The 62723-nt window shown below is 38.9% G+C and overlaps 2 protein-coding genes across 2 annotated transcripts; one reads left to right on the plus strand and one right to left on the minus strand.

Annotated features, from left to right (window-relative positions):
* Window positions 1–1214: 1214 nt before the first annotated feature.
* CUNH8orf74 (chromosome unknown C8orf74 homolog) lies at window positions 1215–38722 on the plus strand. The gene is made up of 5 exons (XM_070947302.1): window positions 1215–1335; window positions 1544–1638; window positions 7062–7254; window positions 33493–33893; window positions 38453–38722. Exons 1-5 carry the CDS (start codon window positions 1215–1217, stop codon window positions 38720–38722), a joined length of 1080 nt encoding a protein of 359 aa, XP_070803403.1.
* An 11491-nt stretch (window positions 38723–50213) lies between these two features.
* Window positions 50214–56898, minus strand: SOX7 (SRY-box transcription factor 7). The gene is made up of 2 exons (XM_070932211.1): window positions 56661–56898; window positions 50214–51101 (listed from the first exon to the last, which is right to left on the minus strand). The coding sequence occupies exons 1-2, from the start codon at window positions 56896–56898 to the stop codon at window positions 50215–50217; spliced, it is 1125 nt and encodes a 374-aa protein (XP_070788312.1). The 3' UTR covers window position 50214.
* Window positions 56899–62723: the final 5825 nt, after the last annotated feature.

Here is a 62723-nt window from a genome sequence, read left to right on the forward strand (position 1 = left end):
GACACCTTCACATAAATTATGTCATTTGTGTGGTGATGTCATATCATGTGTGATTTTATGTAAACTTTCCTCTGCCTGCTTTTCCTGCTTTCTCAGGTCATCATATTTTGCCTCTTCTGCTCAGTCTCCCAGAAGATGGGGGTGGGGAAGGAATAAAGAAATAGGAAAGGAAATATATAGCTAGGAAAAAGTTAAGCAGCCTCTTCTGTTTGCTGAGTCTCCCGCACAGACGCCCCTTGCCTGCCATCCATTAGAATGATAAAGTAGTCACAAAAGATTTTTTCCAGTGCTGTGATTGAAATCCAGGGCCCCTAGTTTGGAGTTAAAAAACAACAGGTCTTCAAGGCTTTGTAGAAAGACATCAGGTTTGGGGCAAGTCTAAACTCTACAGAATGATATTCCAGAGCAGGGGTCTCCAACCTTGACAATTTTAAGCCTGGCGGACTTCAACTCCCAGAATTTCCCTAGCTTTGCTGGCTGGGGAATTCTGGGACTTGAAGTCCGCCAGGCTTAAAGTTGTCAAGGTTGGAGACCCCTGTTCCAGAGTGTGAATGCCTCAATTGAAATAGGTCTCCTTCTGGGTCCCGCCAGAATGTTACTCCCTAATGGGCAGGACCCAGAGTATTCCTTTCCTCTCAGATCTGACAGGACACGTAAATGCAACCGAGGAGAGACAGTGCTGCAAGAAACCTAGCTCCAAATCTTGAAGGGCTTTAAAGGTGACAACCAGCACATTGAATTAAACCCAGAAGCATAGTGGCAACCAATCTTTCCTGCAGAGCAGGGACATCACACACACCGAATGGTAACCACCCATAGCTGCCAGCATCGCAGCATTTCAGACTACTGTGGAATATTCCGCTACATAAAACAAACATAAAATCTCTGGCCTCACTCAAACCCCAGATTACATCATTGCTTTCTGATCTGCTGCTGTGTTTTGCTTGTTGTTTTAGTGAGAGGATTTGTTTTTATGTACAAGAGCAGCGGGGTGTCTACATTTCTCTGCAAATTCAGGTGCTACAGAACCAGATCAGCCATTCCAATAACAGGCATAAGGCCTTCCTAGTCTTCCAGTTGATGAATCAAAATTTTCTGTTTAATTCTCAGTTGCTTGGCTCTTAATGCTCAGTGGCTGCAGTTAATCTTTAAAATAGAAATCTCAGGGTTGAAGTGGCATTTCTGTTCAAGAGCCACAAAATCAACTTCCATGCATGTTTTCTCAAATCCTGTGCAATCTGGCTCAGGCATTCAAACCCTATCTGAAGCTACCAGCTGTGACTGGTGGCATGTGTACCATGGAAGGACTCATAAATCATTCCCATGGGATACTAGGTAAGTCACTATAACTTTAAATCTCTGCCATGCATATGTATCTAAGCATTTCATAAATGAGTAAAGTCAGATTTTTGTTTTATCTCCATTGAATCCTTTGATAGGCAGATAAACATGAGACACAAAAGTTAAGACTGGCCTGCCGTAAGGGCCGTGCTTTGGAAGGGAGTATGCAAGTATGTCTTTGTAATAGAACCTTTTCTTCCAGAGTTTTGCATCGTAAGCCAGCGTCTCCTAGCAACCAATCCAGGAAGGATGGCCAATTTAACTGCGGAAGGTGTGGAAGCTGTCCTTCAGCTGCAGGTAAAAAAAGCCGGGAAAAAGTTTAAGGTAATTCTGGTAGAGGGGAAGGAAGAGCCCCAGAAAATCTTGGTGAAATATAAGATCATAGTTTGCCAAGTTCCATTCCCATGGAAACCAGGAGGACCTTTAAATAAGGCTAAATTCAGAAGCCTTCCTGTCTTCTTCCTGGAGAAATCTTGAAGGCTTGCATTTGTAAACTTTCCGTTTTTCTTCACTGTTTTGTTTTTTACTTTATTCTGACCAAGAAAACATGGTTTTTAAAAAATGCTGTTGCACGGTGTCTTTTGATTTTAAAAGTACTAGGAGATGCATTGATTAAAGTAGCCTAAAGAAGCCTCAGCCAGATTTTTCGTCGGGCCCTGAAAACCCATTTATTTCAACTAGCTGGGCTGGCTTGAGTCAAATTTTAAATTGATTTTAAATTGGAACAGTTTTAATTATGGCCAAGATATTTAATTATTTTAATCAGTTTTTTAGATTTTGTGTGTTTTGTATGTGTGTCTTGTTTTTGCTTTGGCTGTTCACCGCCCTGAGTCCTGTATTGGAGAAGGGCGGTATAGAAATTTAAACAAATAAATAAATAAATAAATAAATTCTGGCTGTGCAGTTGAATGTTACAATTTGCTCTGATGCTGACATTTTAAATCCAGAGAGGGGCTTTTCACACTGGGATTTTATATGTTTATATATGAGAGGTGGAACTTGATGGCAGTTTTTCTTTAAGAACAATGAAATTAATTACTGGATTCTTGGATTGTTTTGATATTTCATTTTCTAACCTAGTGATGACAAACCTTTTGTGCTTGGCATGTCAAAAATTCAGAAAAAAATTGACTCGACTCCTCTCTCTCTCTCCCTCCCTTCCCCCTCTCTCTCCCTCCCCCCCCCTCTCTCACACACAAAACAATTCTGTCTCCCCCCCCCAGCACTGAGGAGTAGGATGCAAGGGCCCAGTAGCCCACTGCTCCCCAGGATCCGCCATGCACCACTTACCTTCAGGTAGTTTCTTTCTGTTGAAAGGCCCCGAGGCTGCTCCAAGTTGTACAAGGCCTTCATTCTTGAAGCAGCTCTTCCACAGCCTCTGTACCCTCCCAAAACCACACAAAAGAACCTCACATAAGAGCATGGCCCACTTGCGCACCTTCCAGAGGGTCTGGAGGCTGTGTGAGAGCACATCCCATTCTTGTGCAGCCTCAAACATTGCCCAAAAGAATGTCTCGTTTTTGCATGATTTCTGGAGGCTGTGGAGGCAGCCCGTTTTTGTGCAGCCTTGGCAAGATCCAAAAATTGCTGAAGAAGAGGGCATGTTTTTGAGAATACTTGATAAGTATTGGTAAATACTAGTGTGTCACCCAAAACATAATGCCATGTTGCTTTTGACACATATGTCATTGGGTTGCTATCACTGTCCTAACTAACCTTTATCCATTTATTACATTTTCATAATTCACCAGCTCAGATTGGAATAAGGGATTGTCCAGAGAGACAAAGAATCTGACTGGCCTAATGTCACTTCATGTATTTTGTGGCAAAGCGGAGATTTAAACTTCTGTTTTGTTTACTAAAGTTTCCATTTAGGGGGGAAAAGACACATTGCTGTTAAGCAATTCCAGTTTGATTATGATTTTGATGGTGAATATTCTATTAATATTTAAAAACTGATTATTGTTGTCCATAGTCTGGAGTGGTCCAACTCAACACAGAATTAAACTAATGAATTATAGGCAGATCAAATCAAATCAAGTTTATTACAGTCAAAGAGACCTGAACAAATAAAAATATTCAAGGAATATCCAGTTACAATTCTAGAATAAAGTAATAAATAACAGATGAAATCTATATTAAAATCACAATTTGGCATCCAATCTGTCAGTTACACATGGCCTAGCTATATTATAATATCAATCCTTAAACTGTGAGCCCCATAGTCATTAAGTACTAAAATGCAAAAGAGTAGTAGTGCAAAAAGGGTTTGCTACACTAGTTGTGTAAAATAGCTATGTTTTAGCTATGTTTAGCTATGGAGGATCAATCACGTGTTTCCAATGAATTCCCAGTGGATTATAGGCAGTATTTTCAAATTTGATTATTTATTTATAAATTGCACTAATCCAGGGGTGGGCAACTGTGGCCTTTTTACAACCTGTGGACTTTAACTCCCAGAATTCCTGGGAGCTGTCTCAGGAATTCTGGGAGTTGAAGTCCATAGGTTGTAAAAGGGCCACAGTTGCCCACCCCTGCTTAATCCATAGTATGTTTAAAAAAAAAATACAGTGTTGCATTATCCCAGCAACTGTGTTTTGCAAAGCATGATTTGTGGTGGATTATAGTTTTGAACCAGGTCTCTATGGTTGGTTCAGAAAATTCTATCTAAACAATGTTTTAATGTGATGTGTGGAGCCAACCACAGAATTGGAATTTTATAACTGGCAGAAATCTTAAAAGTTAATCTAGTTCACCCCTCTGGTTAATGCGAATCTACAATTCAGAATGCAACTTCCACATGTCTTAAACCTTTTTTCAGGCTGAATTCTTCTACAAAGTGCAGTATGTTGCCAGATGGAAACATCCCAATGTCACCTTCATTTTAAGAGCTCTATAAAAGAAAAAAAACCCAGGTATATTCTTTTCCCACTAGACTGTTTCAGAACTGAAAACAAAACTTAATTGGGTGACAAAGCTCTTTTTATGAGGCTCCTTTGTTCCTTTCAATGTCTTTTGAGATAACATATTTAGCCAAAATCTTATATTGTGTTAGCAAAACCCAGGGGTTGTGTTCATATAATAGTATGCTAGAATTTGCTGCATCTATTTTTGTCATTAGAAATTGACACCTTTTTTTAAAAAAGTCTAGATCTGATAGCCTATGGCGGGGGTGTCAAATTCATGGCGTCAAATTGATGTGATGTGACATATTGCAACTTTTTCCCCTTCGCTAAACTGTGGATGGGTGTGGCCAGGGCATGATGCCTCCAGCCCACTGCAAGTTGGCAAATGGGCCGTTTCCAACCTCCGGAGGGCCTTGGGTGGGGGGGAGGCTGTTTTCACCCTCCCCAAGCTCCTAGAAAGGCTCTGGAGGCTGGGGAGAGAGAAAACAGGCCTTCCCCACCACACCCTGAGGCCCTCCAAAGGGAGGAAACACCCTGTTTCCCTAGTGGGCCCAGAAGTCCCAAAAATCAGCTGGACCTGTGGCACGCGTGTCATAAGCTCACCCTCATAGGCCTAGAGTATCATAAAATTTTAAAAATGGGGTGCTGGGTAATTGATGGGATAGTCCAGGCCAGGTTATAGTATTTATTTATTTATAAAATTGATAGGCTATAGGCAGGAAGGATTCTGATATTGGACTTACCACAATGTGGGCTTAGGATAGCTTTATGTGTTTTTGTGTGTACTTAGGGTAATTTTATGTGTTTATGCAGCAGAGGCATTACAGTTGTGTCTGGAGGAGTACAACCCATTCAGAACTAAAGGGGGAAAATCCACCACACTGGGAAAACTAAGAGTAGCCACTCAGTTGTATCAGGTTGAGTATAAACTTACTTCTCTTCTTGAAGACCACAATAGCCTCCAGCCCGTAGAAAAAGCCTTGACAGTGTCAATTGGTTGATGTAGAATTGAGATGTACAACTGATAATACCTGACCCTATGTTGAAGAATGATCTCACCTAGTGGCTTTATGTAGATATTAAATAGAAGGGATGAGATCATTGATCCTTTGGCACCTCACAAGTCATGGGTTTAGGCTTGACTTCCCTCCCTTGTCAACACTGATAACCCAGCAGGCAGACCAGCAGAAAGTTCAGCAAGCAGATAGTCCTACAGGCAAACCTGGTAGCTGACCAATAGATAATCTTTCAAAATAAACTGACCAGGTAGGACCTTGACTGTAAATAGTATAGTATAGTATAGTATAGTATAGTATAGTATAGTATAGTATAGTATAGTATAGTATAGTATAGTATAGAATAGAATAGAATAGAATAGAATAGAATAGAATAGAATAGAATAGAATAGAATAGAATAGAATAGAATTCTTTATTGGCCAAGTGTGATTGGACACACAAGGAATTTGTCTTGGTGCATACGCTCTCAGTGTACATAAAAGAAAAGATACATTCGTCAAGAATCATAAGGTACAACACTTAATGATAGTCATAGGGAACAAATAAGCAATCAAATCATATTAGGAAACAGTCAATATAAATCTTAAGGATACCAGCAACAAGGTTACAGTCATACAGTCATCAGTGGGAGGAAATGGGTAATAGGAACGATGAGAAGATTACTAGTAATGCAGACTTAGTAACTAGTTTAACAGTGTTGAGAGAATTATTTGTTTAACAGAGTGATGGCGTTCGGGAAAAAACTGTTCTTGTGTCTAGTTGTTCTGATGTGCAGTGCTCTATAGTGTCATTTTGAGGGTAGGAGTTGAAACAGTTTATGTCCAGGATACGAGGGGTCTGTAAATATTTTCACAGCCCTCTTTTTGACTCATGCAGGTCCTCAATGGAAAGTAGGTTGGTAGTAATTGTTTTTTTTGCAGTTCTAAATGCCGAAGTCCAGTGCTCAGACTATAAGGAGCAAGTACTCACTCTTCCATCAAACCCCATCTTCATTGCAGCACTACCATACTACCATCTCTTGGTGAAACTTTGGTGATTTATAATCACCAGTTGTCCTGCTGGAATAACTCCACTCATTTCACTCCAATCTTCAAAATGGGGACTTTCAATGGACCTTTTCTCATGCTGTGCCAGAGTGAGTGTATCCAACATGGGATATTTTTCAAGTCAAGGATCTGTCTCTTTACTATGAGATGGCCAGAGTCTCCTATATCTTATCACAGTACATTATCTTACACTGGCCCTGCCTCGAATATCAGCTCCTGACCAGAGTACATTTCAATTGCAAAATCACCTTCAAATTTTCATACAGTTATTTTAATAAAACTCATCACCCACTTGACTAAAGGAACACTAGTACATATCACCATCATGTATGCCACCAATAACAAGCCCTACTCGAGGCTTTAAAAAAAAAAAAATTACTTTAAAAAAGCTCTGCAGCTCTGCACAGGAAAGTTGAGTTTTAAGAATGCTTTACCTGATACCATGTTGAAACCTGAAATTTATGTTCTTAATCATTTAGCACATTTTACAACATCATTGATTTGATGATATAAAATATATTGGTACAGCAAGGACTGGTTGAAATGGAAGATGCTGTAAGTCATCAGAGTGGAAATAGCCACATAGGAGCTGTTGCATTTGTAAGCTTTCCAGAGTAAAGTTGGCTTCTGGGTAGGACAGAAGACTGGGCAAATTTGATCCTGCATATTGGCCTGTCGTTTTTAAAAATGCTTCCATGATATGAAGCAGTGCCACATACTAACAGCTTTTCTTGTTCTGTGCTTTTTTCAGCAGAAGCCTGGTCGCCTGTTTCTAAGAGATTTGCTGGGGTGGAAGGAGTTTGATGAAATTCAGGAAGTACGTCAGAGTATCAAACTTGATGCCCATTACTATAGCCTGATGTTTGCTGCTAACAAAGGTTTATCCTGGCAAGCTGTAGCAGAAGTGGTAAAATTGACAGGGGAGCTATTGGAGGAAACCCAAGGTAAGTCAAGATTGCATTTGTTACAAAAAAGGTACACTGCAATGGTTTCAGCTGTAAAGGAAACATTTGGGCTGACCTGAGTCAACTTTGCATCTTCTTTTATAGGCAACCAATGGGTAGTCTTTATAGGCTAAGGACTGTTTGTGGAATTTATCAGTGCCTGATGTGGAAGGAATGAGGGAGAACATTTTAGTAACTTTCCTTCCTTCCTTCCTTCCTTCCTTCCTTCCTTCCTTCCTTCCTTCCTTCCTTCCTTCCTTCCTTTTCTTTACCTTATATTATCATTATGGTTGGTTAGCCACACAGTCAGTCAGATGTTTAGACTGAATTTGGCATTTTTGTCCACCTATCGAATCCTTCCCAATAATCTGGGTTAGGCAGATCTTGTTTTAATATTAAAAGTATCATAGGACGTAAGTTGTTCCTAGTAAAGCTGCCCTTTGCAATTGATGGAAGGTGATTTTGTCAATGCTGATGGTGTTCAAGTGATGCTTCAGATGTTTTGGGATTCAACTGTCAGCACTTACTACTATTGATACTATACTTGTCAGCACTTACTACTATTGATACTATACTTGCTTTCTTTTGCCACAATCATTCTACTTCTATTTGCAAGTCTTTGTAGTTTGTCATTTTCTCCAGTTCTTTCTCTTCTATTTTGCTGTCTTCAGGTATTGCAATGTCCACTATCCACTTGTCTTTCTTATTGACAATTATTAAGTCTGAAGTCTAATTATTAAGTTTGGTGGCAGGTGCTTGTCTGTTTGAATTCTAAAGTCCCAGCGCACTTTATCATCTTCATTTTCTATTCTTTTCTTTTCTTTTGTCTATTTGTGTATTCTTTGCCACTTCTTGCTAGCAGACAAATAGTTTCTTGCAGATACTTCAATTCACCATTGTTTCTTCCAATTCACCATTGTTTTTACTTGTCGGGCTGTGGTTTGTAGTCAGTTTGCGTGATCTTCTTGCAGCAGCTAAGTGGTCCACTGTTTCTTCAATTTCTTTGCAGAAGCGGTATTTGCTGACTGTTGCTATCTTCTCAATTCTGGTTTTGTACACACTTGTTTTTAAGGGTTGATCTTGTGCAACCAAAATTAGCCCCTCTGTCTTTTCCTTCAGCTTTCTGGCTCTTAGCCATTGCCAGCCATCTGTATTGTCTGCTGGGTTGTTGTTTTTTTACTTGCCATGTAATACTTCACCTTGCCATGTTCCTTTCCTATGCTTCATTTGGTCTTTCTTGTAGGTCAGTTTGGTAGTTTGTCCAGTAATCAGTAAATCATCATAGTGTACTAGCTTCAGTGCTAGTACACTTCCGATACCCTTTTTAATTTTTCAACTATCCAGTGTACTTGCAACATTCCATATCCACCTATGATCCTTGGTAAGTAGAATCTGTCAACCTCTCTGCATGGATCAAAGACATGATTCATTGCCATTATTTTTATTATCTTCCAATCCAGGATTTTTAATTCTACTTGAGTCCAGTTCACTATTCCAGATGTGTATTTGGTGACTACAATGGTCCTGATGATATATTCTCCACTGAGTTTGTACTTTGAGATCTTCACTGTCCTGATGTATTCTGTCAGCGTTCCAAATTAGGCTTTCTTTTCTAACTTTCTTGACTTCAGTGTGCTTAATATGTTCAGTTTGAAGGGCGTCCATGTATTTGTAGTGATCTTCATCCAGACTTCTCACCAACCATCTCACAAGGTTATTATTATGGGAAAAATTGGAGGAGGAAGGAGTATTAGATATGTTTGCCTTGAGTTATTATAAAGATGATAGATAGATAGATAGATAGATAGATAGATAGATAGATAGATAGATGTAGAGATGGGGGGGGGGAGAGAAATAATACCTGACAATTGTTTGAAACTGGAACTTTAAATAAACTGAAGGATTGATTTTGGTCGCTCAAAAGCAACCAAGAAACTACAATAATTATACACAACAATATAATACTTGCCAAAATGATTCATTGGAATGTCTATAAAAATTATCATGTGCTGGTACAGAAAAATTGGTGGAAAGAGAGAACTGAAAAAGTCATCAAAATGAGCAAATTTAAATATTGTGTGATTTCCAAGTACTAATTGATAAAGTCTTGGGTCATAACACATCAGATTTAACAGTGGCTGAAAAGAAGAAAGTGTGGATAATTGATATGGCAATAGCAGAAGATAGTAGAAGACCAGGAATTGAAGAAGATCACAAAGTATCAAGATCTGAAAATCAAAATCAAATATTATTTTTTAAAAAAATTGAAATATTTTTATTGAAGAAAAAAATTGAAAGATTATGGTCTCAGTGGTTATTGGTACATTATTAGCATTTCTTGGGACAGCAATTTAAAAGATCTGAATGTTGCCAAAATTTTGCAAAAGGCCACACTGCTTGGCTCTGAATATAAACAAGCTGATACATTACAACATCCTAGGTTGTTGAGAAGAACTTGCATGAAGGCCAATAGCAAGAACTGATTTTTCACATTTTTGTGTATATAATAATAATTATTATATAACTTCTTACTGGCCTTAATACCATTTTTGATCCTTACATGTTTGATTGAACAGTATTTAGAAACTGACCATCTTTTGCCCCATATTGAGATTGTGAGCAGTATACATTAAAACAACAAAATAACAATAACAAACTTGTTTCAATAGAAATAATCCTTTGAGTATTGCCAAAGTCCTACTATTTGTATTTTGAAAATTAACATCAGCTGAGCGGGGACTGCTCACAAACATGAGCACAAACATTCTTAGAGGTGGCTGCATACAGCACTTTGGCTCCCAATTGCCCTTCAGAGTGATTAAGGGCAATTTGAGTACTGTAAACAGGAAGGAACTCCAGATGACCTCACACTCCTCATGGCGTATGAATTCTATTTTGTTTGCTCATGAGGCTTCAGTATAAAGGCAAAAAGGATTGTCACTTCATTTGTTCTGCTTCTGAGCCATTGAGAACAGTTAACATGCAGAAAATTGATAAAGCTTTTTATCCTATAATTATTGATTTCTATAGTAATTGTTAAGGGACGCAGTGGCTCAGTGGCTAAGACACTGAGCTTGTCGATCGAAAGGTTGGCAGTTCAGTGGTTCCAATCCCTAATGCCGCGAAACAGGGTGAGCTCCCGTTACTTGTCCCAGCTTATGCCAACCTAGCAGTTCAAAAGCACATAAAAAATGCAAGTAGAAAAATAGGGACCGCCTTCGGTGGGAAGCTAACAGTGTTCCGTGCACCTTTCGCATTTAGTCTAAGGTGACCAGACGTCCTGTTTTTGGCGGGACAGTCCCGATTTTTAGCAATTTGTTCCTCGTCCTGCGGCGTTTTAAAATAGTCCCGATTTTTCATTCTGCCTCCTGAGTCCCGGCTGCCTCCTGAGTCCCAGCTGATGGCTAGAGGGAAAAAAACTATTTAAACTCTTGCCACGGGGCTTCAAAGGGCCGCCCTACAACTGACCAGGGTTAAAAGAAAACAAATGAGTAGACCGATGCCTGCAAAAATAGAAAAAACAGCCCCTTACAGCTTCCGCATAAGTTAATTAGCACAAGTTGATTAGCTCGGCTTCCCCACTCTCAGCTGATTTGCTCTCAGCTGTTTTGCTCAGGACTCTGTTCTGTTGCTAGCTGCAAAGAGTTCCTGGAGCAGATTTTTTTTCCCCTAGCTATGCTGAAAAAGCGAAAGTAAGTGTTGCAGCAGGGTCTTTGCTGCAACATGACAAAATGAGGCAGAGAGATATTTCTTTTTCCTCACCAAAAAAGGTAGGTGCAAAACTGCAAACAATGGGAAATTTTGGGCAAAAGAGGAGAGTTCAAGATTTTAAAACACAAAAGAAAAAAAGCTCTATTTAACTAGGGAATTGTAATAATTGAGATACTATTAATAATTGTATATTGTGTTGAAAGCAGAAATGGTTAAGTTGTGGTTTGGAGGAATATATGGGGGAAATTATTTGGTTTATTATTATTGGTAAATATAATTAATTGATTTGTAAGAAATTGGATTGCATGGAAATAATTGGAATATTCATGTTCATATTGATTAATATACAAAAAAAATAGTTATATAACTAATTGATTTATATTAAAATGTTGAATTTGTATTAAACAACTGTATTACATAATTACATAATTAACCAATGTGAGGATGGATATAAAAATAGATGACAATGGGAAGGGGTATAATATAGAATAGAAGGGAAAAATTGAATTTGATTAAGATTAGAGATGAGGATGAAGGGTAATATTGTTTTTTTTAAAAAATAGATGAGGAATAAATATGGCAAAAAGGAAATATAGAAATTGTAAATTTAATTGAAATGACTAAACGCTGTTTAAATTTGTGAACCAGCCAAATATTCTGTTCAAAGAAAATACATTGTATGTTTGTATGTGTGTTTCTAATTATTGCTATTTATTCATATTTGTTCTCTTTTATTCTTTAAAGTTTAACAATTCATTCTTAATCTTAATATCTTTATATTTGCTTGGGGTTGGCTTTCTTCCCTTTCATCTTTTTTATTGTACAGCAATCTTTCTCCTCAAACCTACCACCACTCTCTTTTCTTTCCTTCTTACTTTCTCTTCCCCCCACCCTCTTTTTCTCCTCCCTACTTCCTCTTCCTTTCTCCTTCTCCTCCTCTCTTCCTCCCTCTCTTACCCTCACTCCTACTCTAATTTCCATTCCTTCATCCCTCTCTATTGCTGTATCCTTTAATGCATATGGACTACTCAGAGGGCTGAAAAAGTTATTTTTGACTGGTCCTCACACTTTTGACCAGTCCTCGAACTTATGACTGTCCTCACATTTTACATTTTTGCCCTATCTTGTCATCATGGTGAAGAGAAGCAGTTGTGAAATGAGTGACATGGTTGTTAAGAATGCTGCACGGGCATAAATGTGAGGACAGTCGTAAGTTCGAGGACTGGTCAAAAGTGCGAGAACCTGTCAGAAATGACTTTTTTCAGCCCTCTGGTTAGTCCTTTTGTGCATATGGACTACTCAGAGGGCTGAAAAAGTTATTTTTGACTGGTTCTCGCACTTTTGACCAGTCCTCGAACTTACGACTGTCCTCACATTTTACGTTTTTTGCCCTATCTTATCACCATGGTGAAGAGAAGCAGTTGTGAAATGAGTGACATGGTTGTTAAGAATGCTGCACGGGCATAAATGTGAGGATGGTCATAAGTGTGAGGACCAGTCAAAAGTGCGAGGACCTGTCAGAAATGACTTTTTTCAGCCCTCTGAGTAGTCCCTATACACATAGCCACGCCCACCCAGTCACATGACCTCCAAGCCATGCCCACAAAATAAGCCACGCCCACAATGGTGTCCCGCTTTACCAATGTTAAAATCTGGTCACCTTAATTTAGTCATGACGGCCACATGATCACGGAGATGTCTTCAGACAGCGCTGGCTCTTCGGCTTTGAAATGGAGATGAGCACTGCCCCCTAGAGTCGGAAACGAATAGCACATATATGTGAGGGGAACCGTTACCTTTATAGTAATTGTGTGAAACCTGAAGCAAGGCCATGTCATAAATATTACATAAAACATATTAAGCAGAATTGGTTGATAGATTGATAAATTGATTGACTAACTCATTATGTACCATCAGATCAGTGTCAGATGATAGTCACCACATAGACATACCTTCTCCAGAATTAATTTGTTCCCAATTTGTCTCCCAGTGCATACCCATCGCCAGGGGTGGGTTCTACTTACCTTTACTACCGGTTCGCAACGGGAGCGCACACTTTTTATTACTGAGAGTTTTTATTAATGAGAGACACTGTAAAGATTTTTATCAATAAAGCCATAAGAAATTTGCCACTTTTTCTACTAAGTATATAAAGAATTCAACCATTTCTTATCACTGACATAATCAAGTAGTTAGTTCTTATTTCCTAAATCAGGTTTGGATTATTAGTAGTTTGTTAGCAGTCCTTCCTGACTGTGCTCTCTGCCCTTTCTTAGAGATCCAGAATAGTGCAATTTGTGTGGTCCTTCACCTTTCCCAATTTATTCTTCGTTCTTCCTCTGCCAATCTTTGCACTGGCTGGGTCTTTGGAAGTCTTGCCATGACTTAACATTTGCTGGTGCCGACTTTCTGAAGTGGGCATACAAAAAGATCACTTACTTGAACTGTTCATTTGTAAATTATGTTCCTGTATGCTTAGTTCTATTCTGTAAACAGGATTTCTACATATCACAATGGTTACCTCATGTTTTCAAGGTATATTTGGAGTGCTCATTTCGCAAAATTTGGAAAGGTCTTTAATATTCTTCTTCATTCATGACCTTTATGAAGTTAGAATGTTTTTTGACATCAGTTTAAATTATGGTAAATTATGGTAGTGCAGTTGTACACTATGTTGTGATTTTTATTGTTATTTATTTATGGCATATCTATTTTAAAAACTTATATAGAGCCTTTTTATCCATTTAGGGTAATATGCACCCATTTAAGCACTACAATTCTGGGTAACATATAAACAGCAATAAGCCTTGGTAGTACAGGGGTTTAAGGCAACCTGTTATTAAGCTGGTTATTAAGCCCAGCTGCCTGCAATTACTGCAGGGTTCGAATCTCGCCAAGGCTCAAGGTTGACTCAGCCTTCCATCCTTTCTAAGGTAGGTGAAATGAGGACCCAGTTTGTGGGGGCAATAAGCTGACTTTGTATGAATATACAAAAGGATGAAGGCTATTGCTGAGCACATTGTAAGCCGCCCTGAGTCTTCGGAGAAGGGCGGCATATAAATCAAATTAAAAAAAAAAAAAAGCCAGCAAGTAAGTAAATAAATAAATATGCAAAAACATCTTAGATAAATAAATATGCAAAAACATGTTTCCAAAACTCTCAGCACCCTTCCCCCAAAAAACAACAAACAGCTTTACTGGAGTCCAACTTTGTCTTGACACAATGCTTATGGGAAGAGGCAGGACCCAGTTTTTCAAGGCTTCGGGGATAGGGGAGAAGAGTGTTCTGCAGAGCAGTGGAAGCTACCAAGACATACTGACATGCTGGCAACAGGGATAGGGAGCATGCCCACCCTATCTGACCTGCTGGAACAGTATTAAATATAAATACATACCAAATAAAAATACTATCTACTGTCAGGGTTCCAAGTAACACCCCTAATGAAAGAAGACTCCAAGGCTTGAAGTTCCTCAAAGTTACATTTTATTAGAGATGTCATATTTGCATATCTGGGAAAACCTGAATCTGAAAGTTTCCAGGTTTTCCCCACCCAAAGGAAAGTCCAAGTCCCTGCCCAGCACCCACATGTTCATCATGTGGTCCAATCAAAGCACCGTCCCAACTGGAGATACCTCTCAGTCACCCCCTCCAGGTGCAGGGCAAGATGTCCTTGCCTCTCTGAGAAATGAATGTTATTATGATTATATATTACCATACAATCCTGCCCTCCCAGTTTCCCACAGAAGTAAATGTGGCAGGCCTGAAGGCCCAATGCAAAAGATGGCTTCCAGGCCTGACATCTACCTTGGCACCATAAAGGCAGCAATCTTAAAGAAGAGACACAGGATTCCCCATTTACAAAGTAGGCTGAAGCCAGATAGTGATCTGGGTCATAGTTAGGTGACCCTGATGTCACCCTATCCCATGATGATATCTCAATTGGCATGTGGATCATTCTTAGACAAGCCCAAACTCATGGTATCTTGATTCCCAGTGACCTATTTTGGGAGGCAGAGACATTGTGCTTGTCAATTTTTGAAATAAATAAATAAATACCAAATTTGTCAATGTAGACATCTTTAGCATGGCATTTTCTATTGGATGACCTTGCTTGTTTATGTGAGTCATTTAGTTCAAGGCATCTTTGTTGTCCCTTCAGCTTGTGCCTCAAATCCCTTTGTACCTTTCTCGTTTGAGATGTTTCTTGCTTGGACTCCATCTGTAGCCACAGCAGCTCACTTGGTGATTTTCAGCCCAACCTACCTCACAGGGTTGTTGTGGAAAAAATATATAGGAAGATAGAGTAATATGTATGTGCCTTACGTTCCTGAACAAAGATGGAATAAAGATACATGTGTGTGTGTGTTCAGAGAAGGGGCTTATAAAACAGTAAAAATACCCAGGTTTTTCTTCATGTACCTTAAAGTTGTTGCTTCTGTTAACGGCTACTTGAGTCAATTCCTTGCGGCTGGGTGAGGATCAAGTGAGGAATTATGAGACTGGCTGGGAAACTGTTATGGCATGTCGAAAATGAAGATCATGTAATCACAACAGCAGTCTAAAGCAGCCACAACTTCCCCAAATGTCATTCCCTCAGGAGTCATGGGTCCTGGATTTTGGACTCATTCTATACATTAGCCCATTTGAGGTACTTTCGTTCAAAAATTGCCACCCTATAATGCACTGTTTCACCTAGTTGAAGATCATGATAACAAGAGTTTTAATAGTACGTAGATAAGAACATAAATGTCTCTTTCTGTGTTGTCACAGCTTAGTATGGTTTATTCCCAAGCCCTTATAAAAAGCTAAAGAGGTAAAGACAAATTGAAACAATGAAAGCATTACAACTAAAGCCACTGATGTCTTCGGATAACTTGTTTTATGTCATCATGTGTACTAGCTGATACATACTGCTGAACTGCAAGTTTTTTCCAGCTTTAAAACCTGGCTCCTGTTTTTAAACATCTGAGATTACTCCTGTTTTCTATGTATTTAGTATTGCATATATTGTACTTTTGTAATAAAGACAAAAAATCCTTGCAGAGCCGCCCCCCGTCCGTCTGTGTGTGTGTATGTGTATGCATGGCTAGTTATTTAAATATTAACTTTTTTTTTTGGAAAATTTTTATTTTTATTTTTAAACAAACATACATAAAAACATAAAAACATCTTCAATTACACACAGTGTGTCGGTTGGTTACAAGTCTTTTGTGCGTCTTCACCATATTCATAGCTTACAATTTAACTAAATTCTTATATTATCGATCTAATATATATCTATGTATTATTATCCTCATTAATCATTTATTTAACTATAGCTATTCTTCCCTCATTTTGTCTTAAATATTAACTTTTTAAAGCAGCTTCACATGGGTTTTAATAGAAAAAATGAATCATCATCATCAACAACAACAACAACATGATTGTTGAGGGCCGAAGCATACAGTTTATTGATATCGCTGTACCAGGAGATGCCAGAGTCGAAGAAAAAGAACTAGAAAAAGTCACTACCTGGCCATCGAAACTACACGGTTATGGATGAAATATGTAACAGTGATACCCATTGTCATTGGGGCACTTGGTACCATGTCCAAGAATTTTACAAAACACATCAAGAAATTGTAGCTTCCTGCAATAACACCAGTGGAACTGCAAAAAACTGAGCTACTTGGAACATCATATATTTTAAGAAGATACTTGGTTGATACCTAGGATGCTGGTAGCAACCCATAACAACCATTAGCACCAGTCAGTGTATTTATGATACATTTTTAAATGTTCAGTTGACTGAGTTTCATGTTTAATGAATAAAAGAGATAATAATAATATCAAAAAATCTTGGCTGGTCCTTGGAAAACCTGTGCATTGACAAAATTTCCATCTGCCTATTGCAAAGGGCACACTGCTTGGATCTGCACATATACTACACTGATACATTATGACATCCTAGCTTCTTAAGAAGTACTTGATGCCTGCGAAGGACAACACCAGCTAAAGAACTGGCAGCTGTGACTTCCATTGTTGTGTACAGATAATAATAATGTCTTCTAAATTTGGCCAACTGCTTTGTTGATCTTTTCCTGCTTAATTTTCACAACAGCCTGGATAAGTAGCTAATTTGTGCATAAATCTGTGTCACATCTCCCTCTTGTGGCTGGGATAGAGCAGGAATCTACTTTTAAAACTGAAAATTATAATTTTTAAAAAGTACTTTTAAAAATAATCGGCAATGACAGCTTATTCATTCCCCAGAAATTATTTGCATGAAGATGAAGGGATTTTGTGTACTAACTCACACAACTTTCTAAACACGGGTTTAGAAAACAAAAATACAGTTGCTGTGATCATTGCAGTGTACAAATAAAATAAAATAAAATAAACTGTTTAAAATGTTGTCCCGCTTATATAACAAACTGTGTTAATAGCTAGACTCCCACAATGGTTTTAATTATAAACTACCAAAATGAAGCCAATGGACATGTTATATACCAACTCAATTTGTATCTAGCCATCGTATCTATGTCCACTATGCATGAACATATTGGACATAGCCTCAAAGTTTTTTCACCTCTTCTCCTCTCTTCTCTCCTCTCCTCTTCTCCTTACAGCAATTATTTTAGATTATAAGCCTATCAGGGTGAACATCTGTCCTCTTATATTCTGTGAGGTATCATCTCTATTGAAGCTTCTTTCTAACAATACAAGCAATAATAAAATTATCAGGAGAAGTCCTAATTTTAGAAACACGCATGTGTAATATATACATGTGTGCGGGTGCCTGTATGTGCATGCAAGGCATCCTCCAATCATTATTTGCAACCAGCAAGATGAGTATGTATATACACACATAAGCATCCCACCCCAGCCAATCTGTGGAGTTAGAGAAGACAGTTATTAAGGGAAATCAATTGTACAGTTTGAATGGTTGCATTGACCAAGTAGCTTGTGGGGGATCAGAATTGTCAATGATGTCCTCCATTTATTAGAACAAGGTAGATTAATGGCTTCTTATCTGGGTCTTTTGTTTTGCGAAGAAGGGATATTAAATGGGGTGACTAGTTCCTATTGAAATGTTAAATCTGAATCTATATTATATGTTTGAAAAGTAGGTCAGGTCTGTTTGGCTGAATTCTCCTTTATGCAAATACCCATAATGAGTATCTATACAGAAATTTAGCGCGTACAGTAAACATACTCATATGAAGCCCAGCTTTGCCCCAATATCCTTGCCTTCAATATACAGGAATTGTATTTTTTGAACACCAGACTATTAAATTATAATCACGCCCACCTACAACCTGTAATAGCACAGTTCTGACACCGGATATGTCCCCACTTGTACTCACTCTTGTACAAATATCTCCTGGCAATATTTTTTTTTCTCCCAGGTCACCAAATCTCGCTTTCATTTTCTCCCCAGCTTGAGACACTTCATGTCATTCTTAGCTGTACTGATGCTAAAGTAATGTTTTCATTCTTTTTCTGACACTATCCAAAGGTAGCTTCAAAGTGTATACAATCTGTTGAGTTTTGTTATCTCAGTGAGTTCATTCAACAAGAATCCAACGATTAGTTGATATCAGCTACTTCAGAAGAGCACTAAATCCATGCTTGAGAGAAGCTGATCCAGCAGAAAAGAAGCCTGAACATCAGCTGATAGAAATGCGAGGACTGTGCCTTGTAGTGTGAAGCAACAGTGGAGACATCTCTTCCATTTCACAGCGAAGCCCCATTCCTTCCAGCATTATTATTTGGTTGCTTTTGGGGCTAGTTCATAGCCCAATCTCTGAGCCAGAAATTAACCCAGAGACCTGGTGAGCATAGCAAAACAACCAAGTCTGAAAAAGAATTGGATTCTACTCCTTCCCAAAACAAAATAGCCCTGGAATCAGTGTCCAGGGGCCAAATTGGCAAAAAAAAAAATATACCAGTCTCAATTGGCCAGTAGGTACCAAGTGATCATCAACTTTGCCACTAACAGAATCCTCCAAGAAGTGTACTCATAGCGGAAACTAAGAAGAGATAAGGGGGAAAAAACACTACTTTAAAAACAGTACAGATCATTCTTAACTTACCACCATTCCTTTAATGACCATTCAAAGTTGCAATGGCACTGAAAAAAAGTGATTTATGAACATTTTCCACACATACAACCATTACAGCATCCCCATGGTCACATGGTCAAAATTTGCACGCTTGACAACGGGTTCATTTTTATGATAGCTGTACTATCCCAGGATCATGTGACCTTCTGACAGTCAATGGAGAAGCTACAATCACTTTACTAACTTAACAACTGCATTAATTCTCTTAACAAGGGAAGAAAGGTTGTCAAATAGGGCAAAATTCACTTAACAACTGTCTTATTTACCAATAGAAATTTTGGGCTCAATTGTGGTCATAAGTCAAGAACTCCTGAATGAACGGCTCAAGATTCCCTCAGATATGGGCTGGAGATCAGATGAGTCCGAAAGGAGAAGGGCGGTATAGAAATTTGAATAATAAATAAATAAATAAATAAATAAATAAATAAATAAATAAATAAATAAATAAATAAATAAATAAATGAGGGGGAAGCAGAAACAAGAAGTTGTCAGGGGAAGTTTATGTTGCACTTAAACGCAAGTGAGGAAAGGCTCTCACTCCACTCTGGAGGACAACTGACTGATCACATCAGACACAATTACCATAATCATTTCTTTTAATCTGATTTTACTGTAACTCTATAGCCTGATGAAGGATTTAATAAATCTGAAAGCCTGCAAATATTAAAAATGTTTGGCGGTGGGGGCCTTGGATTGAATCGCGCCTTTGCGGCCTCTCACCTGACGTAGATCCCGGGTGGCTCTCTGGTTCACCACCGGGCTCAGGGAAATGAAGTGTCGGAGAAGACGCCTGGAGGGCGGTTTGAGATCCTCCCGATCCAAATCTGACCGAACACAGTTAAGAACCCATATTAGGTCTTATCTTGTGGCAATGGAAGTGGCAAAGTGCCAATATTTTGCCGCTCTCATTGCATCTGCAGAAAATCACCCAGCCACTCTGTTTAGAGTGACCCGCTCTCTCCTCAATCATGGAGCGAGAGAGGACCCCTTGCAGGGCAGAGCTGAGGATTTTGTACAGTTTCTGCAAGATAAAATCACTCAGATTCGGACTGGGTTGGACTCTGACTGGGCAGAGTCTGACGAGTCGACAGGGGCCTGTCCTGATAGTAACATCTGGGTTGAATTTGAGCCTGTTTCTATGGATGAAGTGGACAGGATCATGGGTTGACTGGATGCCTCCACATGTTTATTGGACCCTTGTCCCTCCTGGCTCGTTTCTGCAGCCAGGGAGGTGACTGGAAGCTGGATTCAAGCAGTTGTCAATGCTTCCTTGAGGGAAGGGGTCTTCCCCGCCACACTCAAAGAGGCGGTGGTTTGTCCCCTCCTCAAGAAGCCCACCCTGGATCCAGACTCCCTTAATAACTATCATCCAGTCTCCAACCTTCGCTTTATAGCAAAGATTGTTGAGTCTGTGGTGGCACAGCAGCTCCCGCAGTTCCTGGAGGAAACTGACTACCTAGACCCGTACCAATCGGGTTTCAGGCACGGTTACAGCACGGAAACAGCATTGATCATCCTAGTAAATGATCTCTGGCGGGCCAGGGATGGGGGTTGCTCCTCCATCCTGGTCCTTCTTGACGTCTCAGCGGCTTTTCATACCATCAACCATGATATCTTACTGCAGCGACTCGGGGGTTTGGGGGTGGGAGGCACCGTTTTACGGTGGTTCTCCTCCTACCTCTCGGGCCACTTGCAGTTTGTGTGGACGGGGGGAGAGAGATCCACCCCGAGGCCCCTCACTTGTGGGGCGCCTCAGGTGTCAGTTCTCTCCCCTCTGCTCTTTAACATCTACATGAAGCCGCTGGGTGAGATCATTCGTGATTTCGGGATGAGGTACCATCAATATGCTGATGACACTCAGCTTTACATCTCCACCCCGGATCATCCTGGGGATGCCCTTTCTGTGATGTCCTGCTGCCTGGAAGTGGTGCGGGCCTGGTTAGGAAGAAACAGACTCAGACTCAACCCATCCAAGACTGAGTGGCTGTGGATACCAGCATCTCTTGATCTAGTGGCCCCGTCACTAGTGATGGGAGGGGAGATCTTTACTCTCTCAGAAAGGGTCCGCAATCTGGGGGTCCTCCTGGATTCATGACTATCCCTAGAAGATCATTTGACGGCCATGACCAGTGGGGCCTTCGCACAGGTACACCTTGTGCGCCAGTTGCACCCTTTCCTAGATCGGGATGCCCTTGCCACGGTCACTCATGCCCTTGTTACATCTCGGTTGGACTACTGTAACACCGTCTACATGGGGTTGCCCTTGGGATGTACCCGGAGACTATAGTTAGTCCAGAATGCGGCCGCGCGGGTTGTTACGGGGGCTTCTCAGTACTCCCGTGTGACACCTCTCCTGTGCGAGCTGCACTGGCTGCCGGTGGCTCTCCAGGTTCGTTTCAAGGTGCTGGTGTTCACCTATAAAGCCCTACATGGCTTAGGCCCGGGGTATCTGCAGGATCATCTCCTGCCTTCCTCCCACCGTTCGGTGCGCTCCTACAGAGTGGGCCTCCTTAGGGTGCCGTCAGCCAGACAATGTCGGCTGGCGGCCCCCAGGGGGAGAGCGTTCTCTGTGGGAGTGCCGACCCTCTGGAATGGGCTGCCCACTGGCCTCAGGACAGCCCCGGACCTCCTCTCCTTCCGCCGCGAATTGAAGACGTGGCTTTTCCACCAAATGGGCTGAATCCGTAGGGGTGACTTCAAATAATTTTAATAATTTTTAATTGATTTTAATTTAATTTTAAATTGATTTTAATCTGTTTATGTAATTCTTTGTTTTGTTTTGTAAGCCGCCCTGAGTCCTACGGGAGAAGGGCGGTATATAAATTACATAAATAAATAAATAAAAAAAATAAAAAAGATTGGCCTAAATAAAAGTATTGCCTCTTGGGAATTCTTTGACTCCTTTTAAATTTAACATTGTAAAGGATGGTTGGGGAGTATTCATGCAATAAGGCATGTTTTTTTTTTAAAGTGAGTGGTTCATATCCAATTTTATGTCTATGGATTCCATAATCAATCTGTTGGAAGCAGCAGCACACTTGGCGAAGGGAAATACTGACAGGGAAATGGAAAAAATCTGTAAAATTAATTTTATTCAATTTCTCCGTTCAAAAAAGTATGTAATCTATGCATTTTGTATAACTTCCTAATGTATGCATTTTCCCAATATGAATGATGTATTTTTATGCACACTTTCTCTCCACAGTGCAGTTTGAAGGTATGTTTTACATAATGCATATTTTTCAAATATTTCTTTAAAGTTGAAAAGTAAGTAGTTAAGTCGGGGGGGGGGGCAGATTTTTATTGCATAAGTATCTGTCTGATCTCAGATCATTTGCTTCTGACTTTGCCAGCAAAGTCCTTAGGTTGCTGAACTGATTCGGTTCTCAAATCATAACACTTCACTTGAGCTCCGTGTGACTTTGGATAAGCAGACTTTTGATTGACTATTCATTCTCAAAGCAACTGTGGGATGAAAAAAGAATGGGGATAAGTACATGGTGTTGATTAGTGATAAGTCAGCAGAAGATCACCTTAGCCTGAGTTCACAGAAAGGCAGTATGGGGATCATTGCAAGCTTTTCTGAAATTGTTTCTGAGGAAGAGAGAAGGTGAAAATACTGTTGATGTAGAAGTCGCCCTTTGAACAAAATAAAGACAGAGAGGGAACTGCCATGTCAACTAGTTAATGTAACACAGAGGTCTTCAAACTTGGCAGCTTTAAGACTAAGATTCTCAGCATAGCTGGCTGGAGAATTCTGGGAGTTGAAGTCCACAAGTCTTAAAGCTGCCAAGTTTGGAGACCCCTGATATAACATGTTGTTTGAGTCATTTCCTGGGGACATCAATAGCATGCATATAAAAGTGAGAATCACTACATCTCTGGCCAGTAACCATCCAAAATAAAATGTGAACGGCGCTCCATGAAAGACTCTCTTTCTCCATTCTTTGATCTACAGTAAATCGGCAGTTCTCAACCTATACAAGTTTATTTATTTATAAAATGCATTAACCGCCCATCTTACTGCATTGTATTCAGTAACAACTTTATGAAGTCTGGGACTTCAACTCCCAGGATTCTTCTGGCTAGGAAATTCTGGGAGTTGAAGTCTACACATTAGTTAATGTTGCTAAGAGTGAGATACACTGATTAATGTTCCAAAGGTGCTTTTTTCAAAAACAAAAGAAAACAAAACATGATCTGGATAATTGAGAATTTCCATAAACGAATATTGATTAAGTAAAACTGAATAATTTAAACATATTGGAAACAGTTTCCAATCAGAATCTAAATTAAGATCCCCCCCCCTAAAAAAACAGGTTAGGTTTTTGAAGAAGGTCACCTTCCTAGTTGCTCTACAATTTGTTTCACATATTGTTTCCCCCAGCTTTTCTCATTGGTGAGGGATGCCAGAGGAGAGTTAATTCAGCTAAATCTGTTCTTTCCCACTATTTTTTTAGACTAGTTCCTACAAGATATTTGAATTGCTAACCCCTATTCCATTTCTGGCTCAGTTTTGATATCTATTTATTCAGTCCCATTAGCAGCTTGGCATTTAACGTGCAGATGCATGCATTTTTCCCAAGTTGCCTTGGGCTGTGTACTGTACCTTTTGATAAACATACAAATTTTCCCTGAACTCCAAATTCTAAAAGGATTGTGCATTGCTTGTATCTTCTCCCCCCTCCTCACTTCCATCGGTTTTGCCCGTGTTGCTGCCAAGAAGCAAATTACAGCTAATCAAGCCACCCTTGTTTGCTTATGAGATAATACCTTCTTCAGTTCACGCCATCAAGGTGTGGCATATGTTTATTCAGCCCAGGTTTTAAGAAGTGATGGACTTCAGAGGCTTCTCAGCTGTGTCTTGTGGTGAATCATATCACTGAAGACTGTCAACTCTGATTTTTTGGAGCTTGATGTCCAAAGTACAACTGAACTCCTGTTTGGGGAAAACTTCTATCAGTAGGAAGAGGACTCTTACATTGGAAGGTTATGATTTGTGTCAAGGTTGGTACCATTTCACTATGGAGAGAAAAAGGCAAGAAATGTGGACACTTTAAGAGACATTACCTTCGGAGAATATTATTAGAATCTTGGGAGGGGGTTAGGAATAGGTATTACTCAATGATTCCGATTTGGTTTGTCCCACTAGAGGCGGTAACACATTTGACACTATATAATAAGGAAATATTACTGACTTATCAGGACTTGCTTGACCCTCAAGGGGAGTTGAGGACTCGTGAGGAGCTTATGAATCATGGCAAGATGGTAAACTGGTGGGCATATGCCCAAATACAATCAAAAGTCAGAAGGGACAAGGGAAAGGAGGGAATTTATAGATCACTACAGGAGTTAGATAAAATCTTAATGAGAACCGAAAAGAAATTACTTTCAAGGTGCTACCAGTTTTTGGTATCACGATGGATTGGTGAGGAAGTGATTAAGGATACCATGATCATTTGGGGGGGGAATCTCGGACTTTCCCCGAATCTAGATAAATGGGATGTGATATGGAATAGGAATATGAAATTTACTTTGTCAACCCTCTACAAGGAAAACATATATAAAATGGTTTACCATTGGCATATTCCCCCAGGCAATAATTGCAAAAATGTTCCTGGGAGTTTCCCCATCATGTTGGAAGTGTGGGAATGGTAGCGGGACATACTACCACCAATGGTGAACATGCCCCAAAGCAGGCAAATATTGGTCCAAGGTTCGGAACTTGATAGTGGAAATTACAGGATATAATATAGAGCTGAAACCAGAGATTTTTTTATTAGGAATGAAACAGACAAAATAATGAAGGAAAACTGGTACTTAATCCTCCATATCATTACTGCAGCTAGGATATTATACGCGCAAGAATGGAAAAATGAACTATTATCCACAGAGAATAAATTGATTTGGAAAATTACAGAATGCGCAGAGGCAGACTGGTTAACAAAATTACTTAGGAACAAAAAAGATTCTGATTATTATGAATGTTGGAATTTATGATATATTTGGGTGAAAAAAAAGAGAGGGAAATAAAATGGACTGTATGAGTGGTATAGGCGCATATTTGTGTACGTTAGTTGCAATAATTTTGTATATATATATATGTAAAGCATTGTTTTTTAAAAATGGAAATAAACTTTATATAAAAAAAAAAGACTGTCAACTCTGATTTTTTGGAACTTGATGTCCAAAGTACAACTGAACTCCTGTTTGGGGAAAACTTCTATCAGCCGCCTTCAAATCAATGTCTTGCAAGTGAGTTGACACTATTATCCCCTAGCCATACCAGCTGGAGGATGGTGGGAGTCTGGGGAAGGCCACCATGTGAGATCTTTCTGGTGTTCCAATTCCTTTAAACCCTATCTCCAAATAAAGTGATAAGAATCCACCCACACAGGAATCTCTGATGAAACAGATTAGCCTGCTATCAATGATAGGTTATCCCCATACTACTGTGATGTGTCTAGGTGGAGAAGTTAGAGCCTGCCATTGCCACATTGCATTTCACAACATTCATCTCTTATCTGCTCCACCTCTCTGCATACATGCATGCAGACACCTACACACAAACAGGCCCAACACTTTGATATTTGCACCATTAAATACTTCTGGGCAATTGCTATAGGAGAGTGACAGCAATTTACACAGGCAAATTGGCACAGTATTCCTATGAAAATCTAGTTTTTTATTGTTTGGACAATGGAGAGGAAGGAGGCACCAAGATCCCTTGCTGTGACCAGCAATTAATTGATGGACAGTGTGCTGAACTCAATCCACTTTAGCTGTTGTTATTTTATTTTATATGTTTTTTATTTTATTATCTTGACTTGACTTGACTTGACTTGACTTGACTTATTAAATTTCTCTGCCACCCATCTCCCCTATACTCTGGGTGGCTTATGAGTCATAAGCCATTTAACCAGATTTTGAGAGATCAAAATATAGACTGCCAAATATAGATTTTAGACATTTTTTTTATTTTATGGATTTGAACAAATTCATTCCTTCCTATGAAGAAATCTTAAATATTAAGTCCAGCTGGGTTAAAGCAAGAACTCAACTAACCTAGCACTCTGTATTCTATAGCTCTTAGAGAGATCTTGCATCCCCCAACCAAGCTATTGTTTAGAAAAATTTGGAGAAGTTGAAATGTCTTTGTTTGTTAAAAAAGTAATTTCATTCAGAAAAAAATTGTGCATAGTTGATTTGGCCTCATGGTGTAGATCAAGGCTGTCATCCATGGGCAGGATGCGTCACCCACTGGCCACACCCACACCCTGTTTAGCGAAGGGGCAAAAAAGTCCGGATATGTGACTTTTTTGTGACACCACCATGACGATGTGAGTTTGACACCCCTGGTGTAGATGATTGGTGAAGATGTTCAACTGAATGTTTGTCCAGATTGAAAAATAAATAAGCCAATTCACTGCACTTAGAAACTAGCATGACGGCCAAGCTCCTTTATTGGTTAGACATTAAATTACAGCTGACTTTGTAACTAAAGGGATGGGGTTGTCTGATATAAAAAAAATCAGTTGCTATCATAACTCTCATCTCCGAAAAATTAAATATGTATTCTTGTAGGCTATTTATTTAAGATATTTAAATATAATTAATACTGCAGCCTATTGTGAAATCAGCAAACTACTGTGGCATTTTATATACCAATATTTGTGTCTTCTTCTGTTTCAATCTGTGTGTAGTAGGAAAATGCATAGTTTGAATTTTAATATAGAGAAATTCTTTTAGATTATCTGCTATTGTCCAGTCTCATTTTCCTTACTCCCTCATTTGTCATCAAAAGGACAACTCTGCTGCTTCCACACATTTAGCAAATAGTTGAGGGAGACAGGATCATACCAATTATTTGTACCTTGTGATACTGGCACATTTCTTGGTAAACCTCAGCAGCTGCCTATTCCCGAGACAGTACCTGTGTAAGTAGGTTTTTCCATTCAACCACTCTTGATGGCCCAAGTACAAAGCTGGGTATATGTGATACATTTGTTGCTATAGCACTGCATCAGAGGTGGGTTTCAGCAGGTTCTGACCAGTTCTGGAGAACCGGTAGCGGAAATTTTGAGTAGTTCGGAGAACCGGTAAATATCACCTCTGACTGACCCATCTATTCTCTGCCTCCCGAGTCCCAGCTGATTGGGAGGAAATGGGGATTTTGCAGTAACCTTCCCCTGGAGTGGGGAGGGAATGGAAATTTTACAGTATCCTTCCCCTGCCATGCCTACCAAGCCACACCCACAGAACCGATAGTAAAAAAAATTTGAAACCCACCACACTGCTGCATCCCCATGGGGATTGGGATTGTCCCCCTGGTGCAAAATAGGTAAAGCTTCATGAAGACTTAATGCACCTATCTGGCATCTTTTCCTCTTATAAAATGAACCCCTCCATCCCACCATTTACTGTTTTGTTCTGAGAGTATAAAAATGGGTTTGGTGGCTATGAGTGGCCCACGTATTACCTACCTACCTACCTACCCCTTTATCTATTTGATGATGAAGATCTTATTTATCTGGTCACAAGGCAAGCTGAAGCAGTAGGAAAACAAAGTAGTTCTTTCCTAACATTGCCAAAAAAAAAAAAAAATGGTCTTTTGTTCTTCTGTCTGCTTTTACAATTTACAATGGATGAGAAGACTGAAGAGGCAGAATGCGCCAGCAGTTAATCTCCAGAAATAGAACTTGGCAAAGGAAAAAAACAAACAAAAATCCATTTTGTCTTAAGCATGAAAACTTTACGAATATAAAACAACATTCTGCAAGGATTAAAAAACACATTGATGGGGGGGTTTTTTTGATGCACAGCTGTGTAATGATCCACCACCCAAAGACAGGCTCAATTGGCTTAGGGCCAAATGAGATGTTACACGCAGATGTATGTAGTAGTCCTCAGCAGACTTTCTTTTCAAACAAAACTAATTTGGAAAGATGTGATTGGAACATGAGGAATGGGGGTCTTACTCCATAGTGCTGCACCCCTACGCTTTGGTGCCCTAGGCTAGTGCCTACTCAGCCTTAGCTTAAAGCCACCTCTACTTGCACCCATTAACTAGAACATTCATGAATCCATGAATGTTCATTATTCTTTTTTTCATCATAACATTGATGGTCCTTTTTCAAGATAGGACGATGCCTAAGGAGCAAGAGGCAGGAATAATAAGAGCTGCTTTCTTAATTTTCAACTGCAGCCAAACACCCATCAGTAAAATCTTGTCTCTAAGCTGGGAAATGTGAAGGCTTGTTTGTTTGCAACGATCTGTAGAGTATCAGAACTACACTTGCAAATAAAGAGGGAGAATGAGAGAGGTGAGATAAGGGGCATTACCCTGCCACAGAGTATGTTGCAAAATCACACTCGGGTGTCCTTCAAGTCCTGCAAGTAGTATCTTCTATCGATGCACTGCTCTTACCTGCCTTTTGACATACTGAAAGCTGAGGATCTATATCTACACAAGGAGGCAATGAGGTGATAGAATCCTGAGGTGGAAAAAAGGCAGTAATCATTTTGAACTACAATAGTGCCATCCTTTTTTGTTTGAGTGAAAACTTATCTACAAATTGAAAGATAAGCAGAGAGCCGTGTAGGATAAAATATTTTTCCCTTTACCTCTGTCCTCTGGATGATTTCGACTCCCAACAGCCCAAGTCCTAAACATCTGGAAAGTCTTCGTTTGAGGAAAATTGTGAGGGGGTTGATCAGAAAGGAAAATTATATGTAAAATGGTAGCCCAGCACATAGAAAGCAGTTCTGTCAGCCAATCCTTTTGTCCAGTGGTGAAATCCAATTTTTTTTTATTACCGGTTCTGTGGGCATGGCTTGGGGGCATGGCTTGATGGACGTGACAGGGAAGGATACTGCAAAATCTCCATTCCCACCCCACTCTGGGCCCAGCCAGAGGTGGTATTTGCTGGTTCTCCGAACTACTCAAAATTTTCGTTACCGGTTCTCCAAAGTGCTCAAAATTTCCGCTACTGGTTCTCCAGAACCTGTCAGAACCTGCTGGATTTCACCCCTGCTTTTGTCCCTGCAAGATAATTCCTCATACAGGAGCTTACCCGAAAAAGTCTTGTTCTATTGAAACCAAGGAAAGCAGGAAGAAGGGTGTCTTGAAGATTTCATGTAACAAAATGGACAGTGAGAAAGTAGGTTGGTTTTCTGCGTGATTTTGACTGCAGACCTTTCCCCAGAGCTGAGTTGAAGTGCTCTCCATTCATCACTGCCTTTGTGAAATTTGCTGTTTCTTTTCCACTCACTCTAGTCATCTGATTTCATTCAAAGTAATAGGTAACAAAGCGAAACAGATTTTCCACACCTTTTGAAGCTACCCTTGGACAGTATAAGAATAATAGGGAAAAATATTACCTTAATTCTGGTACCTGGACTTTAAAGAAAGTGTAGGAAAAATATTGACACCTTTAAACTTTGATGTTGGAAATGACTCCTGAGAATATGATGGACAGCCAAGAAAACAAACCCAGGGATCATTGAACAAATCAACTCAGAGGTATAAATATCTAGGCTCAAATTATCCTACTTCAGACACATTATGTGAAGGCACAGCCCTTGGAAAAAGACTCTAATGCTGGAAAAGGTGAAAGGAAAAAAGAGGACAGACAGCAACAAAGTGGATGGACTCAGTTACAGTGGTGGTAAGTGCTCCATTGGGAGATTTGAAATAATAAATTAGGGATAGATTGCCAGGAAGAAAATCTATTATAGCTAGCCTATGTATAAAAGATTATATGGAAGAGGAGCAAGTTTTACTGGTCAAGACTGATTTGGAAGTGGATTAAAAAATGACAGACTACAAGAATGATATGGAAAAAGATGCTACACAGGATATACAAAGGAAACAGTTGACTTTTTAATGATTAAGATGGACATACAAATAACAAACCAAACCAAACGAGTGACCACACTGTTCAGTTCAGTTCTGTTCAGTTAGGACATCTATTGGTCAGTTGAACTGTTGCAATTCAGGCCCTTTCCCTTGGGGTCCAAGCTAACAGTAACAGAGTTGGAAGGTACCTTGGAGGTCATCTAGTCCAACCCGCTGCTCACACAGGAGACCTATACTGGGGATTCGAATCACCGAACTGCGGACCTTTCTGATCGACAAGCTCAGTGTCTTAGCCACTGAGCCATTTTTTCCCCTGGACATTGAAGAGCAGGGCAAAGCTACCAGCTGCTGTGGCATGGACAGCTCCCTGAAGCAGTAAGCAACCAAACTAGAATGAGGGAAATGCAAGGTAAATAGGAAAGAGTGCTCTCCCGTTTAATTAGGCACTGCTGCAGTGCCCAAAACTTGTCTGACAGTTTGTGTCTTGAATGTAGGCCTTGTGCTATTTCAGAAGGTATCTGATGTTGTAGCTCAAAAGAACTGACTTTATTCCAGAGAGCTGTGACATGTACTTGTTAATTGATGTGAATGAATGGAATAAGAAATAGAATATACAAATGTACACTCTAGATAAATGTTCCAAATGTTGAATTCTTCCCAATTTAAATCTTCTTTGTAAATAGGAAAGCAGCACAAAAAACATAGGTGTTAGAATCTTTCTCTTTCGTTTTCTAGCTTTCAGTTTGCAATACATTTTCTCTGAAACATTCAAGGCAATATCTTATACATGCAGATAAAGTGGTGCTTCATTTTACCACTTATTTTTTCTCTGTATATTAACCCTAACCCCGCTGTACACTAATCCAATGATATCTGATTCAGGGGCTCCTTTCCAGGCTTGGCTTACATTTCCTGTCACAAGCAATGCAGCAGTGCATCTCAGGATATCACAATGCATTGTGTAGAAAGCTTGTGTCCATAACTTTACATGCACAAAGTTCAATCAGGCACACCTGCAGCTCAAAATTGTTTCAGGATAGTTGAAAGGGGGAGAAAAAAATCTTTGTCTAATATAGGAGTGGTTAATCTGTGGCCTTTACTTAATTTTTAAGCATAGCATTCAGCACCTGGGTATGGTGTGTGTGGGAGGATGTTTGAGTGTGAAGTAAGAAGTTGGCAAGTATCCCAAGCGTATGGGCGAAGAACGCTATGAAAAAGCTCCCAGATTGTTTATGTGTATGTGGTGTGCACCAGGTGTATCCCACCTGTTAATGGGCTCTACTGTGTTTTCCCGAAAATAAGACCCTGTCTTATATTTTTTTGAACCTCAAAATAAGTACTTGGCCTTATTTTCGGGGAGGTCTTATTATTTTGGGGCACGTGGAGCAGGACAGGGCTCCTATTGCTGTCTTACCTGATTTCCAGCTCTGCGTTTAAATATTTTTTGGGAGGGTTTATTTTGGGGGAAGGCTTATTTTAGCGCATACGCTCAAAAGCCCACTTGGGCTTATTATCAGGGGATGTCTTATTTTTGGGGAAACAGGGTATTAGTGCAGTTGGTATGGGGCTCTTTGACTGGGGTAAGGAAGGCATGGGTCCAGGGTGAGGGAGTAAAGGGCAGGGAGGGATATCCAATGCTTTCTACTGAGGGAGGGAGGGAGGGATATCCAATCCCATTCTACTGAGTCCAGAAGGATGGGAATCCTTCAAGTACCTACCTCTCTGGAATGACGACATTATGCAGATCCTAGGAGATATATCTTTTCTATAATGAGGTCCGCTCTTTGGAACTGCCTTGTCCTCTAATTGGCCGTACTAGCCTTCTAGAAGGTTATGAAAATCTGGCTCTTTTCCCATGTGGAAATTTGAGTTTGATTTGCCTGTTAATATCTAAAATGCTTTGAGGAACCTTGGAGTTTTAGTTTGATGACTATTCTTAGTTGTATTTTGCACTGTTTAGAATTAATTTCTTATAAGATGTTTTATATATATAGTGTTCTTTGCCCAATTGCCCAGTTGCTTGTTCAAGATGGGAAGCCATATAGATTGCCCATAAACAAACAAACAAATACAAATACAAATCAATCAATCTTTATCCACTTAGATACTAGAAGTAATCAGTTCAAAATTCTGGTCCACTCCTCTGTCAAATCCAAACAAGAATATTTTCTACAGTTAGAATATTTCCCGGGTGTCTATCTTGTCTGGAATGGGTCTCCTGCTTGAATAGGGGTTTGGACTAGAAGACTTGCAAGATCCCTTCCAACTCTATTATTCTGTAAAACCTGCTGCAAGGAAAATTGTATTCCTTTTTTCCAATGAATTGAGTCCATTAGCAAAATTATCTTACAAATATCGCTAGATACTTCTCTCAGTTTAACCAAAATCTTTTCCCCATAAAGCTAGGTTTCTAATTTGTTTTGGATTAAAATCTGGTTTTCTGATCCATCAGTCATTGTCAAGGCTGTCTATTATCTCTTCTCATACCGAATTCAATTTATTTTGAAACCTCTATCTGTTTTGTTACATTTTGGAAGATTGCTTTAGATGTTCAGGTGGCTGAAATGGAACACAATTTGTTATTATATGCTCGTAATACTTCATGTTATGTTGATAAGGGTCAGTGTTCTATTTTTGGATGTAGTGAAATAATTTGGTAAGTTATTGGGTTATTCAAATATATAAAGTACATGAATTTAAATCAATTTTTGTCTAGAGCTCATCATTACTTTTTATTGTTTTAAAGGGTTCAGGATTCATTGGATAGTCAAATATCTTTTCATATAGTGAATAGGACAATGGGACTAAATTTTGGGAGTGTAGGCAAAGAAAGTTTGGGCCTGAGCAGTGGATAACATTGGTCACAAACAATATCCCCAACATACCCCAATGGGTGTGGCAGATGGGCAATGGTTGTCTTCATTTTGGATGTGTTCTTCCTTTTTGCATCTCCCCTCTGCTATTGCTTCTATATGAAGAGGGGGGGAGGGAGGGAGAGGGAGAGGGAGAGAGGGGGGGAGAGAGGGAGAGGGAGAGGAAGAGAGAGAGAGACCCAAATAAACCTGTTGCAGTAAAGAAAAACAGGACTATTGCCTCTATCCTAGGCCCCATTTTTATTTTGCTCCATTTAAACTTTGGACAAAATAGGGTCTCTATTCCTACCTTCCCCTCTTTTTACTTTTAGAAACTCCTGGTATTTTACTTGGAACCAAAAGACTTAACATTTCCCTGGAAAACAAATGAATAAGATCAGTGTGGGATTCAGCCAGTTCGCACCATTTTGAGAGAACCGGTTGTTAACTTTCTAAGCAGTTTGGTGAATTGGTTGTTGGAAGAAATCATTAGGGCAGAGAACCGGTTGTTAAATTATTTGAATCCTACCACTGAATAAGATTGAGTTAAGGCTAGCCATTCACATGGACTGTCTTTTCAGCATTTGGAAATCTCTTCCTTTGTATGTTGAGTGAAGAACAGAAAGATACTCCAAAACTTGTATGTTTATTTTTTTATTTGTATTTGTCAAGCATATATGTATCATTGCTCTTTTCTTTTCTTCCTTTCAGGTTTTTCCCTGTTGCAAGCCATCAGAATCCTTCAAGAGAAACTGACTGCCTTTCCGGTTCAGCTCTCCTCTTTCCAGAAGTCTGCCGTATATGATTACTTTTCAAACACATTTCTCAAGCATTATTGGCTGTACCAGTTAGTGATGACTCGGGAGAGAGACCGCAATCAGACATTTGCCATTCTTGAGGTCTGTGCTCCCCCCAGCCCCCCTCCTTTGAGTGAAGGCATAGATATTGAAATGTGGAACTACCAGCAACAATTAGCTGCCCTCTGTGCAGCTGAAGAAGAAAAACAGGCCAGTATATTGCATATCCGAGAAACTTTGCATGCAGAGCGGGAACATCTGCTCAGGGAAGTGTACCAAAGGGTCAGAAGACAAACACAGATCCTTAACACAGAGGTAAATGAAGAATGTAGCATCCTTTACAGAAGTGGGGAACGATGGCCCTTTTATGACTTGTGGACTTCCAGAGTTGAAGTTCACTAATCATAAAAGGGCCATAGGTGCCCACCCCTGCTCTAGGATATTGTTAATTTAGCACTGTGTATTGTTAAATTATTATTGTTACACATAAGTAATAGGTAATCGACCGCCATTGAATTTCATTTAATCTCTTCTAAGGAACTTTGGTTAGGCATGGGCCTAGCCATTAGGTTTCTCAAATTTTAACCAGCAGGTACATTTGAAATGTTGAAAATATGCTACAGGCACTCGGGCTGCCATGGAATGGGGGTCAGGAATTGCCCATTCACAAAGGGAACTCTGGCATTGAGACTATAGATTCTCAAAATAGAAAGGATATCCAGAGGCTCCTTAGTGGGTATCATAGCTGAAAATTCTTTATCTTAGATCAGGGGTGTCAAACTTGATTTCATTGAGGGCCATATCAAGGCTGTGTTTGGGGGTGGTGGTGTGTGTGTGGCCAAGGTGGGCATGGGCAGCTCGATATCATTCATGTTGGGGGTGCTTCTGGTGGCCCAAGCACTCTGCCAGAGAAAACGGGCTCCCAAGTTCCATTTTTGGCTGTAACGGACTCCTGCAACCCTCTGCCAGTGAAAGTGGAGCTTGGGAGGACCACAGGCGGCCGTCCCAAGCTCAATTTTTTCTGGCAGAGGCACTATGGGCAGGTCCTTCACTGTTTCCAGGGTAGTCCCATGGGCCAGATCTAAGCATCCCATGGGCCGGATGCGGCCCCGGGGACTTGAGTTTGACACTCCTGTCTTAGATGATCTAGCCTTCCTCCAAGCTATTTCTGTATTTTTTCACTGCCCCACTTACTTTTCTTGTTTTGCTTGTGATTTTTAAGGAGTCTGTCTGACTCCTATAAGTTTTAGGACACTGGATTTAGTGGATTTAGTGGAGGCTCTTCTATTCTTATGTAACACAAAATTTAGTAACAAAAGTGAAAGCTTTAGGTTTGACTCTCATTTCCAAATTCTTATTCTTGCCCTCAAAATGTTTTCTAAAGCTCTGTCACTCCTTTATTTCATTTTGTCATTGCCACTCTGCCAATCATACATTGGCAATGTCCTTGCAACATGATTAACAACTAATAATAATGTGGCTGCATCAGTGGTGGGATTCTACTGGTTCGGGCAAACCGTTAGCTCAGACTTTCAATCGTGAGTGAAACTGTTCTCTCTTTCTTTGAAATGGGCCCACCCGCCTGCCCCTGCGTTATACTCACCTTTATTTCTGCTTCCAGCTGATTGGGGAGGCAGAGTGGATTGCCGCTCCTCAGCTGTTTTTCTTGCTCTCAGCAAGGAATTCAATTTTCAGCAAACTGCACACACGTGCGCAGCAAAGCAAGAGCAAAGCGAAGCGCAGCAAAGAGCAAGTGAAACGCACGCACAGCGAACTGGTTGTTAAACCGGTAGGATCCCACCACTGGGCTGCATTCACTTTTTGTTTTACTGGCAGTTTTTTTTTTTTGGTTAGTTAATGCTTCAATATATTGTGCGAAGATCGAACATTAAGCAACCAACCAGATAATGCACATGTTGTGTGAATCCAATTATTATATTCATCTGAGCAACCAACTGATCCACAAGACCACTTCTCAGGGCAAGAAGAGCTGATTAGATACTCACAGGAGGACATATCATTCCTATGACCTAGAAAGTGCTGAAGAGGTTGAAGGAAATAATGCAAGTTGAAATCCAACACACCCGTATGTGTGGAGGGAAAGCAATATTGTTGCCTCTCTATGGCTCTTAAACTTGCTGTTTGCTTCTTGATTACAGTTTGTATTGTTTACTTTGCCCTGAAGATTTCAGAACGTGCAGTTCACACTGTAGATTGACAGCACATGAGGGTTATGACTTTGGTTGACTCCTCCAAAACATTCTGTTTCTGCTCTCTCTTTGATTTGCATAATCAACCTCTGACGAGTTTATCACGTTTCAGATTGAAAATTCCCACCTGCCTGGGCTTGCTTTTCTGGTTCTTCTCTGCCCTGTAGAATATTGTTTAGGGAAGTGAGAGGCAGTTTTTTCACTTGTCAGCCCATCTGTGGAGTGAAATGAATGGCCCATTAATGCTTATGCATTTGTGTTTCATTCAGCTGCCAGCAAAGGCAAGTACATTCAAATGAATGGAGAGAATATCACCTTTTGAACTCAAGCGATGATTGCTGGAATATAATTTCCCAATCATTTTTTTTTTGTTTTGTTCAGTACCATTCTGGGGGGGGGGGGAGAGAAATCCAAATTTTGCTATTCCCAATTCTTTGTCAGTTCTAAATTCAGCCTATCATCACTGAGGCCTTCAAGGTCCAATGGATTTCCTCCAAACTTAACAGCTTTTGGGAAATTGATTAAAGGAATGTTACCTCAGCTGCCTGCTGGCTTCTTTTCACCAGTATCATTCATACATATTGCCAGCTGCCACCTTGACCTAAATGATATCCTGGGTCCCCACGCTGTTTTGTTGGCTCCTTCCCAGCTTTATAGTCAGATTAAATTTATGTTCCCAAGCCCCACCCTTCAGCAGGTGTGTATGTGTATATGCATGTGCATACTTACCTAGTCAGTGAGGATGTGTTTGGCTTGATAAATCTCAGCTGACATATGGACCTCTTCTCATTGCATTGCAATGTATATCATGATTATAGCACCCTGCTGTTTTTGAATACCTCTCCTGTTACTCTGCCATGTGGAACCCGAGAAATCTATCTCCTAGTCCTCCTTGGAGGCCAATGTCTTTGGCTGTCATATTTGTGTGTTCCATTGTAAAACATGCATTTATCGCCTCTCTGTTTACCCATCCATATTACTGTTCTTGTTGCTTTAGCATACTTTAATATTTTCTCCCAGGGAGATGCATACATTTTTAAAGAAATTTCACAGCTCGCAATTATTCTTATTGTCTAATTATGGAAGGATTAAGTGGGGCCCAGAAGCATTCTTACAAATAAAGATGACATGGGAAGTTGGTCATTCGGTTTTCAGATGACATTAATAAAGTATTAACAAAGTTAATGGACAAATAAAATAAAGTTAGATAGACAAGAAGCTTTTCCATGCTTTTTCACTAATAAGTATTCTTCAATCATTGGTATGCCAATATATGAAAGGAATCATATGCTGCGTAAACCTCAATGATAATTAAGCAATGCTATAAAAATATTACATTCTCACTAAGGAGGAAATGACCTTAATCATTTTTACTTTCACCTCACTGAAAGGCTATAAGCAAATGGATTGAAGAAGGTCAAGGCAGACAACATCCAGCAAATGGATATACAGAAGTTTGATTGTTTCTTCGGCCATATTTTTTGTTATCTTTTCACAGGGCCTACAAAGAATCATGTAACTACCGGTATTTACCAGTTGTTGAATTATGAGGGTATGCAAGTAACTTGTTTAGAAGTCCATCGTTCTAAGCAATCAGGAGATATTGTTTATCTAATCAAAGGACCAATAAGATTCTAATGATTTAGCAAGACATTATAAATTGTAAGCGTTCTCAAATGTTTTCATATTCAAGTCTCCCCAAAAATGCCTTTTGGGATATAGCACCAGCATATATTCGGCAATATTTTGCCAGAATTAATTTTGCTTGACCAGTCTGACCATCTAAAGCAAGGCTGTCAAACTCATGGCCCATGGGCCAGATGCGTCATGCGCTGGCCACACCCACACCTGGTTTAGTAAAGAGGAAAACAGTTGTGATAGGTCACGTGATGACGTGAGTTTGACACCCCTGATCCAGTGGTGGTATTCAGTCGGTTCTATCCAGTTTGAGTGAACCGGTAGCAGCAGCTGCGGGGGCTCTGCCCACCCGCCTGGACATCATCACGTCCCATTTTTTACGCTCTGCACATGTGCAGAAGGTTCGTACGCGCTTGCTCACATTTGCGAACCGGTAGCGAAGGTAAGTGAATACCACCCCTGCGATCTAAAGAGAATCTGTTGAGAGTCCCCATTCCTCATAATGGGCACTACACATAGTATGGAGGAAATGTTAGGCATTCTGTGGTAATCTATATTATCTGGACCGCTCTCTCATGGAGGTCAATATTGATTAAAATGACCTTGCTTTCTGCAATCAAATCAAATTAATACAATTGAAAGAAGCTGTGCTTGACAAGGTAGCATCGAGAGCATTTTCCTATAAATTCACCAAGGGTCGGATATGACTAAATGGTTAAAAACAGCCTTCCGATATGCCCCAAATAACTATAAATTTCCTCAAAGGTAATACTAATTGTAGTAGGTATTTTTATTTTTACATTATTTTTATACTATTCTTGCACTGTGTTTTTCTATGTGTTATTCACCATTCAGTGGAGACCCTCAAGCGATTCTTTAGATGATCACCAGATAAATTCAACACATTCACATCTGTTTGGATTGAAGCAGATTATAATCTTGTTAAACCAATCAATCAATCAATTGCCAACCATATTAATTGTTTAATATATCAGAAACATCAGATATATTAATTTTGTCTTCCAGACACTAATATCTTTAGTCAATGAAGCAATTAAAACACAGATCCAGAACCTGCATCGTATTATTCAACATGAGATCCAGACTACCTTTGAAATGTTGGAACTAAAGCTTCAGAAAAAGGCCTTGATGGTCAATTCACCTGCTCCATACCCACCTCCGTTCTGTCCTGACTTGCGAGGAAAAAAGTCAAGCAAACCTCCAAAGAAGACACAGGAGAACTCTTCAGAAAACGAAGACAAAATGGAGAAGGACCAAAAGAAGAAAAAGAAATGAAGATTGCTTTGGGGTTCTCTTATTGTGCATCCTTCAATGAGGAAGCAAGCCATACATCTCCTTATAATTGTACTTTTTTTATCCCAGGCATTCTAAGTATTTTGCCTTTCAAGCTGATTCTCCAGACGGATACTACTTTAGGCTGGAGGTAGGGTTCAGATGTCTGCGTTTTAAAAGGAAGGATTCTTTCATAGCCTTGCATTAACATATTCAATTTGCTATGGGAATAGATCGAGACACATCATACACCCATTATGTGAAACTTCTATTTCCCTTAGTTTAAATAACTTAAAATGTTAAAATAGATTGCCATTTTAGGAGAATAAAATTTGAATATTTTTACCTACAGAGGATAGAAATAGGCAAATAAATTCAAACTAACATTCGTGTTTGAATGTGAGAATCAGCAAGCATTACTTAACAGTGTAATCCAGTGACCTGTTCTGTGCTTCTGAAGTTTTTTTCTTTCAGCTTTTGCATGAATAGTGCCACATGTTGGCTGGGGAAATTGATTGAAGTTGTGCCACATGCCAGAATTCTTATAGCCAGCAGTACATGCATGTTTAGTTGCCTGCAGGTCAATGGTTCTATGCACTGTAATCCTAAACATTCAAGCATCATTTTAAAATTCAGATAAATATACAATTGGTGGAAATTGGATAATTTGTATTTATTTTTAAATTTGGATACTTTAAGTCAAAGCAATGGCTGTCAAGATACCATTTGCCCCTATTCTCCTGCCAGATACTTTCTCTTTGGGGATCTCTTGGTTTTGATCTTTCATCAACAAATTAAATAGGAATGCAGTTCAGTTTCAGGGTTCCACCCTCCAATAGCTTTTAGGTTTCTCAACTGTCTTCAGTTTAGGCTAATACACAGACACTCTAGGGCCTTAAGGGAAGGTCAAGTATTATTTGGGGGCCATACCCATCATCTAAGCAAATAATGGAATTTCCTTCCTGAAAGAGACTATAATAACAGGACTAATGTCCTCGTTGCTTCAGTGCTCTCCAAAATTTGTTGCAGCATGATAAGATCCTAGAAATTACTGTAAATTAAAGGAAAGGGCATGGGTGGGAAGAGGACAAAATGTGAAGATATCTGAGATGAAAGACTTCCTAGTCTTATGAGACTACATGAAAACAAAATGGCTTCATCAAAATTACTCTATGCTTGTGCTGCCAATTAAAAGTACCCTCTGTGATTTAGAGAGCATTGTCATAGATATAGACATATTCAGAAGGAAGCATTTTCCTCTGGGAAAATTAACAGCTTATTTTACAAGAGGACAGTTCTTTACAATGGCATGCTTCATACCAGTCTTCCCTAGCTTATTTCTATTTAATTCCTGTATTCTAAATGTACAAAATGAGACTGCAGAACCTGGAATCTCTTAGCTCCTTTGGTAAATAAATCCTTAAGGCAGTACTTAACATAGTCTTTCAAAAGTGGAAGGCTATAATGCCACTATAGGCGGCATGTATGGGCCCCCAGAATGTTCTAAAACTTGTCAACAAACTAATCCTCAATGTAATAGAAGTTATTCAGCCCATGAAGAGCAATCTTATTAATTCAGTTTAATTAATATAATTAACATACTTTTAATTGGATTTAAATTAGATTAGATTTTATCTAATTAAAGTTTACAAATTAATAGATGTATGAATGTTATTTGTCTATAACTTTGAAATAAAAATACATTTAATATAGTATAGTGAAGAGTACTGTCCTGCTGCCGAAATTAAAGTAAGATTCAATCACCTTGTGTTTGTGGAATAAAGAGCACTGCGTTTTTGTCTGTCTCAAGCAGCAAAATGCCTTTTGACCTGTTGGAGAGTTCTAATTTCAGTGTTGGTAAACTACTTGGAATAAAGAGCACTGCGTTTTTATCTGTCTCAAGCAGCAAAATGCCTCTTGACATGTTGGAGAGTTCTAATTTCAGTGTTGGTAAACTACTTTTAAGGAACATGCACCTGAAGGTTGCCTTTTTATACTAGTGGTGGTAATAATCTTAAAAGCTGGTTTTTATACTCTTGCTTTGTATATATTGTCTTCATCCTTGGCTTCTTTTCTGATAAAAGGCAGGATTGAACCGTAAAATGTTATCTATACACCTAAAGTTTGATCTGATAGAAAGTTATTTCAGGGATGAGTTCTGTCTTAGATACCCTTCCATCAAAGTGAAGAAGCAAGTGAAAGGAAATGAGGCATGGGTGTCTGATTTTTTTTTTTTAAAAAAGGCTGCAATCTATATTGGGTATTCTAGACCCCCACCACTCAAATACAAGGTCTGCTATGGGATGCGGGACATTGTATTTTCATCATGTTATTCTTTCAGGGAGCCATCTATATGTGTTCACAGAGAGCAAGAAAGCGACGTTATTTTTCTTGAAGTATAAACAAGTCGTGATTTTTCCTCATCCCTTTGCTTAAATATAAAGGTAGCCCCAGGACGCATAACATCCGGTTGGAGGGGCCGGCTACTGTTATCAGTCAGGAAACAGAGCTGGACACATCCTCTCCTAAGTCTCAGCAGCCTAAAGCCACCTCCAATGGCATGATTTGGCAGGAAAAGACAAAGTTGTGTGTCTTACTCCTTCTCCTTTGCACACAGCAGGAGCCTCCCTCTACAGCTCTGGGAAAATGAATCTTTTTCCTCCTCTAACAGATCAGAGTGGGAGAACATTTTTTTCTGCCTGAGAAAGCAGCAGAATTCGTAATGTTGGAATGTGAGGTGATACAGGACAGCCTTCCACCGCTGGGTACTAAGAAGAAAAAAACCTCTCTGAATGGCACAGTACAAAGCCCACCTTCCTCCTCCTCCTCTTCCTCATTATCATCAATCTCCACTCAGGATTTCCAAACATTTATCATTTAAAGCAAGCCCATTGAAGGCAGTAACTATTTTTGTTTTAGCAGCAGCCAAAGTTAAATTGAGTGGGAAGGGTCAGACTAAACGAAAGGCGTTTAGAATTTCCTAGAGTTTAATAGATTTTAAAAGCTGCCATCAGTGGAGTGTGTCACGGAGTGTGTTATATGTGACACTTTTTCCTAATGTCCTTTTCCAAGTCAAAGTAATATTTTCACTTTCTCTGAAGGAAGGGACAAATTCAAGGATAAAGTGTGTTACTTAGGAAAAAGGAGGTTTTATCTTAGTCCAACATTATGATCCTGATCCTAAAGTATTTCTTGATCCCTGCTTTGAATTTTGGGAGAAAAGGGAGAAAGAACCTATCATCCATTTTCTGCCATCACAGCACAGAAATGGGTAACCCCACTCAGAGAGATCTCTCGGTCTGTCAAGATCTGCATTCATATTCCTTCAGGGGTAATTGGTTGAGAAATACATGCTAGCACCCCTTTCTCTCACCTTCTCTGTCACACCACGGTTTCCCCCAAAGTTTTCCCTTTCTCCCTGATGCCTTTTTTTTTTTTTAAAATTTGATTTATATGCCGCCCTTCTCCGGAGACTCAGGGCGGCTTACAATGCGTTAAGCAATAGCCTTCATACTTTTGTATATTTTATACAAAGTCAGCTTATTGCCCCCACAAACTGGGTCCTCATTTCACCTACCTTAGAAAGGATGGAAGGCTGAGTCAACCTTGAGCCTTGGAGAGATTCGAACCAGCAGAAATTGCAGGCAGCTGTGTTAATAACAGGGTGTGTAGACCACTGTACTATCAAGGCTCTTTTACTTTCTTTCTCTCTCTTCCTCAACACCCAGGAGGCTGTCAGAAGACAAATACTGTCTATGTTCCTTTACTGGAAAATCTGACCAAAGGCCAGTCTGTTGATAGTTATACTGGAAAGCAAAGACCACTGATCAATCAACCTCTCCTTCCCTCCCTCCCTCTCTCTCTCTCTTGAATTTTTCAAGACAGTACAACTCATTAACAAACTTTGCAAGGATTTAGCTCATTTGAAGCTAAAATCTAAAGTCTTTATGTGAACAAAACTTTTTGTCAAATCCTTCAAAGCTGTAAAAATATAAGAGAATATCCACTGTGTTTTATTTCTCTGTTGACAAATTTCTAACTCTTTAAATCTTGAAGTTGGTGATCAAGGAGTGGGAGAAACACGCAGCTCCTGTTTCTTCAGATTCATGGAAAATTGTCCTGGGTCACAAACACAGCACACATTGGCATGATTCCAATGGCTATTCAGAAAGGGTGAGGTGATGATGTATGCTATGCCTGATGTATGTAAGTGTGCATATATGAAAAAAGGGTATTTTCAGATGTTGTTTACTGAAATAGTATTTGTCACCCTGCTGCCCTGCTTGCTTCATGATATCACAAGTCATGTTTATAAAATGTGCCAAAGAACTTTTCTTTCTCTTTTCTGATTGTGAATGTGAAAGGTGCATGCATGCACACCCAGAGACCTCCTTTCACCATAAACAGCAATATCACGTTAAGTAGAAAAATAGTCAGGGTTCTGGATTGGTCTGCAAATTTGGCCTTTTTTATTGTGCTGTCTCTAGACTGTTTTCACATTTCTCAAGCTTGGTATTGGAATAGTCACAATACTATCTAGCTCATCCACTACATCTAGATCAGTGTTCCTCAACTTTGGCAACTTTGGCAACTCAACTCAAAAGTTGAAGTCCACACACCTTAAAGTTGCCAAGGTTGAGAAACACTAGTCTAGAAGATTCTTAAACCTAAGAACCAACCAAATATGGGAAATTGGTAATGAATTCTCCCATCATTAGTTTTGACTTACAAGTGGCTTGTAAGTCATTGTCACACATCAGTAACATTTTATTAATGTTTCACCAAAGATGGATTCTTTGCTGTTTTCAATCACTTATGCTAGTGTTAACCCCCAGAATGATCAAAAACCTGTCTTTTGTGTTGAATGACTGTGCTGCATGTATTTTGTAATTGCTGTAATGTCTCCCCAGATTAATTTCCAGTTCTCTTCACCAGGCTGGTCACTTATCACTGGACAGGATCCATTTTCTCATTTTGTTTTTTAAATGTGATACTGAAAACATTTTCATTTTTCATTACATTTTTCAGGAGGGTTGTTTTTATTCATTTCCTAAGTTTAATCAGCTTTATAATTTTTATTAAAGTTAACAAATACTTTTAGAGTATTTATTTACTGGGTGATCTCAAAAAAGCTATGCAAAGTGAAAAACTGGTTATTACTTAGATAAGAGGCCATCAACAGATCCTAAAGCTCTGTTCAAGTTCTTTCAGACTCTAGGGTTCTATGGAACAGTTTGAAAAGCCCCGTTCTTGTTCATCCTATTGTATTAAAATACCATACAAATCCAAGCTGCATTAGCTTTCCCATTTTACTTACCCATGGATTTCATGAGATGTCACATGGACAGAACTGATACCAAGGATATCAGCTGTAGCCCATTATTTGGGAATTGCAAAATGTGGGGTTGGGAGCTCCATGTTTTCTGTTTTATATGGCCATGTCAAGTGTCTTTCTATTGTGCAAGAAGAAAACTCATTCTCATTGCTCAAGATTGTCCACAAAATGTTAGCATGCCTACTCCTTGGAATTTGTACTTTAAAAAAAAAGAAGAAACTTAGTGTAGTTACCTGTCAGGAAGGCTATAATAATACAGCAGAGAAATACTTTTCAGTATAGGAGCTTCAATTCATTCTTCTGACCAGAAGGGAGGCTATGGGAGATCTTTTAAGGATGCAGGTGCCTCAATGGAAGGAAGGAGACCAAACCTGTCCAATATCTTTAAGGAACTTGCAGAGGGAGAACTTTAAAGGGAAAATATTGGAAGAATTTCATCTCACCAAGGCCCTTCCATTCTTATGTGTCCTTTCTTTTACCTGAAAACCATACTGCTAAAATCAGTAGTACAATTTTGTACCATCTATGGGACTGGGAGTTATTAAAAGTCGATATAAGGGTCCACCTCTTTATTATGGCCATTGCATGTATATGATAAAAAGAGATGCAACTTCAATCACACACCCATGGCCTTCTTGACTTTTTTAACTTTCTCCCTGCAGATGCCTCCGTTTAGTAGCACAACCTCAGCATGCTTCAAAGGCTGCAAACGAGGTACTAAGGCGTGCTCTGGCGATATCCTCAAATTCCATCATTCCAAAAAGAAAGTTTTCTTCAAGATTAGAGTTCTAGAATTCTGGCAAGATGCCGTAGAGGGGACAGAAAATGGCCTTGAAATACAGCAGGAAGATCTGTTGTCATGGCAATGATCAGACAAGCAAAGCTTGATCCCACTGCAAGAAATAAACTTAAAGAAAACGCGAGACAATTCCTAATCCACATGAAGGTAAAGTGACAGAGGAGGGAAACGCATTTAGATTTGCAAGATTCTCTTACTATAGCTTTTCTAATAAATAGCTTTAGACCTATATGGCCTGGTTTTTTTAGTCTGGGCCTTCTTATAAGGCTGATAGATGCAACTCTTTTTTTCTAGTATTTAGGTGAGAATTTTGAGACCTTGAATTCTCCGAAGCATGAATTCTTTAAATGCAGAGCTGCCACTAGTCTTAAAATTGAAATGCTGGATTCAGGGGAAAGCATCCCCAATATCTAGGGAACTCATTAAATATATTATGTGGGAAATATACAGAGCTTTCCAGTACATCTTCCAATATGAATCTATAAGGAGCTCAAATAAACAAAAATGAGGAATCACAAGAATTCACTTAAATGAATTGAGGGTTGAGGAACAATTCAGTCAGGTCTATTTAGGACCACTTAAAGAGTATGATCAAATAAATCTCCAACCCCCAGCAGCTGTTTTCCAACACTGATTATACATTTATGAACAAAATCTTGCCCTATTCTATGCATCATGCTTTCACACTGAATTTCACACTGAAATTCTAGGTGTTGTATATCTTGTACCTGGCACCAGATTCATTGGAGTTATCCTTTGTAAAGTTTACATTGCATTGTTACATTGCAGATTATGAAACTTTGATTATGTTATCAAAGAAATTAGTTTTAATAAAAGATATTGAAATCTGGATGAAAATACTAAAGAAATTATCATAGATGGAGTTCCTCCCTTATACTACTGCCTCCATGTACTGTATATAAACAGATTAACTACCTTTACATAGAATTATTTAAATATATTAGTTGAAATTATCAAGAGCACAGAGTAACACACAAAATAATTATCTTAACAACTCATGTTTAATTCATTTATTCTTTAATATATATAAAAACATTATTTGTAGATTAAACCACACATTTGAGGAACAAAATTAGAAAAGCAGAATGATATAAACTAGCTAATTAATCACTACATTACCATTAAACTGTTAAATAACTGATTAACACAGAAGCAGTCGATTTCCATCAATGTAAGGAAGTTCTACCAATAAAAATGCATGGTGAGGAAGGGGATAATCTCTAAAACATACATGTATACAGTGCCATTCCAGGCAAAATAAGACACAGAAAAGAGGATAATTTTTACTTTTAAACGCAAAGGTATATTTTTTTCCCTCAAGAATGATTTGATGAAAATGGAGCATTACTAATACAAAACCCTTTTCAACAAAACTCTCCCCAGATCCTTTGCCAGTTGTGAAGATGAAGTTGGCTGATAGAAGTGGGAGAACAAAGTTTTTAAAAAATGAGAAGATGGGAGAGGCCTTGGTGTTAAATGAATTGCAGGAACTGGGTATGTCTAGTTTGATGAAAAGAAGGACTAAGGGTGACATAATAGCAGTGTTCCAATATCTCAGGGGCTGCCACAAAGAAGAGGGAGTCAAGCTATTCTCCAAAGCACCTGAGGGTAGGACAAGAAGCAATGGGTGGAAACTAATCAAGGAGAGAAGCAACTTAGAACTAAGGAGAAATTTCCTGACAATTAGAACAATTAATCAGTGGAACAACTTGCCTCCAGAAGTTGTGAATGCTCCATCACTGGAAGTTTTTAAGAAGATGTTGGATAACCATTTGTCTGAAGTGGTGTAGGGTTTCCTGCCTAAGCAGGGGGTTAGAAGACATCCAAGGTCCCTTCCAACTCTGTTATTATTCTATTTTCTATTCTATTCTATTCTATTCTATTCTATTCTATTCTATTCTATTCTATTCTATTCTATTCTATTCTATTCTATTCTATTCTATTCTATTCTATTCTATATTAAGTTCATATAACAATTCTGGTGCTTCAAGACTTAATTGGAGTTTAAGAATGTCCTCAGGTTGGCTCCTTGTAAAAAAGCCTATGAACAATCTACAATCTTTCCCTTTCACACTGAATAACTATAGACAGTCTTTGAGATTAATCACCAAAATCTTTCTGTCATAATTATTTACCTACCAAACTGATGGTAGGTACATTTTATTTCAGTAGTACAGCATTCATTCCAATTTGGCACGTTAGATAGCGTAATCATTGACAAGTCATCTGCCCAAGTTTTAATAGATAGACATTTACATTTTAGCATAATCCTATTAAGGTCAATGAGATTGCAACAATGGAAACAGTTACTGGATCACTAAGTACAATCCATTTTCCAAAATGGCAAAATATATGGATTTACTATACAAAATCTATACACTTTATATGGAGTTTCTCTTACGAGACGTAAATGAATGATCCATTTGAATTTTCACTGAATCCCTGATATAGACATCTTAAAGCACACTATGAGGAATATAAGGTATATGCAGGCTCACTTTACAAGCAGGAATTGGCTGAAACAGCCATCACTCGAATGAACTTCTTGCTAATGAGTCTGGGTTTCCTGCTAGAGAACTGAGCTCCAGAGAAGAGCAAGAAACCTGATATTTTTTTTGTTGTTGTTGTTTTTTGACAAATCCAGAATGTGCAACAACGGGCACTAGTCTGCAGTTTGCCAAGCAGGACCAGAGCCTAGCACAGCAGATCAGACAACTATTTGTCATGTAACAATTTAATCAATACTGGCCAAAAGGGCAAAAAAATGGAGGAAGCAGATATCTGAGCACACGGGAAAATGTTTTTCAAGTACATCAAGGAGTTATAAGATTTAAAACAATAATCCTAAATTAAAGGAAAATCTTCAATTGAATATAGGTAGTTTTCATTTAGTTATCAAAACAGGGAGCAGCAATTTGATTGTTAAGCAACTACTGTCACTAAAGAAACCCAACTGTGTTTATGATCTTATCGAAGCTTCACTTTGCACTCTTCACTGGGTATATCATGCAGAAGCAAGGCATTTTGGATTATTTATTTATTTCATAAATAAAATAGCCTCATATCTCAGCAAAAATGACTCTGGGCGCCTCACAGTTCAAAAACATATTATTTGGATTAAATGAAAAACAGAATGCGAGGGCTGAAATTGATTTTAATTTGTCTTAGAAATACTTTGGATGAGGATGGGCTGCTTTAATAAGAACCCTTTTTTTAATGGAAAAAGACTTGTACATTAATTTTGACACGGAAGAATTTAGCAGGTTTAAAAGGGAATTCTAAGTATGTTTAAATATAAAAGGAAGCAGATATGTTACTGCCTTTGGCAAAGGATGTATATCAAATATACATTCATAAGGCAACATCTCCCAGAAGTCAAGTACCTTGGAAGCCATCACATAGAAAAGTAGTGTTAAGGGATAGTGTTTTCCCACATGCATTTAAAGATACCATGTCATCAAGATAGGTTACTTAAAATAACTGCATTTTTAGAAATACTGTACAGGCTGTTATACTTCTCTGAAGCCAAAAATAAATCTTGGGATCAATAATACCTTCCACAGTGTATATCTCTCACCATTTATAAAATAACCATTAGGGGATGAGAAGGGAATCAGTTTTTCCTAAATTATAGATTGTTCATAGGTTTATAAGAAGTACACACACACATACAAAAAAAAACTCCCAGAAAAGAATACTCTACATTGACTATTAAACTCAAAAGCAGCTTCTGGGAGGGGATGAAGTAGATGTAAGCAGGGGCATTAAGAAAGGCGTTTCTAATAATTATCCTAATCTAGGTTACCTATCTCTTTGACATTCTTTGTTGACAGTTTAGATCATAGGGAGTCCAAAGCACAATAGCAAATGTGCTATTAGCCCTTATATGTAACTAGCTTGGGTGATGATGGCTGTCAGCTAACTTATCTGGAAAGCAGCTTGTTATGGAAGATGCCTGACTCCTATTTTTCCTCACTCCAAATTCCCCTGATCCATTTAGATTAGAATTAAAGGTATATAAAACAAGTGAACCATCCTCACCCTGAAATGTTCAGTTCTGATCTTGAAATGATTTGTACGCTTCTCACTAAAATTAAAATTTTATTGAGGTGAACTTCACTTATTTTGACACTTGAAATGCATTCTCAAATGCTCATATTTGCACCTGATGCTTCTCTCTTGGTTGTTCCCAACATACAACACCACTTCCACAGGCAAGGAGAAAAGAGAAGACCCTGAAAGAAGCAAAGGGCAACAGCCAAATTGTGGCCGCTTTTTTCTTTTCAAAGGACAGAAAACTAACATACATTGTGGCTGCTAGACCCTTCCTAAAAATTGCAATACTGTAAATACAGGGTGTTTTAAGACACTACAATGAGAATTAGCAAAGTGTTGTTCAAAGCTACATGCAGTTCCTCTGACCAGTATTTTGTGATGAGATTATATAGCCCCATTTACCACTGATTATGATGACATCCCACCTTGTTTTGCCCCATTTGCCCTACTGCTAGAGCCAATTCTCAGTTGGTCAACATGTGCCAAACTGCAAGAGACGATAGGACCTAGGTGGTTTGCAGCATGAGGCCCTTGTAGAATTTTGAAGTTGTAGGAGTTGATAGGAGAGGGACTCTTTTAAAGAGCTATATATTCATTTGACTACCCTTGTTAGGGCATATTTTACTGATTTTAAGATACAAATTTCTTTGGCTAGAGACAACAGGAAGAGGAGATATTAAGTGGCCCAATCCACAAGGATAATGATGCTTCTATGATAGCACTTTTGACATTGTTACATATTCTGTTTCAGCTTTGGCAGGGAAAAATCTCCTAGGCCAGCCCATGGAAACAAATGGGAATTGTGCAAAGAGCAAAACACTTCAGAAGACATCCTGCATAACAAACTGAATGTGTACACACACACACACACAGCTAAACATCTGAGTCTGCTTAGCAATGGTTTCTCTAGGGAATGCATTCAACGGCATCTTTGGTTGAAAAACTTCATAAGTGGTCATGTATATTTCCTGATGTCATTCCTCTGTAGGTAGACCAGTTTTGTAAGTATTATTATGCTATACCAGCTCTGTCTGGGCCCCTCAGTTTGATGAAAGAACAAGGATTCTTTAATCTAAGTCAATATACTAAGGTGCCTTGATGCATCACTGAAGATGTATCCTTTTAATTGGGATACAAAGACACTTCTGAAGACAGATGCTCAATAATGGAGTAATTATCTAGAAAGTGAACCCCAAAGTTATTTCAGTTCAGAGTGGGAAACCCGGATAAAAGGAAACCCTCTGTCCAGCAAACTGGTCCATTGGACAAATCTCATTCTCTGATCTAAGAAATGCTGTAATTATTGTAATATGTAGCTGTTGCATCTGCAAGGACAGAAATTAGGCTGGTTTCTGATGAGCTGCTTGCTGTCTGAGAGACCTGGACATGTCCATTGATGGTGAGCCCACTAGGCTCTGGATGTCCAGGGACACTGAGATACTGATCAAACTCATTGCGGTCCATCTCCTCTAGAAGGTCGGCTTGGCTCAATTGATCCAGGCTATCAAAGTTCTGATGCTCCGGGGGAGGTGAGAGCTGGCCAAGATGGTTGTGGAGGCTGGGGACTTGGAGATTAGGAGGAAAAGCTGGGGAGTAATAATTTCCTGTGGGAGGTGCTGGGCAACTGGAGGAAGCAGAGTGCATCGTGGAGGTTGATTGAGAGACTGGCATGTGACCCAGAGAGTGGTTGCACTGGAGAGGGCTGGTGGCATATTCTAGAGAGTAGGTGTCTCCAGACATATGGGGACGGCGAGGGTCTTCAGGACAAGGGGAGGAGAAGAAACTCTGCTCAGGATCTATCACATCCAAGGGTGACATCTCAGGAGGAGTAGGCAGCCCATATGGATATCTGTCCATCGGAGTACCTGTGTTACTGCTCTGGACCTCCTGGTATCTCCTGAGGTTTGGCATTACTGAGGCGGTTGAGTATTCATCTTTCTCACCCACTGCTCGGCTGCACACCCTCTTATCAGGCATGTGGTCTTGGTCCCTGGAGAGGCTACCCAGCAGGAAGCCTGGCTCCACCCGCTTGCAGATCCTCTTGACCTGCTTCTTTCTTCTGGGACGGTATTTGTAGTTGGGGTAGTCTTGCATGTGTTGAACTCTCAGCCTTTCCGCCTCTTCAACATAAGGTCTTTTCTGGGACGGGGTTAAAGACTTCCAAGACTTGCCTGTAAGGAAAAAGAGAAGTTTCCTTTTATATTGGGAAGGATGAATTAAGCCCCAACCCATCCATTGGTGAATTAAACTGACATATATTTGCTGCTGTCCACTACACCTCTTCATTTCAGACATAGGAACATGTATTCAATCACAAAACCAACATCTTTTGTTGTTCTGCAAAACGCCATACATATAGCAAATGCTAATATTTTGACTTCCAGGGAATGGTGGGAGAATTGTTCCCTGTGTAAAATTAATGTAGGCTCTTTTGGAGTTGGGTGGCTAATAAATTTAAGTAAATAAAAAATACAGGAAATGGACCCTTACATAAAAGAACTCTCCACCGCATCATACCAAATTGAGCCTTGCTCTTATTTCCTCATGTGTTTTCATACAGGCTCACCTTCTTCACCCCTTGAGACAGAAAAAGTGGTGTACACCACTTTGCATTTGCCATTTATCTTGCAAAACACGTGGAAAGTATTGGAACAAGTGAGACACTGTTCCAATGTTTCTTGGTGAGCCAGTGATTTTCCCCCTAAACAAAATCAGGTGGTAAAAGTAATGGTCTTCCTTGATCCAAGACTCCAGGTTAATTTCACGTAAGATTGCCCAAAGAATAAAATCAATGCCAGAGATCCTTTGGTCCTTACCAAAATAAATGAGCAGCTCTTAAATTAGAAATGTTCAAGACAACACATTTAGCACCAGACATAATTACCCTGTCTGGCACTAGCTTGTCCTTTAAATCCTAGACTTTTAAATTTTACAAACCTTACTTGTTGGATTTATTCATTTTTAGTTATTCTGCTCAGTTTTTACTGTCCTGGTTGATTTTTGTATCTAATTCATATTTTTAAACACTATAGCATAGGTAAGTTATTTGTGAACCACAAGAGTAAGCAAATCTACTCACTTAAAAAAGATAACCCCAAATAATTTTACAGCCATGAAAAACTTACTTTAGGTATGATAGTTTTACTCTGTTTTCTAGCTTGTGTGGGGAAAACATTGTTTTCTGAAGTTACGATCAGAAAGGGCTGTATGGGATCCAGCAGGCTACAGATTGTCACTTCCTATTTAAAGAATGAAGTATCAGCCATGGACAGTTTTATTTCTTGTGGTTACAAGACAGCAATCCTATTTCACTGGAATGTTGCAGAAATTAAGCAAAGATTGTACATCCTGCTTATGAAATTTGTGGCATAAATAGTAACAAAAATACCAGTTCATGGGATTCTGAAAGCATATGAAAACCCTACTGGACTTCAAAAAAGTCTCAAGACTTATGTTCCGCATTGGCTAATCTAATGTTTCAGGGAAACCAGAACACAAAATAAAAGGGCACTGTGCAGGATACCCTCACCACGCAGAATATGCATGTATCTTGTTTCTAAACATGGATCTTCTATTTGACTATTAACAGCAACAGCCCTGAAAATGCCTATCCCACCATAACTATCTATCCCTTTTTTAAAAAGCCATCTAAACTACTGGCCGTCACCAAATTTAAGGCTAAAGAATTTTTTTTAGTCAACAACAAACTGGATGTCTTTTTAATCTTCTATGCACAGAAGCTGCCTGTCAGTTGGCTGTATTGGGCCAGTTTCCCCAAATCTAGACAACTTCCCTGATGTGTGAACTTCAACACAAAGAATTATCCCGCCTCCACTGCCTTAGTTAAGAATTATGGGGAGTCCCCACATATCTGAAGGGCCTGAAGCTTGAGGAAAAGAGGATGGGATATTTCTTGTAAACTTTAAAATATAAAGTAAGACAATACAATTTTTGGACAACATTTGAAATCTTTTATGAGAGAAGTAGCAAGTTAATATAATTCTTTATCTTTATTTGAGGATGGAATAATTGTATGAAAAGTAAAATATTGAAAATAAACACTGGAGTCCTACTAGCATGTAATAATCTTCATGAAATATGAGGAAATTTTTGTTTCCAGTGAGTTAAAAAGTACCACCAAATCCCAATATAAATTTGGGAATTTTTCGTATGTTTTTGTTTACAAAAAAATTTAACTTTGAAAATGTAGTTCACATTTAAATATTCCTAGCAACCAAGTATGTTTAGCGTGTTAGGCAAAGTCCTTCAAAGCAAAGGAATTATGAGCTAAATATATGCAACAAAACTTTAAAATGAAATTTTTTTAGTATTATATAAAAGTTGTATCAAAAAAGCTGTGGTGGGAAAGTGTATACATTATCAAAAATTAATCAGAAGTTTCATTTCCAAGGCTTCCCTATGATGCTTTTGTAAAATTGAAGGTTAAAATAGTAACATAAATATTTAGCGATAACAAAAATGTAAAGGGGTTGTCAATCTTGAATCTGAATTGTTCCCTCTTCCCACAAGTCAACATGGAACACCAACAGAATGTATGTTAATTTGCCAATAAAAGCCAATTTAATTTGCAAGGGAAAAAACGTACATCTCTGCTTTGGAAACCAACAGCTTTTTTGTTTCTAATATGTTAGACTGAAGTTTCATTAACATTCATTTGGGGAAATGCCCAGCTAAATAAAACAAGGTTTGTTTCTGAGTGGGAATGTACAAGATTGTACCGTTAATGTACTTGTGGCATGTAAAACCACAAAGAGGCTTTTCCCTCTCTTAACACTGAATGATAGTATTTGTTGCTTAAGTCCATCTATATTCTTAAATGCTTCCTTCAAGATAAGAGGCAGTATACAATTTGAACTTAGAAAAATTAAACTAAATTTACATGTGAGATTTTCAACATCTCATGAAATTATATTTCAAATACCAGTTTGGAGAGCACTCATGCAAAATTAAGTTTCACATTTTGTTGACCAATTCAAAATATAATAAGTCTTAGCCACTCATGTAACAAAAGCAACAATTCACAATTACTCCTGTCCCGGGGAGACAAAAAAAGCATCAGGAAAAAAGTTAAAAAACAAACAAACCTAAAAACGTTATCTTTTCTTCACTGTTATATATTAACATAGTTAACTCATCTTGAATCTGCTGCTCAAGGATGCAAATTAGGTAATTTATGCAGATAAGACTGGTATGTATCATTTATCCTCAGTGCAGTATCTCTGGCTATAACTTATTTATTTTAGCTGGAAAAAAACCTCAGCATTTTATGACATTATTGAAGTTATTTCCTTTAGAGGTAGACTTTGCTATATTCTACAAAAGGAATAACCTGAACGTCATCATATGTGGAACACGAATTTTTAATCCATGACCATTTTTTTTAGGAGGATGGGACCCGCAGCAAAGTTCAAGAACTCCAGTAAGAAATAGGTCACTATGTGGATATGCAATTCAATGGTATTAATTATAAAATACCACATATTGAATTAAAGCTTTGTAACGCTGTACTGTACTTTAATACAAATGGAATAGTCAATGATTACAAAGAAAAGTACTGGGGTCACACTGCTATATGAACATTTATGATATTCAGCAGTTGTGAGGAATAAAACACAAATTTTACTTTGGGAAATATTAGGAATTTATTTGTTATTTATTAAATCTATTTGCCGTCCTTCTCACCATAAGGGGACTCTGGGCGGCTTCTGGAATAGCACCGAAACCTACAACAACAGAGTGATCCTTTTTGCAGATGTCTAGTGCGACCACTTTTGCAATGCTGTGCTGTTTACATCTCTAGGTTATTGCCCTGAAAAAAATATGTCAACAACAAAAAAGGCAAAACTATGCAACTAACGCCTATCTCTCCAGAGGAAAGACTTTTTCACGTAGAGAGAAAAATGACATATACAAAGATAGATATGTGATAAAATTAACCTTCCTTACACTGGGGAGGAAATGTATCTCACTTAACACTGAGAAATAATCTTTAGAATGTTTTGCAATAAAAAAATGTTTAAAAATTTAGAAGTCCCTCAAGCATTCATACCATCACATCACATTGTGCAAACCTATACATACTAACTGGAAAAGAAATCCTGTTAGTATCAATCAGGGTTTTTTTCCAAGGGAAGATGGTTAAACTCAGGTAGCATAAACCTAAGATAGTGAAATTTGGAAATTGCTGTAAAATCTCCATTTAAAAGGATGAAAAGTGTTTGAATGAGCCAAGCAGCTTTTAGAAATGCCAGGAGATACAGCTCTCTATTGCTACAATCCCTACTGCAGAGAACATCTTGGTAAATTCAAGGAAGTTTATTCCTATTTAGCATCCTAGTGGATTTCACCATTGTGATACAGTCCTATAAAAGCCTGATCAGAAAGATGACCTACTGAATTTAGTGAGATTTATTTCTTGGTAAATGGGCATGAGGTTGTAGTTTAGAATGCATTATAGCTAGGTGTTAAAACTGAAATAGGAGTACAACATAATGATAAAAATCCCTGCTCCCTAAATTTAAATCAGTTCCAGGATGTTACTGAATTGCTTTGTGGTTAGAAAGTTATATTTGATAACTTTGTGTTGGTTTTGAAAAATAATTTTATCCTTTTTTTTATCAAAATATTTTTGCACTTTCAATTTTGATGTCTTTTTACAGAAAATGCTGCTTGAAAGGTTAAAAAAAATATTTTAAAGTGCTGCCTAATTCTTGAACAAATACTTGGAGATGCACTCCACAAAGATTCAAAAGAATATAGTTGAAAGATTCACATTATTTGTTTTATTAATTTTTTTCTAGATTAGTAGTGTTCTTAGTGTGGCAAATAAACCATCAAAAAAAAAATCAAGATTAAGATTTTTTTTAAAAAAAAATAAAACCCACATATAATCAAATTATATTTTAAAACTCCTGGATAAAAATGATTGCAATGTAGCATATCTTTTTTTCTAAAATAGGAAAAATAAATTTCCCTGTGTTTGCCTGTAAAACTCATACTATCTTTACTTTGTTTATTACCATGTTAGATAACTTTTCAAAATTCATCCCAAGTGATTTTGAACACACTGAGAATTTTTTTTTTAAATTTGCGCATCAGATGTAATTGCAACACTGATTTGCTTTCCATAAAGCAAATTAATTTTGCCCAGTGAGTTCGATGGCAATTCAAATACTTCATACCAATGTCAGCAATAATACGAACAATGACATTTTAGAAAAGTTAGCACCTTTTAAATTTAGATGCTAAACACATCCTCAAGAAGAAATGAACAGAAAAACTAAGTTTTCAAAGGCCCCCTTTTAAAGAGCCGCTGCTTCAGAATTTTTTCAGCTACAAATAATTAATGTCAGAGAATTTCAGCTAATGGGGCTCTTAAGTTTAAATATCCTAGATCCAATTTCTTCCCTCTTAAATAAATCTCTTCCCACATTTAGTCCAACGGGAGAGCGAAATGCAGCAGATTTCACCCAGTAACTTCAAGGAGAAGAATTGTAGTAGGCGCCGCACCGCTCCCCAAACTCACGGGGGATGCGGAAAGGTTGGTTCTACCCGTGATTTTGTTTTCCCACAGGCCAACCCTCAACCGAAACATCGCGGCCGGGGGTCATGCGGTGCACGGCACAGCGAGCGACTTCGGAAAGCCGGAGGGGCGCAAAAGGCGCCCGAGTCCCGCTCGCTCCGCTCACTCGGGCGGGCTCTCAGCTCACCCAGCATCTTGCTCAGCTCGGCGTTGTGCAGGTCCGGGTTCTGGACGGCCAGGCGCTTCCTCTCGTCTTTGGCCCACACCATGAAAGCGTTCATGGGGCGTCGGATGCGGCTTTCGGGGTTTCCCTTCTCCGTCCGGGGCACCGCGGAGGCGGAGGTCCCGCTGCCCCCGTCGGACAACTCCAGAGCCGAGGAGTCCAGGGTCTCCGCCCACGCGAAGGAGCCCAGCAGCGAAGCCATGCCGTCGAGGCACGCGGGACTCCAGCCGGCGCCCCCCACCCCCTCTACGCGCGACCGCGCAACCGCGCGCCCTGAGGCCCCCGCAGCCTCACCCCGCCGCCCCAGCAAGCGCCTTTCCCGCGGCCTCGCTCTATTTATGAGCTTCTATGAGCTTCCTCCGGTGCCGTCTGGGAGGTGGCCGGCCCCGCCTTGAGCGCGCCCTCCGTCCCTCCCTCGCCTCTTGCCGGAGGGTGAGACGCGAGGTCGCGGGAAGGCGAAAGAGAGGCGCGGGCAGAGCAAGCGGGCGGCCCGCCGCCTTCCCTTCGAGGGAAGGGTATAGGTGTAAGAAAACACACACACAAAACAACAGTGCCTCTGAGCAAGCGCCGAGTGCTGGCCGTCTCTACCCTCAAAACGACGCTATAGACAACTAGACACAAGAACAGTTCCCCCCCACCCCCCGAACGCCATCACTCTGCTAAACAAATAATTCCCTCAACGCTGTCAAACTATTCACTAAGGCTACTATTACTATTACTATTAGTCTTCTCATCGTTCCTATCACTCATCTCCTCCCACTTATGACTGTATGACTGTAACTTTGTTGCTTGTATCCTTACAATTTATATCGATTTTGATTGTTTCCTGATTGCTTATTTGTACCCCATAACTATCATTAAGTATTGTACCTTATGATTCTTGACTAATGTATCTTCTCTTTTTGTGTACATTGAGAGCATATGCACCAAAGACAAATTCCTTGTATGTTCAATCACACTTGGCCAATAAAGAATTCTATTCTATTCTATTCTATTCTATTCTATTCTATTCTATTCTATTCTATTCTATTCTATTCTATTCTATTCTATTCTATTCTATCACACTTGGCCAATAAAGAATTCTATTCTATTCTATTCTTAAAAGGCAAGGCTCTTCTTATGATCCGTGATAGACACCGGTCGACACTGTCCCCGCGTACTTGCCTTCCTTCCCACTCCCCATCTTGCAACTTGGCAAGCCCTCCAGATATGAAGAGCTAAGGGACACTTTGGCCTCTCTTTTAATAAACGTGAGTCCCAGGAGGCTTTTACCGATTCCCAGATGCTCACCATCTATGGCATCCCTTCATTAGAAAGAACAACACATGCTCTTGTTTCAAGAGGTTGATAATGGTGATATCATCACTAAGAAAGATGGGCAGAAGAAAATATAGGAAATAATAATAATAATAATAATAATAATAATAATAATAATAATAATAATAATAATACTGGAAAATCCTTGTGTTTCCTCTATTTCCACCTGAGCCAGAGTTACCAATTTTCTCTGATACAGCAACGTGTCTCAGCTTCCAAACCTGAGAAAGGCATATATACAGGAACTTTCCAATACTTTCTCCTACCTAGCTCATTCATTCTTATTACAGATGGGTTTTTGTATGTGTGAATTTGCATCTATGACTGTACATATAACATACTCACCTAGACTGCTAACTTAATCCATTTTCTGGGTTCACACAATACATTGACAAATAAAACAGGGCTGGATTAGCGTTCAAAAACTTTCTTTGCTGTCATCCTGTTGTCCAGATTTCTGCAGCTCAAAGCTGGTAGCCATCCCTTAAATTAAAGAGTTGGATTTATGTAACATGCAAGGCGCAAAAAATAAAACTAAGGTAAGGCAAACTAACCAAATGTACCATACAGTGTGGAGAAAACCTTAGGTAGTTTTAACCTGATCTAGTTACGCATGTTGAGAAATGTTGAATTTATGGGTTTATGAAAACAAAATAGAAATAGGAGGTGGGAAATACAGTTTCTCTCTTCCTTCCTCTTATTTCTTTGGAGTGTATATTCCTGTGAATAGAATAAGTTTGGTCACATTGATATAAATGTATCCATCTACAAGGCTATCCTTAGGAATACACGAAGCTAAATAACTTGCTCACCTCAAATCATTGATCTATGTAGCTCAGTGTATGTGGCTGGCTATAGTGCCATAGAAATCTTTTGAAGGCAAGGAATTGCAAGGAATGACCCTGAGACATGATTCTTTTCCAAATACAGTTTGAGCATCAAATTTAAACATCAAACTTGGTATGTTTTACATATCAAAGGAATAATATTATTTCCAAATTGAAGCAAATTATTGCAACACTATATTTAAATCAAGATGAACACATTGATTAATGGTGTGGGCTTTTGCTATTAGTGAGATATATTAAAATCAAATTGCCAAATGTTCCTGTCTTGTGTGTCTTCTGGGCACACAGAATTAATACTATCATGACGTTGTAAACCACCCAGAGTCACTTGCTGAAATGGGTGTTGTAGAAATTTTATAAATAAATAGAAATAAATATATAAATCATTTGGGCCAATCTAAGCAGAGGCAGACTTGGGTAGTACTCGGATGGGAGACAACCAATCCCCTGGCTGTGGATTAGATTGGGAAGCTGAAAAAAAAATTCCAGGAGGAGGCAAAGGAAACCACTTCAGTATTGCTGCCAAATAATATACTGGTAACCACTAGGAATCAAATCTAAGTTGCATTTTAAAACATATTCCATTAATCTTTAAACTATACTCTTGGACACCATATCTTTTTGTTATCCTACTGCAGATTTAGACAAAGCAGTATAAAAGATTTACAGAAAATATTTTTCTTTACATAATTTTTTTTAAAATAAATTTTTTTATATTTTTTTTAATATTTTTTTAAAAAATATTTTTTTACAGAATATTAGAACAGCAGAAAATACAATTGCTACCAACCTGCCTTCCATTGAGGACCTGTATACTGCAAAAGTCAAAAAGAGGGCTGGGAAATTATTTACAGTCCCCTCACATCCTGGACATAAACTTTTTCAACTCTTACCCTCAAAACGACACTATAGAGCACTGCACATCAGAACAACTACACACAAGAACAGTTTTTTTCTAAATGCCATCACTCTGCTAAATAAATAATTCCCTCAACACTGTCAAACTATTTACTAATCTGCACTACTATTAATCTTCTCATTGTTCCCATCACCCATCTCCTTCCACATATGACTGTATGACTGTAACTTGTTGCTTGTATCCTTACAATTTATATTGATATTATTTCCTGATTGCTTATTTCTACCCTATGACTATCATTAAGTGTTGTACCTTATGATTCTTGATGAACATATCTTTTCTTTTATGTACACTGAGGGAATATGCACCAAGACAAATTCCTTGTGTGTCCAATCACACTAGGCTAATAAAAAATTCTATTCTATTCTATTCTAATTTTAAGAGATTTTACAAAGACCATGTTGTGCAATTAATGTAATTTAAATCATTAATACATTTCTACGCTAAACTTTATAAAGAAGCAGTTTATTGGAGTTATCTGAGGAACAAACAAGAGAATTGGGGGTACATTATGCAAGCCCAGCTTGTTTGGTTAGTTTATAATTCTGTACTTCTTGCAAACCCCCAAAATGGATTAATTTTATAATCAGGTTAAATATATTATGCATATGCAGCTCATATTATTTGTCCAGTCCTTTCTAATTCTGATCTCCTTAATCAGGCAAAGGATGTAGGGTGGCTTTTGTTGAGTTGACTGCTACTATCTTGCCAGAAGCTTTTCCTATTGCTTTCATTTAGCCTGTAGGATCAAACTGTCATAGATTATGATAAGTACAGTATTTGATTCACTAATGTTGTCTTCCAAATCAGAAGTCAACCTTCCTCCTCCATTCCCCTCTTCTAAGTTTAGATTTCTCTGGGAGAGAAACAGGCACAGGGCATGATAATGCTGTTGTATTCATGTCCTGCTCTTCACTGGAAGTTGGTTGCCAACCACAAACGTCCAGTGTTGGACTTTGATTTTTAAATTTGCTCTCAAACTGGATATTTAAGTCTGCCATTCAGTGTGGCTGCTTATGATGGTTAGGGCTGCAGTCTCCAACTGGTTGATAGGGCATGTTAAGATTGAGGAGGGCATTAACCGTTTATTTTGGCAACTTCAAGACTCTGTTATAACCAAGAAAAATCAAATCTAGAAAACAACTATTTCCTTTAATTAGAAGTAACTTTTGGACGATTCAGTCACATAAACAGCTCCCTCAACTTCTTTGAAGACCATTAAAGAATGAGAGCTTGGTACTAAAATTACTGTTTGTTTCCATCAATTAAAACTCCTTTGACCAGTGGCCAGCTCTGATTTTTAGCCTAAAAGGCTTAATTACGCTGAACTTAAATGTAAGGCCAGGTGCTTCCCCCTTCTTCCTTGTTGATGACTCTGCTGTGACCAATAAGTACAAAAGCTGTAATGTTTACAGATCTTATATTTCCTTACTCGGACATTACATTGCAGGGGTGGTGGTAGTTGTAGAGTAATGTTAAAATGTTCATAGGATTATTTATTTATTTTTTGCTTTAATTTATATGCCGCCCTTCTCCGGAGACTCAGGGCGGCTTACAATGCGTTAAGCAATAGCCTTCATACTTTTGTATATTTATACAAAGTCATCTTATTGCCCCCACAATCTGGGTCCTCATTTTACCTACCTTTGAAAGGATGGAAGGCTGAGTCAACCTTGAGCCTGGTGAGATTTGAACTTGCAGTAATTGCAAGCGGCAGATGTTAATAACAGTGCTTTAGTCCACTGTACTACCAAGGCTCTTTGTATACTCATTTTATACTCTTTACTAGGAGTGTACTATATAGACACACAGGAGGGAGAGAGATAGTTTCAACCATGAAGTTCAAGAAATGAAGTGCAATGATTTATTTATTTTTTTAAAATAAACAATTGGAAAGAAAAGATTTCAGCTTGAGTTCCAGTGAATTACAGATACATCTGTCTGTCTTGGCATGTTATAAAAGTGGTTGTTGGTCCTCCCTGGTCTACCTCATAGCACTTGGAATGTCTCATCCAAGAACCATCCAGACCTTCTCAACCTTGGAAACAGTGCGGAAGATATGTGGACTTCATTCCTCCTGCTGGCTGGATAATTCTGGGAGTTAAAATCCATGTATCTTTAAGAAACACTAGAAGAATCAAGTTTAGCCAGATTTTGCCACCTGCTAAGCAAATTAATAACACAATACCAGAGTTGGAAGGGACTTTAGAGGTTTTCTAGTTCAACCTCCCTGCTCAAGCAAGTAACCCTATATCGTTTTAAACTGTTGTCCAATCTCTTCTTAAAAACCTCCAGTGTTGGAGCATCCACTTCGGAAGGCAAGTTGTTCCACTAATTAAATCTTCTGTCAGGATGGCCTCAGGAACTAGTTCTGTTCAAAGATTGTGCCAGTAGAGCATGAGGTACATTAGATGAAGAGAATTTCTTATGACTCTATAAATTTTATTTAGCTGCCTATTAAATAGATTAAGATTTACTCACTAAACTACAGAATTCTGCTCAGTCACATTAATCTCCTTTCAGAGAAATAAACTATGTTAGTTTGGATATAGCAATGATTGTAATGAAGTATAAAAAAGCTTCTGGCACCTGGCTACATAAGTAAAGTACAAAAAGGCAGAAAATGTAGTCCAAGACAGTTTTAGGTTACCTCGTTGGGAAAGGCTGAATCTGCTAGTCTTTTAGGAAGCATAGCTCTTAGTTTATATTAGGTTGTTATTACTATATGGCCTTTGCTCAAAATCATAGCTGATGCAGCAGTCTAACAGAGAGAATCTAAAAGAAGCAAAATAACAAACCAAGACAAACTTTTTGGACCAGGGAGCTTCAACTTTATTGGCTGCTATGTAAGTTCTCCCCCCATAGTTGTAAAAATTGTTTTGCCCTAAGAAACATGAAAGATCCTTTGTTATACAAGACTAGATATCTAATAAATTTACATTT

This window comes from Pituophis catenifer, unplaced genomic scaffold (genome assembly GCF_029215685.1).
Source record: "Pituophis catenifer annectens isolate HBS135680 unplaced genomic scaffold, rPitCat1.0.hap2 SCAF_1, whole genome shotgun sequence".
Classification (NCBI taxonomy): Eukaryota; Metazoa; Chordata; class Lepidosauria; order Squamata; family Colubridae; genus Pituophis; species Pituophis catenifer.

Excerpts from the sequence above, each read along its gene's own strand:
- SOX7 (XM_070932211.1), bottom strand. The coding sequence starts at position 56,898 with ATGGCTTCGCTGCTGGGCTCCTTCGCGTGGGCGGAGACCCTGGACTCC. Across the intron at positions 51,102-56,660 it reads CGAGCTGAGCAAGATGCTGG|GCAAGTCTTGGAAGTCTTTA; the intron begins GTGAGCTGAGAG and ends TTTTCCTTACAG.
- CUNH8orf74 (XM_070947302.1), top strand. The coding sequence starts at position 1,215 with ATGTTTTCTCAAATCCTGTGCAATCTGGCTCAGGCATTCAAACCCTAT. Across the intron at positions 1,336-1,543 it reads TCATTCCCATGGGATACTAG|AGTTTTGCATCGTAAGCCAG; the intron begins GTAAGTCACTAT and ends CTTTTCTTCCAG. Across the intron at positions 7,255-33,492 it reads GCTATTGGAGGAAACCCAAG|GTTTTTCCCTGTTGCAAGCC; the intron begins GTAAGTCAAGAT and ends TCTTCCTTTCAG.